We start from the raw sequence: 72089 nt of genomic DNA on the forward strand, positions 1-72089 counted from the left end.
ACCTATTGACATCAACAAGTGAGAGCCACATGATCCTGTCTATAACCTCTGCCTGTTGTATTGTTATGGCCTCTTTACTGCATCTTTTTCTCCTTTGATCCTCTTCTTTTTTTCTTACCTTGTGGTGTCCACCTCAGAACAGTCCTAGCCAAGCCTATTTCCAAATCAAACCTTTTAAAACCTTCAACTACACAAGCACTATTAGAAACTAATGTTTTGGCAGAACCCATTCTTGTGACTGACAAGAAAACAATTTAAACATAAATGTTAGCTACACTAATGACTCAGAACTTTTAACGCCACTTAAACCAGAGGGTTAGGAAGATTGGGTTACAAGAACTGTATCAACACAATACTTTATGTTGGGGGTTGTTCCAGGAATATCAAGTCAGCGCTATTTGTGTCTGATGTTACTTAGTTCTATGTACCTTAACATTTATGTCTGGCATCCAGGATGTCAACCCTAGGTTTGTAAACGACAGGTGTTAATTGAATATTTTTGTGACTGGTGAATGTTGAGGAAAAATGTTAAGATGTATTTTTATAAAACAATGCAAATGTCAAACAACTTTAATTAATTACTTCATCTAAATTCAGATACAATATCAATTCCATTTGTAAAAAGTTGTTAAAAATCTAAACTTTAAAAATTATTATACTCAAAAGTCAAAGCCGTGCAATTTATGAAATTATGATCACGACAACATGATACATCAAGCTACTGGATGCAAGGTAGACTACAACATGGTACAAGGTACTCTACAACATGATACATCAAGCTAGTTGATACAAGGTACACTACAACATGATACATCAAGCTACTGGATACAAGGTACACTACAACATGATACATCAAGCTACTGGATACAAGGTACACTACAACATGATACATCAAGCTACTGGATACAAGGTACACTACAACATGATACATCAAGCTACTGGATACAAGGTACACTACAACATGATACATCAAGCTACTGGATACAAGGTACTCTACAACATGATACATCAAGCTACTGGATACAAGGTACTCTACAACATGATACATCAAGCTAGTTGATACAAGGTACACTACAACATGATACATCAAGCTACTGGATACAAGGTACACTACAACATGATACATCAAGCTACTGGATACAAGGTACTCTACAACATGATACATCAAGCTACTGGATACAAGGTACACTACAACATGATAAATCAAGCTACTGGATACAAGGTACACTACAGCATGATAAATCAAGCTAGTGGATACAAGGTACACTACAACATGATAAATCAAGCTACTGGATACAAGGTACACTACAACATGATAAATCAAGCTAGTGGATACAAGGGTGTATCATGTCCTCAAGAGATTCATCTCTCAGCCTCCACATCTAATCTTACTTTAATGCTATATGATACATCGTGTTCAACAACACTACCCAACCGTTGGTACTGTTGTACATAAAGCCTATTATCCCCAGTTAAGTGATATCAAGATAAATGGTGAGCATCCTTTAGGACGAAGCCCACCACATTGTATATGTTTACCTATCAAAAGGTTGAAGGTTTTATGTCAACATTACCATGACTACAAGTACAGGACGATTTAGTAAGCGATAAAAATAAACTTGGAGCAATCAATATTTTCTTAGAAAAATTTAAGAGGTTTTGTTTAACTGGACGACAGCCAACTTTCAAACTGATATAATCTTTTAACACACGGTTCAATATTCGAAAATTATTGACGAAAAAAACAGCTTGAGTATTTCATCAATGTTCAAAAACGTTTGAAAAATTTATTTCAGAACATTTAGTTTTCAAGATTACTCACTTATTAAATAATAACAACAGATAAAAGCGCACAAAATATTTAAAATGGCTACTAATAGACAAGATACAAGTAAGTTTATTTGTCGTTTGTTCTAAACTCGACACCTAGCATTCATTTCGTTGTTAGTAATCGATGATGTACCTGTATTACTTTAATTACACTTGATTGACTTTTTGTTATCGAATTGTTAACATTCTAGTGCCATAAACTTCAAAAGATCGTATTTATTCCAATCCAGCAGCTTAAAGATTGTTATTTTTTTATTATCATGTCAGCTAGAATTTTAAATTCATCTATAGCTATAAAAAGAAATAATTATAAAATAGGCGATTAATTAATTACACAATAATGCTTACATTGTTATAATAAACTATTGCACCGTTTTATATTTCCTTAGTGGTGACTGAAGAACAGTACTTATCTGAAGGGGAATCTTACCTTGATGCACTAAAGGAATGTAAAAAATTCTCTTTGCACAAACATTTTATACCAGTAGAAGAATTTGAGATAAAAAATCTCCCCGACCTCTACAAAGACGAGGAGATATTTAAATGTATAAACTACATGATTGTCACAGACTGTATAATTATGTATCCTTATTATATTGTGTTTTGCATGAATGAAGAGTACCTGGCTAGCGGAAGGACTGTCTGAGCGATCGTCATGTGTTGTTTCATGCTTTTGGGTGAGATCGCTCATGTACGTAAGGGGAGAGAAAGTGGTGAATAAAAGAGAGAGCGAGAGGTGAACGGGTGTTGTGTGCTAGAACTTGAACCTGAGGACTGTGGCTGTGAATGTAGGATGTTACTACGACATTTTGTTTCTTGACTGTGATTGTACTTATACCAGTTGTGACCATGGATTTACTATGGATCTATTAATTCTCTGTACAAAGTGTAAATAAAGTTATTGTTTCACAACTACTGTTGCTCGTATGAGTATATTGAAGAACCCACAATAACAACAAAGAATACATGTTGTTACATATGGTGTCAGAAGTGAGCGTCTACTGTTACATATGATGTCAAAAGTGGTTGAAGAAGTGGTGCTACTGTTACTGATTCTACTGTTACATTGTCAGAAGCAATTGAAGAAGTGATGTTGTTACATTGGTAAATTATATTGAAGTCTGAAATCGTCAACGAAGTTACAGTGTTACTACAAGTGATCAAGAATTGTCACATTATCATTGTAAGCAGTTTTCAACGTTTTTGAAGTGGTCTTCCACTGTTTACCAAGTACGTCAAGTTCTTGAAAGTCATCTATCTACACTCAAGTCAGAAGGGTTGCTGTAGTCAAGTCAGACGTCTTGTTCAAGTCAAGTCATCAACGTGATAATTTTTATCACCTTATTTCGATATTGTCTCACCAATGTCGAGTAAATATCGTCTGTGTGTTTTTTCTGTTTGGATTTAGCCGATCAAGTCTTAGTGTTTCTTTTCTACTGTTTGGATTTAGCTGTTCAAGTTTTTTCTATATGGATTAGCTGTTCAAGTTTTTCTACTGTTTGGATTTAGCAGATCAAGTTTATTTTTGTAACTGTTCCTAAACTGTTCCTAAAGATGTCTTATCTAAAACTGGACAAATTTCTACTCTGTAACAGGCTACTAGAACTATTTTGAATTTTTTCAACTTTTTGGAATCAACAAAGTGAACTATTTTTGTACTATATATGTACTATGAACTTTTCTTGGATTACTAGATGTCTCTAATCAACTGAACAAAGCCAGAATACAAGAAAGGGTATTGTAAATTAATTAACATTTATCTATTGTCAACTAATGAATTTATATTTTATGTCATAGAAAATATATCAAAATGTTATGTTTTGAAGAATATCTAGCACTAGCGAGGGCGCAAGGCATTAAGAAGATGAAGAAGCAGATAGCCTGGGCAAACACTCGATTTGACCGAGACATAGAAAAAGCATTAGAAGCATGGGACGAACAAAATGAACAACCCAAACGAGCTCATGGAAATGTATTGAGAGAACTAGATGATGTGATAGAAATAGTGTGTAATAAATCAAGAGGTATTACAGAAATGCAAGAAGAAAAAAAAATGTCAGATGGAGATAAAGTAGAGGAGACTGTACAACAAAAAGGGAAGAGAAAAAAAAGAAACAGAAAACAGAGAGCAGATAAAAGGGCTGAAACTTTGGAAAAACAAGTTGGCCTACATGAACTAGAATATAAACAAGAACTATTAGAAATGAAAGCTATAACAGACACAAATGAACCAAAATTAGAAAGTGAACAGACAGAATTTAAAGCAGAACTTGAAGAAGTAAATATTGGCAACCTTTGGAATGAAGAACAGAGTAACATAGTCCAGGAAGAATTGAAACCCAAGGATAAAACAGAGGTTGAACTTAATAATGATTTAAAGGTGACAGATACATTAGAATGTCTTAAGATTGACTCTTTATTAAATGATACGCAGGTACACGAGAATATTATTGAAAGTTGTATCGTAAGTCCATCAGAGAATGGCAGTCAACAAGAAACAAGTCCATCAGAGAATGGCAGTCAACAAGAAACAAGTTCATCAGAGAATGGTAGTCAAAATGATTTAATAAGCCCATCAGTCAATGGCAGTGATGATTTAATAAGTCCATCGGAGAATGGCAGGAATCATGATAAACTAATGATGATTAATGAATCAGTGAACTTAATAAGCCACAATAAAGAGAACGTACCTATTGAGGAGTTACTTAGAAATCTGGAGTCAAACTTTAAAGAAGATATCCTAGAACTCAAGAATAAATTTAACAAAGAAATGGAGAAATTAACACAGAAATTTATGTGTGAATTAGAATCAATAAAGAAGCACAAGGAAGTTAAGAAAGATGAAACAGTAACTAGAAACTACAATGTCATTAATGCACAGAATGAAAGTAAAAGAAATTTAGCAAATTATGAATACAGTCAACATGTTAATAAGAATGTCATTAATGTCATTAATGCACAGAATGAAAGAAAAAGAAATTTAGCAAACTATGAATACAGTCACCATGTTTATAAGAAGCCAAAATCTAGATGTTTTTACTGCGGAAAAACAGGTCATTACCAAAATCAATGTTGGCATAGGTTGGCAAATCAGAGAAGAAACAATTATGTACACAGAAAGTCATGTGAGAAATACAGTAATTTAAGAAATGTATCAACTTCAAATCAGAATAACAAAAGTGTGAATAGGTATACTAATGGAAGTTACCGACGCAACACATATTATGAGAGGCCAAAGCAATGCCATAATATTTATATTGAGTTGGTTGATGAACCAAACCAACATACACAAAGCAAGATAACCACTGACGTTGTTCAGAAACCAGAGGAGAATATTAAAACAAATGAAGTAACACAAGTTACACGAAATCTAGGAAATGATTATGGTAGCACAGCTAAAAGCTACAATTTGAGGGAGAGATGGCATACAGGTCATCGTCAACTGCACGAGAACGATTACTCATGCTATAGAGGGTGCTAAGATTAAATTATCAATTTACAGTTTATTAATATTATACAGTCTGTAACTGTAATATATAAATATCAAACAATTTGTATCAGTAATATAAATTGTGTACTATTTCAAAAGATTGTAAACTGTATTATGTTAAACCTATTCTATACTATTAATTAACAGTGAATAAAGTAAATCAAGTAAAAGTTAGAGACTATTATTCCGCATAACAATAAGACGGAAGTCTCAATGATGAATTGTGTGTTAGCCATACCTGTGAAAGGCAATGTTGTTGTGTTGTGACCTAGATTTGTCTGAAATGGGTCAACTAGGGGAGACAACAAAGTATATTAATCATGCGTCGTAATAACATGCCTTGATGCTAAGGAAGTTTTTTACTACATAGGATATAATTATTTAATTCATGAGTTGAATTAAGTCTTTGATAATTTCAACTATGTATTATAGTTTGGTAATTCACTAAACTCATTTGTCTTGTTTATACAATTACTTGGTAATTGAAATGTTTTTCTTTCTCATATTTGAATACATTACACATAATGCTTGTGCATTAGTCTACAAAGAATGTATTTTTCCATGTTTTTTGAGATGTATAAAAATTTTGTTGTCTGGCACATGATCCTGCCCTACCAATATTGTATTTATAAATTTTGTTACACAAAATTTTAATTGAAGGGGGGACGTGTCACAGACTGTATAATTATGTATCCTTATTATATTGTGTTTTGCATGAATGAAGAGTACCTGGCTAGCGGAAGGACTGTCTGAGCGATCGTCATGTGTTGTTTCATGCTTTTGGGTGAGATCGCTCATGTACGTAAGGGGAGAGAAAGTGGTGAATAAAAGAGAGAGCGAGAGGTGAACGGGTGTTGTGTGCTAGAACTTGAACCTGAGGACTGTGGCTGTGAATGTAGGATGTTACTACGACATTTTGTTTCTTGACTGTGATTGTACTTATACCAGTTGTGACCATGGATTTACTATGGATCTATTAATTCTCTGTACAAAGTGTAAATAAAGTTATTGTTTCACAACTACTGTTGCTCGTATGAGTATATTGAAGAACCCACAATAACAACAAAGAATACATGTTGTTACAATGATCAAACTGACAGGCATGCTCGTGATTGCTTTAGGTAACACTGCAAGGTTTGGGACAGGTTTCATCCAACGTATTCGTCCTGAATGGGGACAATGTCCCTGTCCAGGTTGTGTGGCAGCCGACACGCCTAAACGGTTCTACATCTTGACCATCAGTACTGTAAACCATGTTATAGTAGGTCCATCTGATGTACCAATGGCCAAATTTTTACTGGACTATAATAACGAGGGACAAAACAGAGATGACTGTGAAGCCTTGTACGGGTTTCGCCTACTTGACTCCGACAGAGATGTCAGTGAAGATGCTGATTGGTGTGCGATGGAGTGTGTCAGCCATAATGAACTAACTGCTCAGCGGTTACAAGAAGCTTTAGATCACTACGAGACGGCTTGTGAAAATCTGTACCAGAAATACAAAGATGATAAAACCTGTGATCTGGCTATTATAGTAGGCCACCCCCACGGTGGACCCAAGCACGTCAGTATTGGCCATAGAAAGGAGAAAGTCATTCTCAGAGAGGTACGCGAGCGGCAGGTGTGGTGCAGGTATGATTACGACACCCTCACCTGTCCTGGGAACAGCGGGTCTCCTGTCCTGATACCCGGGCAGCCCCTGTGTGGGTATGGGTACTGGTTCGGTCACCCCCACAATCACTCGAAGGGGAACTGGAAGACTCTGGGTAGCTCCAGTTCCATCGGCGTTGATCACGTTGACGCTCAACTCGAGGGCGAGAAATAATTTTATACAGAAGAAAGATTTGATGAAAAAAAAATCTATTAATTTCTTGTGACAGTTAATTAGTTTTCTATTTTAAATACTCGGAGTATGTTTTACAATAATATCCGAAAACACGAAACTACTGGACACCTAAAAAAAGGTGTTAAGTATTAATTAATATTACTTGCAAATCTCAACGCTATCCCTAACCCAAAATTCGAACCATAATCCTAGCCTTAAAAACATATTCATATTAAAATACCAATAACGATTTTACAAACCCATTTAAAAAAAAAAGTCCATTATCAGAGACTGCTAGAAGAAGTGTTAGTTTACAAAATGTGTTTATAGGATGGCAGTCTCGAAAGGATAATTAATTATTTTTCAATCCTCAGGCTCGTAGCTTGAGTCTACTCAGCTCTAATTAGTACCTAACGTAATTTAGGGAAGATAAAGGCCGAAACCCACGCTCATGGGCCAAACGCATTCTAACAACATGTCTAGACGATCCTTATTGAGCTGAAAGTATATTTATTACTTTACATGTGTTTAATTTGTTTTCAACTACATGATGTGCGTGAAAAATATATATTCAAATTATGTAAACTTTAGTTTGGTGTGTTATACAATTTTATATTCTTTCAATACATTTGTATACACAGTTGGAAGTGTTCAGGTTTACAAGTTGGACCAAACTGGTTGGGACCTGAAGGAACATTGTGTTCATGTTCAAGTAACCAGACAATGTGATTATTTTTACAGCTGATTCAATAGGCTGAGGTTACGACTTGATTGCTAGCGACAGTCTGGATTGTTTGGGAAGAAATATAGTCGAGCACGTTATATATATATATATATATATATATATATATATATATATATATCGATAAAGATGCTTAAACCCAAGCCTAAACCTTTACACTATTATATGTGATTATAAAAACTTAATGTTGTTTTTGTATACCATTTCAGCAATTTGGTAAATAAAAAAAAATTTGTTTTCTTCTTGTGGTCACGTGGTACATGTAAACAAACATGGCTATCAATCTCCTGCTGACGTTAAAAAAAACTATAAGAAGTTGACGAAAACGACGTTTACGATTCACAAAGTTTCAATGTGTTTTTTGGTTATATATTTTAAGATAGATTGTACGATAATATAAGGCCATAGTCACTCGCGGTCAGTTTTCCGCTCCTGGTGAGGTCATTGACACCGCCGCTACAAGACATTTGTGGTCAGGTATGAACAGGTATCCAAATTTTAATCAAAATTGACGCCTTTATTTAAAAACTATCTTCTTAGAATCTGATTGCAAAGTTTTACTGGGTTAGGCGTCCCCTCCCCCATGGGATTACACTACCGCCCCTCTGCCCATGTCACAATGACGCCATTAGTACAAACGCTCCTCCCCCCCCTCGACCCGAACATTACTCCGGAGGAGTGGCTCCCAAACTATTTCGAGTGGCGACCCCCTTTTATGAAAAAGTAAGTAACCCGCGACCCCCGTTTAATGTATTTCTTTGTTTTGTTTTCAATTGGAGAAGTGTTGAAACTCTATTCTCGAAAATATATGTAGACACAAAAGGAACTAAAACTCGAAAGGTAATCATCAAGTTTGGGTATGAATGGTGCATACTACATCAAAAATGTGTGAGCAGTTAAAAATTGCATAGCCGCCTCCCCCCCAAAGAAAGTCTACCGCCCCCCCCCCAACGAAAATGTAATTTATATAGAAAATATATACTTTTAACAGTGTCCGCCCCCCACTAAAATTTTAGTCCGCCCCTCCCCCCGAAAATTTCATGTGCCCCTCCCCGGGGAAAAAGTCTGGAAGAAACACTGTACATTATACCCATTACCCAGCACTGTATAACGTGATATGACATTTTCAGTGACCAGCCCCATATGATATAACTTATCTAGAAACCTCCTCCTACTCATACACAGAACAATGAACAGAATACGTTTTTGCATAACGTTTTATTAAATAACTACTAATAGAATCATTACTCAAAATACTTTTAAAATAATTGTACACACAGAAGTAATGTAATACAGTTCGTGTTTGTCTTTGAGAAATGAAATATTAAAGAGGAAAGTAGTTCCAGATATTGTTTTGGAAACAAAAATAATAAAGTAATAAAAAACAAGTTTTATAAAACCCGACTCTTGTCCCCACATCACCACGTCATACACAATACAACAAAATTATCAACACCCACCCATACATAAAAGCAAGGTATTAAATTAGTGCACGAAAATTACATATTTGACCGCAAAATGTACACGTAGAACTAACTAAATTTTGTTCCTTCGTCGTCAGTTTTCAAAATCAATAACCATTTTGTGTGCTTTCGGTCACAGTTACACTAACGCCAGAACAAATATGTGTGTAAGAATTTATAGTGTTGACTTTATCGGTTTTCTTCTTGGTCAGTCCCAATGGAACTGAAATTTAGATTCAACCTTGAATGCTTTCTGCTATGGTTGTGCGGGTGTCCAAACCAGTAGCCGAACCCAGACTGCGGACGTCCAAGGATAAACACAGGCGAGCCACTACTCCCCGGGCAGGTGGGCGCCTGGTATGAGTACCTGCACCACTCCTGCCCGTCCCTCACCTCCCTCAGGGTCCTCTTCTCCTCCCACGGGCCGAGGCTCACCTGTTTAGGCATCCCGTGGGGGTGGCCGGTGATGGCCACAAGTTTAAAATCTTTCTTCCTGTTGTTTTTATACTCCGTGTACACTTCTCTCTGAAGCCTCTCATACTCCTGTAGCATTGCTTTCAGTTTATCAATGAGATCTACGTCATGAGTGACGCACTCTGCCGAGCACCAATCGTATTCAGCGTCTTTTGTGGAGTCGTGAACCCGGAAAAAATCAATGTTTCGAACATTTTTTGAACTCAGATCATCGTCGTTATAAAATAAAATAACTTCCGCGTCTGTTGTATTAGCAGCTAATTTAGAAATCACGTGATTAACAGTCGACATGGTAATCGATGCATACGATTTTTGCCTGTCTTGTTCATGCTTACCCTTGCATTCAGCGCAAACGCAAAATTTGTTTTTTATTTGTTTTATCTTGTGGATGAACCTAGTTCCACGACATTTCATGTCTTCAGGACATTTGTAGTTGATAAATGTCGTCAGGCTGTCCATGTGAACAATCAGAGCGTGAACGTTAGCTGAGAGTTTCATGACGTCATCAAGACACGCCTTATCCTCACGGTCAAAAACCTCGAGCTGGCTTACCAGGAGTCTGTAGACACGGTCAGCAGTAAAAGATCTGGCCTCAGTCAATCCTCTATGATCGTTGCTACATTTCTCCAAAGCTTCTTTAAACGTCAGACTATCCGGTACTGACTCTTCCTCATTAACAGCTAAATGTTGAACACAGATTAAAAAAAAACAACGAAAAATGATTATTAATTAAAATATATTTTAAGATTACGTTTTCCTAACTTCTGAAATATTAAAACGTTGGATGCTTGAAATTAGTATCCACTATTAAGGAAACTTATGATGAATTAAAAACAACAAACTCGAGTATTTTCCTAACCTACCTTCTCTAAATGTTTTGATGAAATCCATTGTAAATTAATAGGCTACACGTTTAAAGGCTTCAGTTGGAAAATAAATCAGCAGGACCGTTTACGACTAAAGCTGGAGAAACATTGAGCATAGATTTTGTTGTCTGGAACTTTCTACCAGCGACCCCACCGATTAAACAGTGATCGGATTAAATAAATACTGTATATGAGCTATATGTTACACATACCAGCTACGTATTCTTTTTCAGAGAAATTTTTGTTTAGTTTAAATTGCTTACACAACTTTATTGTAATCTAAATCTACACCCCGTTAGGTACATGCCCGTATTTGAGTTTGTGGGTGATGTCACATTTCTTTCAAAACGTCACGTTTATTTTTAGACAACCTCATTTTTAGCCACTGCTTCAAGTCTAGGTCGCTACTTGAAGCACTGGTATACATTTGTTTTGTTTCTTTAGATCGATATATCTCAGCTATTGATCCTATTTGTATTTCTATTACCAAAAAAACGTTTTATCAGGTGAAACAATTTTTTTCCCGGAAAACTGAATTGCATTGTAATTGTTAGTGTACGTACACAGTAAAAATAGAACTGTTGCGTAAAATGTTTCCATTATTCTAATCTTAATCCTGTATTGTTGCACTATAATCCAACTGTTGGCTCCCTAAAACGCGATAGTGGCCTATGTACCCAAGCGTAGACACAACCAACGTATTAGTCGCTGTAGAACCAGATGATGTCTTCAGTTCATACATTCCGCAGCGAGTCCCGTGGTCTATGTACCAAAGCATAGACACAACCAACGTATTAGTCGCTGTAGAACCAGATGATGTCTTCAGTCCATACATTCCGCAGCGAGTTCCGTGATGCACGCTCTGGTAACTTAGTTTTTTTCCCTTGTAAAATCATACACTTGTTTATAACATCTAACTTTCGTAAACAATGAAAATATATAAACATATTATATTAAAGTCTGACACGATATATGAAACACAACAGCTAATACTTGGAGCTAAAATATCACCTCCACCTAAATGTGCACATCTGACTTGATACTTGCAGTTTTTACTGTGATGTTTGTCTCCGGTTCTTATAACAAAAAGTTCCTATAGAAAAAGACATGGCAATAATAACGTAAGGTAGATATCTTCAATATGGGCCACACGTGAAGCTGGCTGGATAATGGGCATAGTGAGGTACAGTTTGGGCACACTACAGCGGACAAACTGGAGAAGATCGTCTTTCTAACTAAGCCCATGGCTCCGATTCTGGTTGATAAATTTAAGATGTGCGGAAAATTAAATTTATTCTAATAACTAGCGTTTTGCATTGTTTTAACATCGCATTTTAACATTCTTTACAGGGATCAGAGTTGATATACATTTTTAAAATGGCAGGTGCAGTGTAATACCGAGATTTACATTGACCTGTTTAAAAGTTAGGCTCGGGGTTGTGATTAGTGTTAAAGTAAGGTGATAGTGAGGTTAAAGCTAGATAAACATTTCGTCGTGCTTGACTTTGATAAAACAAACTAATCAATTTTTTTTTAGTGCTGATGAATTTTAGCTAGAGAATCAAAATCATTACACATGTAAGTAGATTTAAAATTCACATTTATTTTAACTCATAAATAGAATACAGAAAAGTAAAAATCGTACAAAAATGTAAATAGAAACATAATGCAAAGCATAAAACTGATGGAAATAAATAATTATTTACTACACACAAACACAAAACTCAGCTTAAGCTTAATGTCAATGAATTCTGTCAAGACCATAAAAAATATTCTTTTGGCAATTAAGCAAAATGTTAAGTATAAATTTTGAAAAGTTATCTGAAATAAATTAAAATCTACATAGCGCTTATGGTTTAAAATTTAAATTAAATAGCTTACTAACAGTTATGATAGTTCTGAAATATTTTTTTCTTAATAGCGAAAATTATGAAAACTACTTAAAAATGTGCAAAAAGTTATTATTCTAAATTTCTTTACATAGTTCAGTGTAGTTAAGGTGATTAACGAGAAGGGAGCATATACATCCTCAACCCATGCGGGATTTGGTCAAGGGGAATCAGCGTGATTGGTACCAATGGAACTAAAGTTGACCAAAACACCTTCATCGTAGCCACGGCTGTGGTTGTGTGGGTGGCCGAACCAGTACCCGAACCCACACAGCGGCTGCCCCAGGATGAAGACGGGCGAGCCACTACTCCCCGGGCAGGTGGGGGTCGTGTAGGAGTACCGGCACCACTCCTGCCGGTCGCGGACCTCCTTGAGAGTCCTCTTCTTGTCCCAGACACCGAAGCTGATCTTCTTGGGCATTCCATGGGGGTGTCCAACAACAACAGCCAGCTTTACGTCTTTCAGGCTCTGCTCTGTTCCCTCCAGACTTTTCTCTGTGACCCCCTGGGTTTTCTCTGTGACCCCCTGACTTTTCTCTGTTCCCTCTTGGTTTTGCTCTGTTCCCTCCAGATTTTTCTCTGTTCCCTCTTGGCTTTGCTCTGTTCCCTCCAGATTTTTCTCTGTTCCCTCTGGACTTTTCTCTGTTCCCTCCGGACTTTTCTCTGTTCCCTTCTGACTTTTCTCTGTTCCCTCCGGACTTTTCTCTGTTCCCTCCTGACTTTTCTCTGTTCCCTCCGAACTTTTCTCTGCGAATGTCTGGCGTTTCTTAGTATACTCCTGAAACACTTGTTCCTGAAATGTTTCATACTCCTCCAAAACACGCTTCAGCCTCCTCGCCAGGTTCATATCATGGGTCACACACTCCACAGAGCACCAATCAAAAGTGCCGTCCTTATCCGAATCTTGAACCCTAAATAACTCCAACTTCTTTAAAGCTGCCAGCGTCTTATAACTCTCTAAATCGTCACGGCTATCGTCTTCGTCGTAATCTAACACGACATCCGACAATTTCATTTCACTCTCCAAGTTTTCCACCACGTGATGAACAGTGGTCACTGTTATCTTAGCCCAACTGTTTTCAGGTGGAGTAGTTTCCTCTTTCTGGCATGTTCTGCACGGACATTCACCCCCTTGTTCGATCCAGATTCTCTGGATAAAACCAGTACCGCAGCACTTTGTGAAGTCTCGACTCAGGTATTCGATGTAAACTGTCAGGGAGATCATTCTCTGCAGCAAGGAGAATATGCCAGATATCAGTTCACGGTTGTGTTCTGGGTGTTTAAAGCAGGCCTCTACTCGACTCCTGTCAAACGTTTTCACACTCTCCAAACTGCTGTGGTTATCCGTCTTTTTACATTTTTCCACCGACTGTCGCCAATGTTCATCGTGTGCTTTGATCTCTTCTTCTGTTTTAGCTGGAAAAAAGCAACAACTAAATAACTTTAAAGTTAAGCGAGTATAAGAGATAAGTCGGATTAGTTAGTTGTTGATGTGGTATAGTAGTAAAACGCGAGTTTGCTAACCCGAAAGTCACGGGTTCGGACCCCGGGCGCAAGAACGTAGATCGTACCCCGACGGAACTGACTTATTTTAGAACGTGAGGTGTGAGACACTGGGGTAGGTAGCGAATATCTGACTGAAACTCGTGTGTCTAGCGGCTGGTAACATGGGGGGGGGGGAGAGAAATGCTGGAATCTTAAACAAGTTCCAGTCTGCCTGTTGGTGGGATGGAGAGAATGGAGAGAGCGTGATGCTTTTGAAAGTAAAGGTGTTTCTAGGAGTCGGCATATGGAATAATGGTGTGGTCAGCACAATGCCCAGCATCTTGGTTTTCCTAATGTAACTCAGGTACCCATTAGTGCTGAGTGGACTCAGGGACATCCGCCAGACAAGATCCGAACTAACGACCTTTCTATACTAGTAGTTGAGCGCTAGAATACCCGACCACGACTTCATTTAAGGGCGAATACTAAAAGCTAACAATATGAAAATAAAATAATTTCACTTGAGATTAAATGAATGATCTACTTACCCTTCTCAAAGGCTTTATCGAAGTCGTAGTCCATTAATCTGAACACCACTAAAAAAGACAACATTTAATTTATCAATGATTAAATTTATCGTTTCCCAGATATATTGTCAAATTAACAATCAGCTCTAGCTATCCTGATAAAAGCCTAGCTGACGCTTAGAAAGTTGATTGGGTATACACATATAACAGTATATAAGAAATCATAAATAACAATCCTTCCTAAGTTAGGTTTAGTTTGTTTAAAAATAATGAAAGCTTAGACTAACATTAACATTTTATTCTAGGTTTAGGGCTTTGAATCAGATGAGATCTTTGGTTAGTGGTAAATATGGGGCTAAGACATTGTCAGCGGTGGTTTTATATGCTGTTTTACGTTTTATAGTTAAAACAAAAATCACATTTATTATACTTTTTTAAAAATAATAACAGTACATTCTACGGTGTAATAAAATAATGTGTCCTCACCTTTTTTTTAATACGAAGCCTCAGCTGGGTCTACTTTTGTTTGCATGTCCTCAACATTCAAAGTATAGTTTTTTAAATAGACAATTTTACATTATATTTTGATAGTATAAAAGGTTATAATCTACGCCTCTATATCTGCTCTAGCTGATGTATACTTTATGTTAATGATCACCTAGGGAAATCCCCGTGTTAGTGTACACGGTCTATTGCTGGAGGAATTTCTAAGAAACCTACCCTGGCAGTGAGCCATGTTTTAGGCATTTCTATTTCAGGTGATTTATATTTAGTTCTGATTGTGTTTAACGGGAAAATCTAGATAGCTATACTCATTCCTGCTAACCCGAGAGTCTCGAGTTCGAATCTGGGTTCAAATAACTGGTTTGTCCATGAATCCACCCAGCTCTGATGGGTACCTAACTCACTTTAGGGAAACAAAGGCGGCTGGGCATTGTGCTGATTACGCTATCCCTTCATATGCCGAGATCTCTGAAGCAGATGAACTCTACTTCATCTTCCCCATGTGTCTTGGGTACGAACGGAAAATGTTGATGTTACATAATCCACATATATTTACATTTAACAATAATTCTCAAATATCACTTCCATGAAGTACATTTGCTTTGATATAATGAATTGTTGCAATAGTTTTAATAACTGAGTATTGATTGTAAATATTCCTGTATTTGATAAGAAATTTAGTTGAATATTTAAATCTGTTAGTGCGTTTTATATTTGCTATTAAAATAATTTAAAATAAAAATTTAGAACATAAAAATATGATACTCAAACTAAAAAAGAACGGATCAGCTCACAAAATAGGTAACGCTATATTACAAAATATTAAAAATAAAAATTTAGAATATAAAATATGATACTCAAACTAAAAAAGAACGGATCAGCTCACTAAATAAGTAACGCTATATTACAGAATATTAAAAATAAAAATTTAGAATATAAAAATATGATACTCAAACTAAAAAAGAACGGATCAGCTCACTAAATAAGTAACGCTATATTACAGAATATTAAAAATAAAAATTTAGAATATAAAAATATGATACTCAAACTAAAAAAGAACGGATCAGCTCACTAAATAAGTAAAGCTATATTACGAAATATTAAAAATAAAAATTAATCATGTAGTGTATGTAGGAAGAATCTGATAAGAACAACATATTGCTTATTATATTGATTTTGATGGCCCATTTGAAACTTTTTATTTTCTGGCTCAGACATTACAGAGTCAGTTTTCATTGCATGTTCGCTTTAGTATTACAGTTTTCATCATCGGCTTGTGAGGACTGATACAGATTTTCAATAGTAATATTTCTTTCTTACTTGTAGCCTGCTTTCATTCATTTAAGATGGTTTACTTATATATAGATCTAATACAAAACGTCTAAATTAAAAAAAAAAAAACAACCTGAAAATGCAAATGTATAATTAAATGATGATTCAAGGAATTTTTTTTTCATCGGCGTGGTGGGCTGGGTGGGGGGGGGGGGGGGGTATGGGTTTTTAAGTAGAGCTGAAATAAATTTGGGGTTACAGGGAATTAAAATGATTTTAAGCAACCGGAAAAGTTATGTTATTACAATGAGACACATCAAATCAAACATTCTTCCCTTTCAAACATCTATATCTATAGCAGTCCTCAAAAAGGAGGTGAGGTGTGTATCTCTTTCTACCATTTAGATTGTGCACTTTTAAAACCTGGGAAACAGAAGACTGTTCTAATGTTAATTTACTTGAGGGCTGATCGAGTGATGTTTGGCTTGAGACTATCTAAATTAAAATTAATACTTTAGTTATTGTTTTCCTGTACATTTTTTTTCCACTTAAGTGAGAGTTCCCAGTCTATGTCTTAGCTTTGCTTGAAATATTTCTTTTAACTCGATGTATTTTATGAAAAAAAAAACTGAATTTATTCCTTATTTCCCATATAGTCGATCTATAAATAGCCGTTGCTACTAGTCTGTTTTCGTCTTCTGTTCTTTGTCTAGTCGTGTTAATTAAGTTAGGTGTGATTGCTTTATTTCTTGTGGCTGTGTGATTGGTGGTTTTTAATATTTTCGCAAGTGTTTGCTTTGGTTTCTGTACTAATATACATACTGAACTATTTTTTTTTTCGAATGTAGAAACACAACTTTAATTAAACAACCGGAAAAGTGTTTATAGTTGTGACGAACTTAATAAACAGTGACGTCACATTCACGTGTTTAAGCTACGGAAAGAACACAAAGCTAATGGCGTCATCTTCCAATTTTAGAATGTGAAGAAACTGAACGAGTGCATTCAAATATAATTTAGAGCTATAGATCTACTTATCCAGACGTATTATATGAAATGTATACAACTTTCTAGGCCGAAAGTAATACAAATTTTAATTTTTTTTTTTTTAACCTTTCGTTTTTTCCATTTTTGATGTTCGAAATTATGTACAGAATTTGATGTTGATGTAAAGTTTGGCTTTTAAACCTTACGGTCTATGTGGCAAGTGAAGTAGAGTTCTCTTGTTTCTGTGACCTTTCAACACTATGGTCAGCCGCCTTTACTTTCACTATTTGAATCGGAAAATAACTGTTGCAAATTACGACATATTAATAGTTGATCGGAGAAAAAAGATCTAATCTGCAAATTAAGTATTCAAAAGATAAAGGGTCTTTTAATTAAAATATCGTTTAAAAAATGTTTAAAATCTAAAAATTGTGAGAATAGAAAACAGCGAGATGAGAATTTTTATATTTATTTTAAATAAATAAAATGCCAGAACAAAATATAATTTTATTCTGCCTTTACTTTTTTAAAAATTATTTTTAACATCTTTTGGTGTAAATGTTTTTAGTCGTCTACCTTGAAAATATAACATTTGTAAATGGGAAGTAACAAACATAAATTTAAATTATTTTTAACGTTTTTTTATACCGATCATTTCATTGTCTAAACTAAATAATGTAATTAATTATTTTAATATTAAAGATATAAAAATAATAATTTAAAAAATATAAATAAAGACATGATTTTTTTCCATGGGTGTTAATGGGTGTTAGTAAAAATGTAATGCATTGTATAAAATGTTAGGGGTCGGCGTGGTCGAGTCGGTAAAGCTCATGGTTGCTAAACCGAAAAGTCTCGTGTTCGAACCCTCGGGCAGATGAGGCTCGTTAGCTGGGGACAGCCACTCTTCTAGGAGAGACAACTCCAAAATTAAACAACTGCTGCCTTGTAGTTTGTTCTTGGTTGGACAAAGGCTATGGAAGCAAATCCAAAAAGAAAAGCAGGCTGAAATCGGAGTCAATGGCCTCAATTGACACGTAACGCTTAATTGTGTTGGAGGAGTGGTCGAGTCGGCAAAAAGCTCAAGGTTGATAAATTCGAACAAAGTCTCGAGTTCAAACCCACTGGCAGATAAATCTCGATCCCCTTCAACACTAATAATTAAGAACGAAAAAGAAATAAAACATATTGTGATCTCCCCTAAACTTTCTCGAATATTCTAATATAACATTACGGGGGATGGCAACTCGGGATATAGACTTCTAGACATGATTTTTAATCCATTTTAAATACTCAAATTTTTAAAAATAGAATATAATCTCGTAGAAAAAAGAAATGCACACCAAGTGAACGCTAAATAAAGATGTGCATAATAGTGCGCAATGTTATTAGTACTTTATAAATTTACATGCGTTTTTGAGAAATCGGAAGTAGCGTAAATAAGTACTTCCGATAAACGGAAATTACTCAAAATTTGACAGATGGTAGAGAATTAGATCTTCTACTTACATATCAAATTTCATTTATCTATCTGAAATAGAACTCAAGTTATAGGCTTTTGAAAAATTCAAAGTAGAAAAAGTACCACTTCCGGTTATCGGAAATCGCTCAAAAGTTGATACGGATCTACGATTTTGATAAAATACTTATATATGAAATTTCATCAACCTAGCTGTAACGGTACTCAAGTTATCGTGTTTACACACGGACACACACACGGACAGAATTGGATAATCCAGTTTTTCCAACTCCATTACGCATAAAACGCCAAAAGTTTTATAAATCTGAGTTTATAATTTTTGCCCGATTAAAATAAGTCTTCTATATCCCGGATGTGATGAAGGACTGAGGAGTAAAACGGTGAAAACTGTCCAAATTTAATGTTATTTTTGTGCACGATTACAAGACTTTCTCTATACTTCGTATGTACGAGAAAGTAAAAAGAAAGAAATTATAAAATGTTGATCACACGAGCCAGACAGGCCGTGGAATGGAACAATCAGAGCAAGCAACTCAAGTGTTGGACCAGCAGAACTTGACGATGTAGCGCCCTGGAGGAATGTGAAGGAGCAGAAAACAATGGTAGGGGCTGTGGAGAGTAAAGAACTTTAACGGAGCTCGCAAAGAACGAAAAGAAAGAATGATGATGATAAAGACAATGTTGATGGCTGATATAGAGCAAAGTGTCCGTAGCTTTAGAAGCTATGGAAAATATTATATAATGCTTTTATTGCGATAATAAAAAGTATAAAAGAGATAAAACGTCGTTTCAACAGAAAAAAATTGTTTTGTTTTTTATATAGTTAATTTTTGGTACGATATTAAAATAAATTCTGTAAGGATAAAATTTTATATGTTACATACGTATTTTTCAAAATATTCAAGTGATCACACTAGACTGTGAAGATATATGCCTTTTTAAACAGATACGTAAGCAGTCTTGCAATGAATTTGTTAATTCATATAAAAATTGTTAGCCATTTAACGTTATACAATAATATATTTTGATTAGAGTAAATAAAAAAATATTTGAGACATACAAACAATAAGTAGATAAAATTAAGAACTGTAATTATTTCTTTAAAAAGTACTTAATACAATCCAAAGGCATGAAAGTAATGTCCTCTTGACTAGATAAAGTGATACTCTATTATTGACAACTTCATCTTTCAAGACTGCTCCTTGTACAACCAGGTGTGATCTAAACACTGGCCCCTACACACCCCATTCTAGGAAAAACTATATGGGCACCCTCAGATCTGGAGACCACAGTCCAGTTCATACACAAAGTTGGATTTGTTTAAACCCTCCAACATAAATTCAATTAAGAACGCAGAAGAAGCAGAAAAACTGCCTCCAGATCAACACAATATTTGGTGTGGGTTGTAGTGTATCATCGGTGATACTAAAGCATCAGATCGTTGAGATTTACACATTAAAAAAAATCCTCGATACAAAAGGATAACATGATACGCCCAAGCAGCAATAACTTTTCTTATTTTTGAATCACTCGATAGGCCCGTATAAGAGAAGAAAATATTCTAGAAGCCCACACAATCAGCACCAACACAGCTGAAACCCACGGGCTCACCCGACAACCCGCAGTAACCCCGACTGTGGTTGTGCGGGTGACCGAACCAGTACCCGAACCCCGCCAACGGCTGACCCAGAATAAACACCGGGGACCCGCTGCTCCCCGGGCAGGTGGGCGTGTCATAGGCGTATCTACACCAGTCTTTCCCGTCCCGGGTCAGGTGGAGAGTTTTCTTCTGGATCACGTGACCGAGCGATACGGTTGTAGGCATGCCGTGTGGATAGCCGACAAGAGCGACAACTCGAGGACAACTCTCATCCCCAGCGTCTATGTAACGCTGGTAAACTTTCTTCTGATGGTCCTCATACCTCGCCAGACAACTCTCCAACCTCTCCACGACATCTAGATCCTGGCTCACACATTCTATGGAACACCAGTCCTGGTTTTCGTCAAATTCTGGAATTTTGTCCAGCTTCAAACTCCGAATTTTCCCTTCATTTTCATGCTCGTCATAAAACAAAACGACCTTGACCTCGTCGTACGACGTCATTTTTCGCACCACATTAACACAGGTTGTGATGGTAAAATGCCCCATTTCGGAATCTTCACGATTTACTCTCCGTATTCTTTGAATGAACCCAGTTCCAACAACGACATGTTTACAGTGAGGATACTCGATGTACACCGACAGCTTGCCCATACATTTGATAAGCTCAGCCAGTAATCCACACAGTTTACCGTCATCAAGACCTCCCTCATCCAAATCTCTAAGGCTCTGTTCTGTGAAATCTCGCAATGAGATGTAGCGGTTGTGGTCAAGTTTCTGGCATTTATCCCGGGTACTGACCCACGTATTGACCCCCTCTCTGATCTCTTCTTCAGTTGTGGCTGTGTAAATAATAAAAGAAAAAAAAATCAAACGCTAATTTGTATATGTTAAATTTTTTTGCGGTTAGTATTAAAAGAAAACATTGTTTACACAAGACTTGAAATTGCTGCTATAGTTTTAAAACAAAAATAGATACTTAGATTTCATATTACAACGCGGCGCTAGATGTATTGAAAATATCGTGATTGAGCAAGTATTTGACAAAATCAATTTTTTACATAAAACATGAGATAGAAGTCTTTAACGGTACTAACACAAAACTACGGAACAAGATTAGGATTATACGTAGAAAAGATAATGACGCTTAACATAAAAACAATATTAAAAAGCAAGAAAATAAATGACTTATTTAAAAAAAAATGCTTTCTAAAGTAAAAACTAGACAAATAAAAAAAACCCCCAGATATACGAAAAATTATACGAAAGTAAATAAATATTAAAAACTAAACTAATTAGAATAATAATATGTACATTCAATATAATATTCCCCTTACCTAAATCGAAATATTGAAATATGTCCATTCCGACAAATAATTATAGTTTTTAAAAATAAATACTAAACTCGTAACCATGGCAACATATTATTTTCTGTTGTTTTTATTAAGTGTAGAACACAATAGTTCGCCTACTATAATGTTAAAATACACGAGTTGTCCCTAGCTAACGCAACCTTATATTGAGTTTGTGAACTGCGCATGATATAAACACGTTGTTTACCAGCACTTCTAGTTTTTAGTCAACACAACGCGTTAGTTCTTGTAGCACCTAAAGTTAGCCCAATGTTTACAGTACCCACTGTCTCCACGATATATCAACTGGTATCGAGTTATAGAAAATAATTATTGTAATAACACTTTGACGGGACACGCTGGGGTAGAACTGAAGTACTCATCTTTTACCCAAATGTAACACAAGAGTAGGACAAAGAACCAGTGGAATGGAATTCCGTTCCTTTCTCCACATGTAATCAATTTTAAAATAGAAACTTCAGTAACGTGGTCAGCACTATGCCCGACCTTCTTTACTTTCTCTAACTGAATCAGGCAACAATTGAAGGTGGGTGGACGCAGGAACGTCATGCAGACTTAAGCGCGGGATCCGAACTCGAGACGCTTAGTAAGAGCTATGCGGCATTCTTTATTTTCTGCACGTCTTGTCTGAAATAACACGGTAGAGCATAACATTTTTTTTGGGAGGGAATAATGCTTTTGGGAATATGTTTGAGGGAGTATGTTTGAGGGAATATGCTTGATTAAATATGTTTGACGGAATATGCTTGAAAGAATATGCTTGAGGGAATAATGCTTGAGGGAATATGCTTGAGAGAATATGGTTGAGGGAATGCTTGAAGGAATATGTTTGAGAGAATATGCTTATTATACGATTTGTCGGTTTTCTTGTTGGCTTTCTTAGATTGCCACGGGTTAGTACGAAATACGATTAATTTCGTACTTACCAGTTCATTTAAGGCGTTCTTACAGAATTCCCAGCCCCACTATGGATTGACGGACTTCAAACGTTGCCGGTATCACACACACACATGATTATACACACACTTAAACACAGACACAGACACACACACACATATATATATATATATATATATATATATATATATATATATATATATATATATATATATATATATATATATATACAGAACATATGTAGAAAAGGGGAAAGATGGTGAAGTAAATATAATATGCAGAAAGCAAACTGTGTTAAGAAGTTGGATAGAGATATAATATCACATGATCACCAGTGCCAAAATGTTTTTTAACGAAGGACAACCTTCAAAACAACGGATAGATATTCTTCAAATTTCGAATCTTAATAAAGGTGCTTTACCCTTAATATCGCAGGAAAATTCGTTACGATTTAAATAGCAAAAAAAAAAAATCGCCATGTTTTATAAAGTAACAGAATATTCTACCCTTTTAATCGTAATAAAATACGACACCTTTAATATAAGTTGAATCGAAACAAAGTACAGCACACTTCAAATCTTCAAGTATGTGTTTCAGCACGGCTCATTCATTTCCCATTTGATAAACAAGAAAAATAAACACGTCATAAGTCATGTGACTTGTCATTGTGTTGACTTCACCCATAGCAACTACGTCTGTATTGTTGATCCTAAGTCCTGCTGACTTATTCTGTCGTCTGTTTTAAATAGACATTACGTAGTTCGACCCATCATTCGGTAAAAACCCGATATCGTTTTACACAGAGTTCGACGAAAACGAAGCAACAAAGCTTTGAAGTATTATATTTTTTCTATAAATTAGACCTAGACGGTATATACTTTTTCGATGCGGCAAATGTAACATTATTAATGTGTAGTTTCACGTATAAAGGTGTATATTGCCTTTACGTCTTAATTTCACATAAACTAACTATACACAACTTCTAAAAACAAACCTGGAGATTGATTCTATTTTTTAATCAGTTTGTAAAAATGTCCTCGAAAAGTAAGTAACTTCGTGATTACAAGTGTTTTTAATATATTTTATCATGTTTGTTGCTTTGATTTAAAAATGTAAAATGTTAAATACTGTTTAAGCTCATTCACAACTTTGTTATCTAATTCTCAATGTTAAATTTGTCAATAGAGAGTAGTCAAATAATACTTCATTAAGGGATATAAATTTACAGATGATTTAAAGTTGATAAGAATTTTAAATACGTTTAATTTAATATCATTTCAAGTTATCACAGAAGAGGTTGTCCTTGAAAAAGATGAAAACTGGCAGAATAATATGATGAAGTGTAAAAAAAAAGACAACCACGGTCAGTTTGTTGACATGGGAAACAAAAATACCATAGAAGACGACATTAGAAAAAACACAATGCCTGGCTTCATCATGACAGGGGACATTTTCAGGACGATTCTTTTAATTGCAAGTTTGACCTGTCGAGTTGTAGTTCCACTGGATAATCGGAGCAATAGATTCGGGACTGGTTTTGTTGAAAAAATTAGAAGACGGCGTGGTTCTTGTCCTTGCCCAGAGTGTAAAACAGAAAACCCACGGACAGAATTTGCGGTGTTTAAAGTTACGACAGTCTTGCATGTTGTCCCTGAACAATCGCAAGCGGAAAATTCAGTTTTTGAACTTTTCTGCGATGACGAATCTGAACAGGGAATTAAAAAGTTGTACGGGAGAAGGTTGGCGGACACTGACAAAGAAAGAGGCAACAATGATTGGTGCTTTGTCGAATGTGTGACTCATGACGTAGAATTAATATCAAAACTGGAGCAGACGATAAAAGAGTTCAACGATTTACAGAAGAAACTGTACCAACAGTATAAAAACAACAAAGAGAAACAACTCGTGGTCATTGTCTCGCATCCCCACGGCGGGCCGAAGAGAATCAGCTTTGGTCAGACCGTGGAGAAGAAAAGTCTGAAGGACGTGCGAGAGAACCAGAACTGGTGCAACTACAGCTACAACACGGCCACATGCCCGGGCAGCAGCGGGGCATACGTGTTTATCTTAGGGCAGCCGCTGTGTGGGTCGGGCTACTGGTTCGGTCACCCACACAACCACAGCCACTACAACGTTGAACATTTCGTCAACTGTAGCTCCATAGGTGTCGATACAGTTGCATGAACATTACGGCAACAGTAGCTCTATAGGTGTCGATACATTTGCATGAACATTACGTCAACTGTAGCTCTATAGGTGTAGATACAGTTGCATGAACATTACGTCAACTGTAGCTCTATAGGTGTCGATACATTTGCATGAACATTACGTCAACTGTAGCTCTATAGGTGTAGATACAGTTGCATGAACATTACTTCAACTGTAGCTCTATAGGTGTCGATACAGTTGCATGAACATTACGTTTTCTGAACTTATAGAACGAACATCATTAAAACAAAATATTTATTTAAACAAATTCAGCAACAGTTCAAACATTAAGTTTAATCTTTCTTGTTGTTCCTTTTTAAAATAACAGTTTGTTGTGTATTTTCTATTAAATATTTCCTTCTGATTGTTTTTTAATGTCAGTTCATTAAAAAAACAACAACAAATATTCGTTTGATGATTTGTCAACGCCCGAAAGTAGATGAATGAAAGCTCCCAATAAAATAATAAATATGAAAATAAGACTCTTTATTTAATAAAAAAATAAATTTCCTATTTATACACCCCCCAGGCAGGTGGGAAAAAAAAATTCAACAAATATTTAAAAAATATGGCACCAAAAATATATTTAAATGACGTATTTATGTCGTCTAACTTTTTAAATATTGAATGAGACTCATGCATTTTTATATACCGCTTGAGATGTCACTTCCAATGTGATTACAAAAGAGAAAAGTTAATGCCAAAAACTCTCGTTTAAAAATATATATCAATGATGAAGTAATAAAGAAAAAGAAATTAAAAACTAACTAGCTCAGTAAATCAATAAACAAAACAAACAAATAAATAAACAAAATATAATATAAATTAATTAATGTATAAATATTTTTTTTTTACATAATCAAATGAATTATTGTATAATTGGAGGATTTGTCAAGAGTATACTATTGAAAATTGACAATATTGCTAGTACCTAAAGCAAATAACAAATGAATGTATCAATAAAGTTATGCCCGAAATATAATAATGACATTTAACATTTCAATCGACATCCATCTTTTTACATATAACGCAATTTTTGTTCCTGCAGATTCAACAATTAAATAACTCAGCCAATACACAAAACGCAGCAATAAACAATGACGTATTTGTTTTAAACTGCCATGAAGCAAATATTAATTATTATTCCTTATTCATTATTTTTTTCAGCTATTTGAAAACCGTTTAGTAAAAATTTAAAAGGAACTTTTCTTTTATGCAAATATTTTCTTCGTTTATTTTTGCGTGAAGTCAAAGAAAAAGGGAGATAAAAAGTATAGTTTATTGAAGCAGCTACGTCCCTTTAATAGATACAATATAACCATATAATCATATAACCCCTTAATATTACATTTCTTAGAATTTGATATTTTTCCAGGTGTCTACTTTACAAGAGCTTTCTCCTTACCAAATATCGATTTTGTCTGTAAGTGGTCGATCTAATTCAAGCACTTTTTACAAGCTTTCGTTTAAATTGCTTCCTCTGTCATCAGTCTGTCTAGATCGAAACGCCCGAGCAAAATTACGGGCACTTCTAACTGACAGATCCGGTTCAAAGTTGGCGCGTGGGTCAAGACATGAAGACAATGCAATCTGACATAAAATTTGAATTAATTGGATGCCTAATTAATTTTATATGAATTAATTAAAATTTTGTCTGAATTAGTTTAATAACAATCTTTTATGTAATAACTAGCCTCGGTACCCGTTATACGTGAATTATATATTTTTAATGTTATACATGTTTGAGCAAAATATTTTATAAAATAGTTATTGCTCAAAACGCAATGTGATTTACTATACGTTAAACGGCATTGGTGGCAAAGCAAAGAAATATCTAAATTTTTTTTCATAAAAAAACGTTTTAATAACAAGCTTTTATGTAATAATGCACTAAAAAGTAGAAAATAAATTATAAAGTACCATTTAAATAACTATAAAGAAAAGCGTGGATCAGTTTAGTATCTATTGGATACCTTTACTGATGTTTAGGAAGAGACCCACGCTTTTCTTTATAGTAATTTAAATAGTAGTCTATAATTTATTTTCTTCTTTTTAGTGCATTATTACGTAAAAGCTTGTTATTAAAACGTTTTTTAATGAATTTGTTTTTAACTTTAGTTAATGGTCGGTTATTTTAAACACGATTATTGAGATGACTGTAGGTTTCCCATTACATTGAGGTTAAATATCGCCACTTGGTGTGTGTGTGTGTTTGTGTGTTTGTGTGTGTGTGGTGTGTGTGTGTTTGTGTGTGTTGTGTGCGTGTGTGTGTGTGTGAGAGAGAGTTTGTGTGAGTTGGTGTGACGCCAAGATGTTTTATGAATACAATGGAGACGCAATTGTTTGACAATCACGGGTTTAAAAAACTCAACAGCGGGGTGTTTGTATACACAATGGGCGATACATTTCCATTGTCAGTTATAGCATTTACAGCACTAATGTCAGGTTATATTGATTTTCAAGACCCTCTTTTATGTCCATGTTGACATATGTGTGTCTGTGTGTGTTTGTGCATACTGCTTGAAAATAAAAATAACAATGATCGAATCAATCGATTTTTCTAAGAAAATTGACGGCTGGCGATTTTCTAAAAAAAGTGAAAGCTTTTTGCACTGTTGAGTTAAAAGATGACACATAATATATAAACAAGCCGTATGTTTGATCTGTTTGAAGACAAGCTATGGCTGAATTGGCTAAGAACCGTTCTACGACTCATCCAAACATTAAGCTTAGGACAGCCATGTGATGGGTTACAGAAAAAGTTTACGTACTTCTAGAGCATGTGTATTTTTAGAGCTGACTATGCCAGCTTCCAATAAAAATATACTACTAATGACGTAATTGGTGTATTTTGTGAACACGCCTTCCTTGTTGTACAGCAGGTAATAAGGAATTTACTAAGCTTAGCCATATGCCTAGCCCTAAACCTAACATTGAGACTAATCTTAATTCTGACTTTCTCGTGAATACATCGGAAGAAAAACTTAGACACATTACTGTATTCCCCTATTGACGTTTAAGAAAAACAACCAATCAGCGCAGGAATTCGAAAATTAACAAATTGTGGGTTTTCTCGAAACCACGTAATAACCAATGATGTAAGGTTTATCTTTAGATGTGACGATTATATTTTAAGGAATCGACAAGGCGTTGGCATGTCAGTCTAAGGATTGCACTTCCTCCAAATACGACGCTGGAGCTTTTACGATAATTTTATTTGAAGGATATGTTATAATCATTATAGTACAATTAAAGTACAATTAAGTACAATTAAAGCAATATACTAATTTTTGTTCTAAAAGGTATAATATACAATACATTTCTTTACAGTAAAATATAAAAAATCATAATGGTAGTTAACAAGAAAAACGTTTTAAAATCGATTTCCTCAAAATAAGTCAGAAGTGATGTAGTAGGTTTTGAAAGTGGACTTCTCCTAATATTAAAGTGTTACTTTTTTAAAAGAAATTTTCTGTTCTTAAACATTTGGCAGTAAAAAAATGTTTTCTTAATTGTTGGATACAATTTATTAACGACGTGACTCTGCCATACGACGAAGTGACATTCGTAGCCTGAAGCTTATCACCCAAAGAAAATCGGGAGTTCTCAACATTAGATACTTGTCGCAAATGAAGTTTATGTTTTGTCTTCTTCTGATATTAAGTAGCTGCAAAACCCTTAATGCATTGTATTAGTTAAGTTTTTTTTCTACAAAATAAAGAATAGTTTTCAGTCAGGGGTAGTTATGATTAGCTAAGTAGGGTTCTTATGCTTTAAACAGGTTTTCACTAACGCTAAAAGCTATCGCGTATGGTAGAAACAAAAGAATTAGTCTAAGCATTACTTATCGCATTTGAAAAAGTACGTTTAAGCTGAAGCGAAGACTTAAAAATAGTTTAGACAAATCAATAAAGCTGACTTTTTCAGGAAAATGTGTCCGAAATCTGATGCTATTAACGGCGGATGACATAAGATCATGACACAGAAGCAGCTAAAAGAATAACATTCGGTGCCGTTTGGAGTTTCGCCAACAAAAATAAACCCTTTACTTTTATATTTAGATGTATATAGCAGATATTTTTAACACATAATGTAAATACAATTTGATAACAAAACGTTTGAACAATAAAACTTCTACAAAATAAACAATAGCTATCTCAAATACATGGAGTGGTTGGGTATAGGGAATACACTCTGACAGGGCGTTATCTCGAGCGTCGACTGACGCAACAGAGCTGACTCGCGATTGTTTGACTCTGGGGAAATGATAAGTGTCGGTTAGACTAGGCCTAGATATTGAGCCATGAACCAACGTATAGGGCAGTGCAGGGTTAGATACAGACCGAACGGGACGCATGGCATGAGTGGTGGGACCCGGGGGTGTTTGTAAACTTAGATGAGAATGTACCGTAAGGGACAAGTAGTTGTACTTAAGTTCGTTAAGGACTTGTTGGTGTTTCATTTGTTATATATATATATATATATATATATATATATATATATATATATATATATATATATATATATATATATATATAATGAAAAACATATACGGAGAATGAAATAAGTGACTGAAAAAGTGTTTCATTTCCAACAGTAGACACACACTACATATGTGTAAACAACAAGTAAATTAAATGATACTCTAGCAAGAGTTTTCCCACCATGAGTAAACGCAATAATAAACTAAGTAAGTGTTTCATTGCTAATCGTTACTTATTGTAATTTGATTTTTGTAATTTGTGTATAAAGCTATATTATGTTTAGCCGTAATAGCAAACAAGAAAAGATAGTTTTTTTTCCTAATTAATTTAACATAGTGTGTTTGACATACTGTAATCGGTTTAGAAAATAAATATAGAGCAGAAATAAAGATGCCATTTAATTTTGATTTAGAAATTTCAAATTTATTTTCACTTTTTAAAATCAAATCTAGAAAATTCTGAAGAAATTTGTCTAAAAGAAGGAGAGGATTGGAAGACAAAGCAGGACCAATGTGAGAAGAAAGATAAACACCATTTGTTCAAAAATCCGAAACAGATCCAAATCGATGAAATTCTCACAAATGGATTTACAGCGACACCGAAAATTATCAAATTTGTTTTGCTGTTAACAACCCTGACTGGTCGCATCAATATTGGCGGAATCAGATTCGGAACTGGATTTTTGGAGAAAATTAGGAGGAAAACTGGTGTTCCATGTCCTTGTCTCAAATGTAAAACACGAACTGCCAAGACAGAGTGGGCAGTTTTTAGAGTGACCACTGTGTATCACGTGGTTACGTCACAGTTGGATGTAGAGATTACTAAATTTGAATTGTTTTACGACGAAGATTTTTTTTCTGAAGCGGATTTCGCAAAAAATGTCAAAGTGGCGTATGGGGACAGGTTATCTGAAACAGAGCGGGATAAGGAAACAGACTGGTGCTTTATTGAATGTGTCACTCACAAGATGAAACTTGTGGACATGCTGGAAGAAACGATCTCAGAATTGGCAAAATTGCAGGAATCTTTTTATAAAGAATACAAAGATAAACAAGTAAAGCCTGTGATCATAGTGTCTCATCCTCACAGCGGTCCGAAACAGGTCAGTTTTGGGCAAGTTACAGATGTGAAACCCCTCAAGGAGGTGAGAGAAAATCAGAGTTGGTGTCAGTATTTTTACGACACGGCCACCTGCCCGGGGAGCAGCGGTGCCTACGTGTGTATCCTGGGCCAGGCTTTGTGTGGGACGGGCTACTGGTTCGGCCACCCACACAACCACTCAGGCCACAGCGAGGAGCAATTCATCAACTGCAGCTCTGTGGGTGTGGAGAGTCTTGTTGCTTAGCTGAACGGCTTGATACATTTGTATAACATTAACTATTTGACTTTTTGACCATTAGTTCATAACGTTTTATAACACCTCAAAGACAATCCACCTCATGTTACACAAAACTTTATCATCATCATTATCATCATCATTATCATCATCGTCATCACCATCATCACCAGCATCATCATCGTTGTCATCGTCATTGTCATCGTCATCGTCATCGTCACCATCACCATCACCATCACCATCACCATCACCATCACCATCACCATCACCATCACCATCACCATCATCATCATCATCATCATTATCATCATCATTATCATCATCATCATCATCATCATCATCATCATCATCATCATCATCATCATCATCATCATCATCATCTTCGTTGTCATCGTCATCTTCGTTGTCATCGTCATCGTCATCGTCACCATCACCATCACCATCATCATCATCATCATTATTATCATCATAATTATCATCATCATCATCATTATCATCATCATCATCATCATCATCATCATCATCATCATCAAGTCCAAAAATCAGAAATACTTATGTTTAAGTATATCGATTTAGCTTTACTCTTTTATTGATTTGTGATCTCCTTTTATTGACAGTATTGTATTCCCTGAAATGACGTCACAAAAATGTATACCCTTCGTCATGTAAAACTCGAATGAATTAATCATCATTGTTATTTTTATGACATCATATCTCTTAGCCCCTACTCCTTGTTTATCCTTATCCCCACTAATCACGTCAAAAAAAAAAAAAACAACAAAAAAACAAAAACAAAAAAAAAAAAAACCCATCCATTCACACCCCCACCCTTTATTATAAGAAATTATTGACAATTCCTTATCAAACATTGTTGCAACAATTCTGTCACGTGATCTGTCTTAACTTTAACGACCTGAACATATTGTATGTGATGTTGCTTTACACAGCAGTATAAAACAATATAAAAGTGTTTTAAAGTGGGCCAAAATAATAAAAAAATAAATAAAAACCCAACACATGAAAGCAAATAATATGATGAGTCGTCTGCAAAATCTTCACACCAGTGAGATCAACAAATACTTTGTAATGCTTTAATATAACCCCTAACTAATATGTGTTTTTAACCACATTTGATTTTAATATAGACCTAACTAGCATATATTATACCGATTTCGGTAAGAATACAACACATTTGACTATTGACTTTGATAAGCTTCAGTGTTCTTACTATTAATAGATTTTTGTTAACAACGGAATCAAAACGGAACTGTTTTACAGCAATGTATTTTGTGTATAATGTTTACTCGGACGTACGTGTTTCTGTGCTGGTACCCTTGCAGGGTTCCAGAGGGTGCTTAAAATACATCTGACTGCAAATGGGAATTCTAGAACTTATGCCTGTTACGTCATCAATACCTTCCAGGAAAACTCCAATCATTATTGTCCGAAGGTTTATATACAAGAAAAATAACTTGTCTCGACTGCAGTACCAGATTTAAGCTGTCTTAGCCCCGAAATTAATGGTAAGCTATGGTGGAGTGACACTTTAAATTTTACGGGATTTCGCCTAAAGTTGAAATATTTCATAAGGTTTCTTTCATAATTACGGTTATTATATTGTATTTTTTTTCTTCAGAAATTGCGTTGGCACTTTAAACTTTAAACAGAACAGAACCGTGAACAAAGAGCAACCATTATCAAAACTATTTATTGTAAGTTTAATCAATAAGTTACATGTTATAAATACTTTTTGGATATTGGACTTTGTTTTGATTTTTCAGAGAGGACACAATGGTATATGGCTACTCAGCTTGCATGCAAGAAGAAATAGAAAGTGAACTTTACACTACTGTTTTTAACATAAATTTATCATTTATTTTTTTCTGTCTGCGCAGATCATGACCTGCAAGTCGATTATTTGGTGAACTGTTTGATGAACTGACGTGCAAGTTCTTCATCTTTATAAAATGGTTTCTCTAAGTAAGTTTTCCAAAAACGAACTTAATGTTATACCTTACATTCTCAAAACTTCAAAATATATGCTGATAGTTATACAACATATGAAAAAATACTTTAATTTAAATATTTCCAAATTTATTCTACATTGAAAAAAAAGAAAGTTTTGTAAAAGTTTTCTTTTTTTTTCTTTACATAGAACAAACTGAAGAAGTTTACATTGAGCACGGACAAACGTGGGAAAACGGTTGGGATTCCTGTACTAAAAAAACAAACCATGACGATTTTATCAATATTAGTGAACTTATAGGAAATAAACTTATAAATAAAGATTATCATGGAGTTAAAATTACCGAAGATCTGAACACATGTTTATGTCTTTTGGCTGATTTGACGGGCCGTATACAAATTCCTCTCGGTGCAGACAACAAATATGGTACCGGGTTTGTACAGAAAGTCAGGAAAAGCAAAGTGGGTGGGTGCCCATGTCCCGAGTGTGTCAGGAACAAACAATCAAAAAAAGATTGGGCGATTTTGTCAATCACAATTGTCTTGCATGTGCTGCCGGAGCAGGCCGAAGCAGAGAAATGTGTTCTACATTTATTCTGTGACGACGAGCAAAAAGCCGACGAGGTAAAAACCGACGAGCAAAAAGCGGACGAGCAAAAAGCCGAAGAGCAGAGAGCCGACGAGCAAAAAGCCGACGAGCAAAGAGCCGACGAGCAAAAAGCCGACGAGGTAAAAACCGACGAGCAAAACGCCGACAAGCAAAAAGCCGACGCACAAAAAGCCGACGAGGAAAAGACCGACGCACAAAAAAAGATAGAGCCAAAAACAGTTTACGGACGGCGCTTGGCAGACACCGACAAAGAAAGGGGCGATAACGATTGGTGTTTTGTTGAATGTGTCACACACGACATGGATCTAGTAGGAAAACTGGAAAAGACGATAAAAGATTTTAACGATTTACAGAAGAAACTCTACCAACAGTATAAAAACAACAAAGAGAAACAACTCGTGGTCATCGTCTCGCATCCCCACGGCGGGCCGAAGAGAATCAGCTTTGGTCACACCGTGGAGAAGAAAAGTCTGAAGGACGTGCGAGAGAACCAGAACTGGTGCAACTACAGCTACAACACGGCCACATGCCCGGGCAGCAGCGGGGCATACGTGTTTATCTTAGGGCAGCCGCTGTGTGGGTCGGGCTACTGGTTCGGTCACCCACACAACCACAGCCACTACACAGGTGCACAATTAATCAACTGCAGCTCCATCGGCGTAGACCACATCGGTTGACAGGTGCTGGTTCCATCTTAGCATGGGATGAAGGAAACACCTCTAGATCAGAAATATATCCAAGAAAATTTTCAAACTTGTAAAACAATTAATCCCCGTTTTTATGTTTAAAGAAATATAATTTACCTTAAAGTAATGATAATATTATCATTTTTTTAGTTTGAATACAAATTTAACAGTATTTATACAGAAAATTATGTACAAACTTGGAATGCTGTAAAATTTACGGCCCAAACACAAATTATAATTAAATATTTTAAAATTGTTTTCTGCGTGTATTAGACATAATTTTCAGTTTCAGTGTGCCTTGTCAGAGTGTTTCCTAATGTATAAATATTTTTATTATTATTTCTTTCTGGTGTATACTTGTATCCACAATTATTAGAATGTTATGTATCTAATAAACATGAGATTACTAAAGATGGGCTTTAAATGTGTGTTGCGGTGATTTTTAAAGGTAGAATTTTAATTTAAAAGAATAAATGATTGATGCACGTCCGATGTATATAGAAAATTAAAAACTTTTAATCAGACAATGGTCAAGATCTCTTTTATCTATTAAATTTGCTACGTTTAAAAAGATTTAAAAATGTTTTTTTAAGGAATAAAATCTCCAAGAAATATGTGAGAAAAACTAGTCAATAGTATAAAAAATATAAAAAGAAAAATTAAACCATATCGTTCACTTTTCTTTCAATTCTATTAACGTTATATCTTTTTTTGGAAAATTTTAGGCAAAATATACAATGAACATTAGTTTATATAAGATGCAAGATATGGGTTTAATTAATTATCTCAGTTGTTTAAAATTTTTCCCTTCCCATTTCAATCAATCGCGAGTTTTTACTTTCTCGGATACGAAGTATAGAGTAAGTATTGTAATCGTGCGAAAAATCTCGACGTCTTACACCTCCCTGCGTCGGAAAACCGTTTTGCAAGTTTGTCTGTATGTCTCTGTGTGTGTTTGTGTGTGTGTCTGTGTGTCTGTGAACACAATAACGTTAGTGTCGTTACAGCCAGGTTGGTGAAACGATATATATATATATATATATATATATATATACATATATATATATATATATATATATATATATATATATACATATATATATATATATATATATATATATATATATTCTCGTATATTCTATTATGATAGTAAGAAAAAGTATTTTCAGTGACAAACGGCTATAAAAAATAATTTTTTAAATACTTAAATAAAAAAAAAACATTGATTAATCTCTAAAAAGTTAATTAAATATCTAATTAAGGCACATTTTATGTCACAGTGCATTGTCATCGAGTCTTGGCCTACGTGAAAAGTTTACAACAAATTTGTCACGAAGAAGCAATATTTTAAAAAAAAATATAGGCAATAGCGTAAAGTACTTCCAGTTTTCGGAAATCACTCAAAAAAAAAAAAGCAATATAGTAAGATCTTACACCTATGCATTAAAAATTTCGTTCACCGAACTGAAACGGTACTTTTTTTTAGTGGTTTTCAGAAACCCGTAATAGAGTAAAGTACCACTTCCAGATATCTGAGATCACTCAAAATTTGAGAGTAATCAAAGTGTAAGATCTTATATATGAAATTAATTCAACCAAATTGAAAGGAAAATAAAATTATCTTGTTCACAAGGAAATATATAGTAAAGTACCAGTTCCGGTTATTTAAGATGGTTAACAAGTTAGTAGAAGCCTTCGCATTAAATTTAGTATTAATATTTTATTTTATTTCCTACCTAACTTTAACGGTACTTAAGTTATCGGCTTTTGAGAAATCAGAAGTAGAGTAGGACCACTCTAGATTATTGAAAATAGCTCAAATGTTAAAAGAAAACTACAACTTTGATTTAATACTTATATTTCGTCAACCTAACACAATTTATCGTGTTTACATACACAATTGAATATACACAAACACACACACAAACACACACAAACACACACACAGACGGACATGATTGCAAACCAAGTTTTTCCTACTCTGGAATGTTGTAAAACTTAAAAATGTGTAAAAATCTCTATTTAGATTTTTCGCACGATTACACCTCATCTTTTATATTCCTTACACGATAAAGCAGAGAGGTGTGAAACGGCAAAAGTTGTGAAAATCTCATTTTATTTTTGTGCACGAATACAATGTATTCTCTATGCTCTGTTTACGAGAAAGTAAAAAGCGGTGTTTATTTTCTTGATGTTTTCGCGCACTTGTTGATTAATCTTACAAAACTAATTAAATTAAATTAATTAACATTCTAATTTTGCATATTAAAAATCTATCATAAATAGTTCTATTTGTTTTGCACTTAACATTATTTTTTTTATAGATGTACTGTTTTCTGTTCTAGTAGATGATAGCTTTACGTTTCTGATTTATTCAATTTATTTGTAAGTCATTGTGTCTGGTTCATTGAAACAGGAAAAAAATAATACTGTAGTTGCTTGCATACTATAATCCCAGCATGGTAAACGTAAATCTCTATAGAGGAGTAATAATTAAAAAAATACAAAAATAAAAATAATATCTTAATTTAAAAAGCTACTTTAAAGATATATAACAATTCAATCATCGTTGAAAATGGTTAAACTAGCGTTTTAGTCTATTTGTTTTACACTAATTGTATCTAGAACAGTTAAAAAATAATCATATTTCTTTAAGCGGTTTAAATGATAAAGTAATAAAAAAAAATTTAAGTTCCCTCAAAAAAGATTCTAAAATAGTGAGAAAAATAATATTTATAACGGTCAAAATGATAAATAAAATAATTTACACATGCACCAATATTAATAATTTGTGTCATTGAAGTAATGCTTTAAGTTTAAAAACAAAAATTATAATGCATTTATTTACTTTAGGATTCGCAATAGTTTGACATTAAAAGAAAACAACAATTTTATTTAATTTCTTTAAACCGTATCAAGAGGTAGAAAATATCAGCACATTCACTACACTACTTAATCGGTGTACAGTCACATAAATTGTAAACACCGCACCAAGATATATTTATAACTATCACTCACATTCTTAAAGAGGGATAATGGTAGTGCAAATTAAATGAATGTCAAATATTTATCAATGAGTCAACTTTACACCAAATATTAGACGGCGTATTTACAAATCAATACATCTAAAAATAAACCGGGAGTGATCTCCCCTAAACTTTCTCGAATATTTTTATATAAAATAACAGGGGATGGGAACTCGGGCTATAGACATGATTTTTAATCCATTTTAAATACTTAAAGTTTTAAAAATAGAATAAAATCTCGTAGACAAAAGAATTGCACACCGAGTGAACGCTAAATAAAAAAAGTGCATAATAGTGCGCAATATTATTAGTACTTTAAAAATTTACATTCGTTTTTTGAGAAATTGGAAGTAGCGTAAATTACTACTTCCGGTCAACGGAAATTACTCAAAATTTAACAGAAGGTAGAGAATTAGATCTTTTACTTACATGTGAAATTTCATTTATCTATCTGAAATAGTACTCAAGTTACAGGCTTTTGAAAAATTCAAAGTAGGAAAAGTACCACTTCCGGTTATCGGAAATCGCTCAAAAGTTGATACGGATCTACGATTTTGATAAAATACTTATATATGAAATTTCATCAACCTAGCTGTAACGGTACTCAAGTTATCGTGTTTACACACGGACACACACACGGACAGAATTGGATAATCCAGTTTTTCCAACTCCATTACGCATAAAACGCCAAAAAGTTTATATATCTGAGTTTATAATTTTTGCCCGATTAAAATAAGTCTTCTATATCCCGGATGTGATGAAGGACTGAGGAGTAAAACGGTGAAAACTGTCCAAATTTAATGTGATTTTTGTGCACGATTACAAGACTTTCTCTATACTTCGTATATACGAGAAAGTAAAAAGCAAACGGAAAGTGTAGAAACATACTGGGAATAGACTAAGCTATTTATAACATATTGTAAATCAAAATGGAAAATCCAAGAGCTTTAAATATATCAGAGCATTGCGACACAGTAGAACGGATGTAGCAATGTTACTATTTATATATATTTACACGTGTGTTTTCTATAAAAGCCGGCGTTAGCTTTATAAGATTGCAATCTTGTTAACTACACAATTTATAATCAACAATCTTGTCGACTCAAAGATTTAAATCCAGCAATCTTGTCCGCTGCACTAGTTATAGCCATCATGTCTTTTTACAAGAGTAAATTTGGAAACTGTAAGTTTGGTTTTTAATATCTAACCCTTAACCCTTTTAAAATGTTATTCTAAATATTTGTTATAGTAGAGACAATATATGATATATAAATCTCGATGTTAAATGACTAAAAATTCACGATTGCTAAAACCATTTGTCATTCAACTCTATTTTATGAAATAATACGCAAAATTTAAAAAATGATTAGAAAAAAATAATTGTTAAAAAAACTATTGGTAAATATTTTTGGTTTTTAAATAAAAGAGTTTAAATTTTCAAACTCGAAAGTCTGAAATGCATTTTATTTTCCATGAATTATAACTAAACTATGCCGGAGAATTGAGAGAAGGAAATTATGTGGAGTTTTTTTTCTGTCCACAGTTATCACAGAAGAGGAGGTGAGGAGTGTCGACCTGACGTGGAGGGACACGTACAACGCTTGTACCAAATCTGCCTACACACCAGTGGATACCTCGTTGGAAGAGGATCAGTCATCCAGACACAATACAACACACTCGACCGTACACAACAACAAGAGAACAACAAGAAGTGCTAAAGAATGATGTGGACAGTCAACTATAGAAAACGTTTTTGTTACATTTTTATAGCTCTTACGTGATATTATTTTAAGTTTTTAATTGATGTCGATTTGGCATTAATACTTCATAAATAATTCTGATCATTGTTAAATTAAATTATATTTTTAGTTTTCAATATTGTATTTTACTGGTGATTTAAAAGTAGGTTTATAATTCCTAATTGGTTGTTAATTTTTAAGGTATAGTTACATCAAAGCCTAATTAACATATGCATTCCTAACGTGGCATTAAAGTTTGGTATTTAATTAATGTTGCATTTATGTTAATTTAAAAATATTGAAAACATTGTTTTTTTTTTAAAATGTATGTTTACTAATAATTTAAATTTCATTTAAGCGGTATTCTACAAAACAGTAAGAAAAAATGTTTAGCAAATATTCTAGCTTGTTATTTTTGTAATTTTCATAAGACTACGTTTGAGCATCCACAATTGAAAACTATTAACATTTATTAAAAAATTCAATTAGTTCTTTGTATAGAGCTTATTTTACACATGTTGATCAATAAAAACTAGAAAAATATAAAAAAAACATATTTTTATTCGTCATGTTTTTATTTTTATTATTTACTATTTGTTATAATCCGTATTACATAACCCTGATGTTTTCGTTTTCATGTGACATATTGACTAAAGAAATTAAAATTGGGTTTAATTCAAAATAAAATATTTTCAATAAGAATAATATGTATTAAAATAGACAAACCTATGATTTCATCACTAAAATCTAAAAAGGCTTTCTATTTCTAGTAAACACAACACCTAGAAAAAAAATGGAAAATAAATATAAAAGAGATATTTTACATATTTAAGGGGATATGCTATGTTTTTTTCTATTTTTTACAGTTTAAGATCTAAAGCCTTTTGAATACTTTTATCATATTTGGCATATAAAAGTAAGTTTTAAACAGCAAAAAAAAAGGTCGAAAACAATTTTAGTTGTCATGGAAACCCAAAAAACCTCCGCCATTTTGAATTTTTCGGTACTTTTAAAAATACTAAGGCTTTTTTTATTTATGCACCTATAGCAATCAAATTTAAACTGCTTATATTTCAGTATATATTAAAACTTTTGTCACGACAACTTTTTGAAATAATATTATTACTAGTAAGAATTTTACAAGGTCTAAAAAATCGTACCCTTTTTAGTATTCAAAAGTTTCAAAATGTGCATATTAATTACCAAATACGTTTTTCTATGAAAGCAATCACAATTCCCTCGTGACAAAAGTTGTATTTTTGCATCAAGAACAAGTACTGAAAATATGGTGGCGATTGTTTAATAAATAAAAAAGTAGTAGGCTTTTTAGTATTAAAAACATGCGAACTGAGAAAAACAGCCAAAAGTAAGGAAAACTAGGTCAGGAAAGTACCATATCTGTGTAAACTGCAAAGCCGATTGTAAGCTTTGGGTGTTTCCGAGATGTAGGAAATTAAGGTTATTAGATACATAAGAAATCCAGCTTTCTAATATGTCAAATACAATATAATGACGGATATAAAACTTTTCATATAGAGCTTGTAAGATTGGGAAAAGTTGATTATTTTTTAATTAATAGGGTCATAAAAATCGTAATTCAAACACATAAAATATTTTTTTCTCTTCAAAGTTATTATTTTCTTTATTAAAAAATGGACAAAGTATCCAAAAGTGCAAGAAACCCATCATGACGAAACACAAGAAATTTTGTGATTTTTTTCAGCGCATATCCCCTTAAATAACTCGTGCTTCAATATCTAATAGTAGCTCAATTATCCTACATAATTTTTATTTTAAAATAGCGAGGTTCCACTCAACTAAGGCTACATTTATAACTTATATTCCCTTAAAATTGCATTTAAATGAAAGGAGAAAACAAAATCCAGAACACTAAAATACATTTAAATACAATAATGTACTCAATATATATATATATATATATATATATATATATATATATATATATATATATATATATATAATTCTGGATTTTAGTTTCTCCTATAACTTAAATATAGTTTTCAAACAATATATTTGTCAAGAAGGAGATATATTATTCGTTCATATTCTATATGTTGATTTCTTTTGAAACGTTTGATATTTGCAATTTTATCAATACCATTTTGGTTTTAATATACGATTGTTAAAAACTAAAAAAAAAAATCGTAAATAAAAATATGGCAAGCATTAAAATTAGAGTTACATTTTAAAAATTAAAGCCATTTGGGAACCATCGATTACACTCATTTTCATATTTTTGTGTTGAGGATATGCTGTTGAAAACAATTTAGAATTATTTAATCAATTCTAATATTTAAAAAAACACACTCAGCCCTTCTTTGAAGTCAACCGGAATGGCAAATGAAAGTTGCAACAATTATTTTCCATGTTAAAATACACAATAGCAGTTCATTTATATTTAATAAAATAACATCCCCTATCACCACAATACTAAACTGTACTAATCCCAATTAAAATTCAATGTGTTGTCTTATATTTTCAAAAATATTATGTTACTAATTATTGTTTGTTTGAATATTTCTAGCCTTAATAAAACCGAAAGTAATTTTGTACCTTCTCAAATGTTATAAAGTATTTAATTTTGATTGAAAAATATGCTTTTTGTCATCAACTACTTGGAATAATATGACACAATTAGCTTTTTTTCACTTATTCCAATTCTAACTTATTTAAAAGAAACCGAAGCAAGCTATTTTTATTTCATGAAACGATTTTCAGTATAAAATGTATTCTATGGCAAGTTTCATAAGAAAAATAACTTTATTACATTAATCGTTTGTAATCTACTTATAATAATTTAAACAACGTAGACAGTGGCGTAGGCTGGAATTATATATATATATATATATATATATATATATATATATATATATATATATATATATATATATATATATATATGTGTGTGTGTGTGTGTGTGTATGTGTGCATACACATAATTTATAAAAATAAAAAAAAAATGTGTACATTTTGTAATTTTTGTCTTTTTAAAAAATGAAGCAGAACACTTCACCACAGCCAACAGCTGAGACACCTATCAAGTTGGGTGTCGATGGGGCGGTGGTGCTATGGGGGGTTATATCCCACTCTAATACCCAAGCCTCAGTAACTAGTGTAGGTAGAGCCTTCAAACCTTTTTACAGTCAGGGTTTATTTAAAAAGTAAAATAAAATACATTTAATGTACAGCAAGCAGAAATTGTAAATAATATTTTCACGCTCATCAAAGCCATTCATTAAAAATAAAAAGTTGTAGTAAACATGTAGGTGTTGTACTAAACAACATATGCGTCTTAGTTTGTAAGGAGGCGGTAAACACATTTACATTCGGGAATATCCGAATATACTGTTTTATGAAGCATTGAGAAGTAATGTTCTTACAAAAGCTAATGTTTTGTGATTACGACAGTACCAAACTGCGCATTTTTGGCCACGTGGTTGTTTATTATAATTGGGGATAGTTTTCAGTATAGGCCTACATATGTTTAAATACCGTTGATGTTAAGTCCGCAGCCAAATGCCAGTATTCTATTTTGGCTTTCTCCAACATGTCTTATAATTCTAACAAGTGCCGGCATTGTAAGTTAACACGTTTTTTTTTAAATTTTGCTTTTCTTTATTTTTAAATTTTACATTATTTTTAAATGTTAACTTAAAAAGTCATTTTGTATGATAAGTTTAAAAAAAATTATATTATAATTTTATTTATATTTACTTTATATATATGCTACAGTTATGAGAATTAATTTGTGGCATTTTCTGTTATTTTTAGAATATAGAATACACATTAGAAATACAGTAAAGAGCAAATTTTCGTTGATTTTAACTTGAAACTTCAAAAATTTTTTTTTACAGTTATCACAGAAGAGGAGGTGCGGAGTGTGCGGAGGGACACGTACAACGCGTGAGGTCTACTTCGGGCAAGTGGCTTTCGGGCATTTGTCGCATTCGGGCAAGTGTCCATTCGGGCAATTGTCCCATTCGGGCAAGTGTCCATTCGGGCATTTGTCCCATTCGGGCAAGTGTCCATTCGGGCATTTGTCGCATTCGGGCAAGTGTCCATTCGGGCGTTTGTCGCATTCGGGCAAGTGTCCATTCGGGCATTTGTCGCATTCGCGCAAGTGTCCATTCGGGAAATCGGCCTTCGGGCAAACGGCATTCGGGCAAGTGTCTTTCAGGAAAACGTCCGGCTCCCCAACGCGTGTACCAAGTCCACCTACACACCAGAGAATACGTCTGTACCGGACGACCAGTCAGACAAGCACAAGACCAGTGATGGCCGGTGGTCAACAAACGACAACAGTTCCAGTTGTTCAAAAGAAATTTTAAAAATTTAAACCCAAGTCTGACGTCGAGAGTTAAATAAAATAAGAAGTTCGCAGTTATTTTAAATTGTAACATAAGTATGAGTTCTTTAATCTCAAAATATATTAAGGTTAACTTTGTTTTTTTTGCATAAATTGTACTGAGATTTAATTTTTTTTTAAATATCGAATAACTTGAATTTTTGTTTCTGAATATGGTAACATGTTATGCTGCAAGTTAATTTTTTTTTAAAAATTCATTGTTTTGTTATTAAGTAAATTGTTTTATACTTTTTTTTTACCAATAGTCATGTATTATTTTTTTATTAATTAAATGAAAGATATGTTTAACATTTCTGTAACATTTTTAGATCTAATAAATGACCCACTGCACACAAATCCAATATTTTTTAAAAACGTTTTTTTGTAAATCTAGTTTATGGATATATAAATGACCTCCAGATTCAAAAAGGTGGAAATATACGATAATGTCTTTAAAAAAAAATCAAAATTTCGATTTAAAAATAGCACGGTAAATATTATCATCTTGGCATTGCAGAATATATACATAAACTTTTACAAACAAATGTTTTGCATTTTAAATAAAAAAATTTTAAACCCCTGAAACCAATCATGGGCAATATGGAGATTTAAAAAACAACTAAAAAAGAACAACTAAAAACGTGTTTAAACTAAACGTATCTGAACAGAAGTGATTAAGTTTTAAACTAACGACTGTACTTTTAAAAAATTGTAATAAAAAATGTTAGCAATAATACATATTATGTAAGAAAATACTTTTTAAAATACACAATAGTTTTCGACAAAGCATGTATACAAAAGGAGAGTGCATTTACAATTTAGTCCAATTAAAGTATTTAGCCTAAGTTTTGACTCTATACATAAACAAATACAAATTTCAATTCCTGTTTGACCTTAACATATTTTGGATTCAGAAAATGTAACTCATGTCAATAGCTTTCAGTTATGAAATTATATTTTTTTAGTAAGTTAGTAAATGTTATTGATTTCATATAATTAAATTCTAATACAACCAAACCAATTTCACGGTAAAAAAATATCTCCACAAATTATTCAATTAGTTCTTAAATTTCTATAAATTACAATTTAGCATATTGTATTCATGATTCATTATCCCTTCTATGTTTACTTTAAAAATAAACCAAAATTTCACCAAAAAAGCTTAGTACCTTGGTCTCCGGTTCTAAAACTAATTACAGACATAAATACATGTCTATTAATGTTGAAACAAGTCTTTTAAAATCTAAATTTCTTTTAAATTGATCATCCAAATAATTGATTTCATTATATAAAAACGTGATTTAGAAACACATGATTAAAAAGCAATTTTTTTTGTCGAAACGTTAAAATTAAATCATAAAGATTAAAAGCTAATGAAATATATTTTTAAATGAAAAAAGTGACAACATTCTTGAACAGTTGTAAGTTTTTTTATCAATCATTTATAGTTAAATAAATGTAATACTTTAGTTATAGTAAATGACTTTTAGATTGCACAAATATTTTTTATTGTTACTTAATGTTTTCTTAAGATAGGACTAGTGACTATTGACTCACAAACCACCATTAGTAAATTACGTAAGTAAAAATAATTTTTTATTTTTATTAAATGAGACTAGTTCACAAATAATCTCAATTCTAATATTTATAATTGTACACTCACATTTATACCAATTAGGCATAAATGATACCAATTGAGTAAAAATATTGAAAACAAATTATCGCAGAAATGCTTTATTTACCAAACAATCCTTAGAGTAAACTAATTAATATAAACATAATTTATTCAACAGTAGAAACAAATATTGAAGCAATGTATAAAATTGATTTTTTATTTACTAAATAATTTTAGAGTATACTAGTTAATATCAACATCATGTATTCAATCGTTAAATATGTTGCAAAAAATCGCATTACTCTAAAAACACACCAATCTTCTACTACAAATTGCAACATATATTTCTTAAAATTAATGGATAATTAACGAATTTATTCTCTTCCTTGATCAACTTTTAAGGATATGGTCAACTCCAACTGAGCTGCGGGCCCGATGGTCGTCCTCTTCATAAGCGCTGTGGTTGTGTGGATGACCGAACCAGTATCCATATCCACACAGTGGCTGACCTAGAATGTACAGCGGCGATCCACTGCTGCCCGGGCAGGTGGCGGCCGTGTGGTAGTAACGGCACCACTCCTGCTGCTCCCTGACCTCCTTCAAGATTTGTTTTTGTACCAGGGTCTCACCAAAACTGACCCTCTTCGGACCCCCGTGTGGGTGACCCACAACGACCACAAGCTTGTTGACGTTATCTTTGTACTTATCGTACACTTCAGCCTGTAGATTTTCGTATCTATCGATATGACCCTGCAGTTCATCAATGAGATTCATGTCGTGCGTGTAGCACTCTATTGCGCACCAATCTAATTCATCCGTGTCTTTGTCAGAGTCCAGCAGTTTGAATCCTTGTATGGTTTTTAGATTTGGGTGGCCATCCTCGTCGTAATTCAACTGGATTTTACTTTTTCTTGCAGCGTTTTCAGTAGCCACAACATGGAGGACCGTCGTTATGGTAACCACGCCGTAGACATGAGGTAAAGTGCCCTTACAGTGTACATCCGGGCAGTCAGGCTCGTGAACTTTACGCACTCTCTGCACCAACCCACTCCCGTGAGTACACATTGAGTTGCCAGAATCAACACAAATGTGAGCGACAAGGCTGATCAAACTTTCCACCAAAGAGATCAATTTTTTCTCATCTCTGTAGGGCGCAGGAAACTTTTCGCGTAGTTCTGATACGGTAATGTATTGGTCATGATTGTTCTTGTAGCAATCTTCTCCGGATTTTTGCCAGCTGATGTTTTTATCTTGCCTTTCTTCTTCAGTTTTAACTTTCGTCGATATATAAATAAAAAGTAAAGTTTTATCTTATACACAAGCTATTATTAAAAATTGTGCTAGACTTATAAGGATTTCGTTATAAACAAATGCATTAAAATATGTTATATTTAGATAACTTATATTGTAGCTAATTAAGCATAATGCATAAAACTAACCAGTTTAAGCTAGTGATTTTTTTATGTTCAAATTCTCTAAAAAATTGCTTAATGGTAAATACTTAAAATTCAACTTTCATAAAAAAATCGTAATTTAATTCAATGTTTCATTTATTAAAAACAAATAATACTTACACCCTTTATTACCACTTTCTGCCATTATAAAGGTACAACTAAAGACAATAAAGTAACATATATATATATATATATATATATATATATATATATATATATATATATATATATATATATATATATATATATATATATATATATATATATATATGGTTTTAGATAATGCAATTTATTTGGTTGGTACAATTAAAAAAACAACGTAATTTCTTAAGATATACTTGTTTTCTGTTACTATCTCTTACAATAAAACTGCTCTTCACAAAAAAAATTCATAATCTACCTTATTTAGTAGATGGAAAAATCACCTTTAAACAGGTGCCTGCCTGTATAAACCGTAAACAATGATTCGTATGATTACTTCTGTGACCACCGTCATTTGCATGTGTGCATCGATTCAATGAAAAATAGCTAAGCAGCTTTGTCACTTGTGATAGTACGTTCTTGGAAAATACGAACTGGGAATTTTAAGTGCGACCAGGCTATTTATAGAAGCAGACCTTTCTTACGAACCTGACGTCACTGATCGATTATCGATCATATTGAAATATAAATACATGTTTTAGCACACTGAATCAATGTTTCAGGTAAAATTCTTTTTTAATATTGATTAACAGTCTCTAGAATATTCTAAAAGTTACACGGTTTATTCTGTTTTAGCAAATATTCAACCATTAACACGGTAGGCAAACTAATATAATATGCAACACTCTAAATAGACTCAATGTAATTAAGTCTTTTAGAAAATTGATTCAATATGAGATAAGTGTGAGTTTCTCTTTTGTAGGTGATATTATGTAAACAAATTAAGTTGAATGGAAACAAAATGACTGATTTGGCCATCAGGGTTATATCAAATGTTTTTGAAAAATAGTAAATAAAAACAAAAAGACATTTTCTTTGTGATATATTTTAATATTTTAAAACGCATCAACATTATAAAAAACTTCTATAAAAACTTCCACTTCTATAAAATGAATTACAACGATTAAAAAAAAAGCAACCGTTACACAGTTTTCAACTTTAGTGTTAAGTAGTAATTGAATACAAGATAAGTAAAAAAATAAACAGCACACATTTTTTACTTTGACTTATAAATACTAGATGTAGGTTCCTTAATAAATTCCTAAATAAATAAACTGTACACTATTATTCTACTGTGTTTTGAGTACTTCATGTAATTCCCATACATGCCTAAAAATAAAGTGCACACAATTAATAAATACTTTATGTAGATACCTAAAAATAAAATGTACACAATCAATTCAGAGGTTTGTGGTTCACCCCCACTGAGCTACGTCCACGATTACACCCCCTCTCATAAGTGCTGTGGTTGTGTGGATGACCGAACCAGTATCCATATCCACACAGTGGCTGTCCTAGAATGAACAGCGGCGATCCACTGCTACCCGGGCAGGTGGCGGCCGTGTGGTAGTAACGGCACCACTCCTGCTGCTCTCTGACCTCCTTCAAATTCTCTCTCTCGTCAAGGATTTCACCAAAACTTATTTTCTTCGGACCTCCGTGTGGATGACCCACAACGACCATAAATTTTTCGTCTTTATCTTCTACGTTTTCGTTTCCTCGACTATTTTGTTCTTGATTTAATGTAAACTCGTGAAATAGTTTACTCTGTAGATCTTCGTATTTGTTAATATCGTCTTCTAGTTGTTTTAGCAACTCTAAGTCGTGCGTGTAACATTCAATGGCGCACCAATCAAGGGCTCCCGTGTCTTTATCATTGTCCAATAGCCGGAGTCCTTGTATTTCTCTTATAGCTGAACCCGATTCATTATCATAATTTAGAATAACCTTACATTTCTCGGCATCTTCCGGTACACTGATCACGTGCAGTACCGTTGTCACGGTTACAATCCCAAACACGTGACTGTCTGGATTTGTACACTTCCGGTCTGGGCATTTCCTGTCTTGCTGTCTGCGCACGCGCTGAACCATACCACTTCCGTGAACTGATTTAGCTCCATCTGTAGTCTGCCTGATTAGGGTTATGTAAGCCACGAGCTTAACTAAAGACTGGACCAGTGAAATTAAGTTTCCACGGTGCCGGAATTTCTCCGGAAAATTTTCCGGTAAGTTCGACACACTAACGTATGCGTCGTGGTTATGTTTTTTAGCACATAAAGCTGAGGAATTTTCCCAGCTGTCGTCTTCATCTCGTATCTCTTCTTCTGTCACGTCTAAAAATAAAAGAACAATGTTAGGAAAAAATATCAAGATAAGTGTACCACTGTAAAAATATAAATGGAAATAATTATTTTTGAAATGGTGTCCCAGTTCAAAATACTTTAACTAAAACGAAAAGGTATTAAATATGTTAAATAATACTGTGTTTCACCCAAATTTTTCTATGTTAAATATTTTTATACTCACATTCTTTTGTACTTGTTTTCTCCATTTTTAATGTTGTTTGTCCGTGTGTTATAATGAAATGGTTAACGTTTTATACATCCACGCGTGTCTAAAAATAAAATATGACTGCCGGTAAATTTCTACTAGAAGATTAAACAAATAAAGATAATTCGAGCAATAACGTACACAATCTAACTCCTTCTTCTTCTGCGTTCTTAATTTAGTTTATGGTGGGGGATCTAAACAACAAGTCCAACATTTTTGCCGATTTGCTTAGTCGTGCGAATATTTAAATCTTTGAACGTAACACTAACGACCTTTTCAAATATCAACACGTTATATTTATGAACGAATTTACAAAAAAAAAAATAACAGCAAGAAAACCAACAATAATACACTTTTCTTAAGTACCAGTTGCTTGTTATATATTATATTTTAAACCATTGTTTAAAATCTATAGAAATATTACAAACAATAAAATCTAAAAAAAACCCTATGAAATTGAAACTTACTAGTTCGTATCTTAAAGACAATATCCTGAATGAATAATGCACTGATTAAACAAAATTCACATCAAATACCGGTACCATGACCACAGACCCGGTACCTTTTCTGTGGACCGGTACCTTAAACGTGACAGGTAAGAACTTGGTTTAGTGCCAGACACGACAGGCACCAACAAATTTTCCTGGAAATGTCTCAATCAATCTCTCAGTGGTTGTTGCTGTGTGTCGTAACACGCTTCATGTAAGTAATACACAGACGTGTGTCACTTCTAATCTTTGGATCGATTCAGCTAGGTCAAGGTGCCTTAACAGCTAAGTAGTGCATATATATATATATATATATATATATATATATATATATATATATATATATATATATATATATATATATATATATATGTATATATATATATATTCTCCTGTCCCTTGGAACCATTAGCTGTATGGAAAGATGGGGCCTAGTGCATTGGTATCTAGCTCTTATCATCTTGGGGTCCAGGCTTTGTGCTTGAAATTTCCAATGCGCAATCATTAAATGGTCTAATTAGGCTACGGAGCCACATATATATATATATATATATATATATATATATATATATATATATATATATATATATATATATATATATATATATATATATATGTATTTATATATAATATCACAATTAATTATGTTTATCACAAACTTAAGCTAACGTCGCAATACAGAGTAAAAATTATTCACAAAATATTGTATTAATTCACACTCCAAATAATATCCTTTCAATAAAGTCATTCAGCAAATCTGCATTAACAGTAATGTCATACCTCAAACCTCACTCAACAGTTAAGTCATATATCAAATCTCCATCACCACTAAAGTCATACATCAAACCTCAAAGTAAAAGCGTACAGAGTACAGCAAACTAGTAGACACTAACGTTTTTTGGGTACCCTAATCCATAATAGAGTTATAGATAATCCCAGGAACCACTAGAACAAAATATAATCTTCTGATTCAAATTTTCTGATTCAAATATGTGATGGAAACTTTTATTATTAAACTATATTAAAAATTGTTTAGCAAATTTCTTGTAATAATGTTCTTGATGGATAGGCTTACATTCCCATGTATATATTTTAGTCCATACACGTGAATACGAGATTTAGGTTTACGCAACACTCAACAGAAGTTATTTTACTCACTCTAAAGCTTCATGCCTACGGTGTCGTGCGTAAAGCATTTTTAAACGCTACAAAAACTTAACAACATCACAGGCAACTCCGGGAATTTCCGTTCGTGTCTCCCCCGCCGACCGGCATTTACACGTAACAGCACGTCGCCATTTTGACATGTCGGTTAAGAAATACTGAATTTCTGATTTGTTATTTATACCATCATTTCAGCTCTATTTATAGTAGCTTTAACTACTTAACATAATAATGTCGTATTCTAGGAATATAAAAAACTGTAAGTATCGATTTGAGGTGTTCAATTTTGATAATGTCTAACGTACTTATGTAAGCTTAAAATATTTTAATATATTTTACCAGCCTGTTCTTGTTAGTTAAACAAGACTGGTTCTTTGATGTAACATTCAATAGGCCTATAACAGAATAGTGGTACAACATTGCTTCGTGATCTATTTATATACGTTACAACAAGTTTGATACAGATTAGATTTTCTTGAAAATAAGCATGAAAATATAAGTATCTTTTGTTATACATATGTTTTGTTATTGATAGGTAATACACAATTTATTATTGGGAGAGACAGCACATAACACAATACTAGTTACAATTTTTTTTCTTTGTCGTTTACGTTTGAAATAAAATCTCAAGTACTACATACGATTAAATTTGTGCGCAAAATATTTTGAGGGTGTGAATTATAGTATATTTGATTAAAAGCGTGCTATTAATATAAAAAATTCTCATCACTGTTCTGTAGGCAGAGTTTCTTTCAGGTATCCCTAAGCCCAGAAGAACATTTATCCCCCGCCTCATACCCCCTCCCCCCCCGAAAGAAATATAATTTATATAGATAATATACACTTTTACCAGTGCCCAATTCCCCGAAAAATGTAGTCTAACCCTCCGAAAATTTCTAGTGCCCCCTCGGGAAAAAGTCTGAAAGAAACCCTGCCTGTATAAAGTCTCAGCCCTGTCCTAACTATCCAAGCCTTTACTTACAGTTATCACGGAGGAGGAGGTGAGGAGTGTCGACCTAACATGGAGGGACACGTACAACGCGTGTACCAAGTCCCCCTACACGCAGGAAAACACGTCAGCACCTGATAAAGAGATCAAGCCAGAAAATACACGCACGCAGTCTTACCCTAACCCATCCTTAGCGAAGACGTGTTAAAGGCGTATAATTAATTTTAACAATAAAATACAATTTTAGAAACTCGAAACATCATCTTGAGTTTAAATTTTTTTAGAAATATTAACGGAATCCAAAAAAAAAAAAAAAAACAAAAAAAAAAAACAAACAAAAATCAAGAATTATTCAAAATATTTGGTAAACTACCATAACTTAAAGTGAAATAAGTAATTAATGCTAGCTTGTAACTTTTAAGCTAAATCACTTTTTAACAATGTGCTTTACAAAAATACATGTATTATTTAAATAATCCAACATGAAAGTAATACAAAAGATCACAATGATGAGTTCAGTGATAACTATAATAATATTCAAATCAATTAACATCTGTCGATAGTAAAAAGCCATTGGTTCCAGCCTTTCTAATACTGCGAGAAATATATTTACATATATACTTACATATTTTTTTTACACATTTTGAAAGGTGTTTCAAAGCTGTTTTAAGTTAATTAACCCCTGTAAAAAAACTTATAATCACGTTGTATAATTATTTAGTTGTCGCTTAGTTTATTCACAAACCTGTTTGGTTGTCGCCCCTGTTTAAGAGTAGCATTTAATGTTATTTTTAGTTTTATACTTCTCAGTGTTATATGTTAGTGCTTTAAAAAAATCGTCAATCTAGTTTTAAAGTCGTTCCGATATATTTTTTTGCTTACTAATTGTCACCCTTCTTTTACCGGCCTAACATTGTCTCCCTTCTGTTACTGGCCTAAAATTCTCTCCCTTTAGTCATCAACCTATAATTGTCTCCCTTCTACACCCGCCTACCTAACCACATTATCCACCCCCACTGAGCTACTCCCACACCTCGCGTCCTCCACAAAAGCGCTGTGGTTGTGCCCATGACCAAACCAGTACCCGTACCCACACAACGGCTGACCCAGGATGTACACAGTGGACCCGCTGCTACCTGGGCAGGTGGCCGTAGAGTACCTGTACTGGCACCATTCCTGTTGCTCTCTCACGTCTTTCTTAATCTCCTTCCCTTTCTCCTTCCCGACTTCGCCGAAACTAATTTTTTTCGGACCGCCATGCGGATGACCAACAACGATGACTAAACCGTTGGCCTTGTCTTTAAACTCTGAGTAAACTTCAGCTTGAAGCTTGTGATAATCCGCCAGTTTTGTCTTTAGCTCGCTCACCAGCACCAAGTCATGGGTGTAAAACTCTACCGCACACCAGTCCAACTCACCCGCATCCTTCTCTGTCTCCTGCAGCTTAAAACCTTGCAGGTGTCTACCCTTTGCGTTTTCGTCATCAAAGTCCAACAGTGCTGTAGTCTTTTCTGCGTCACTTTGTGACGTAATAACATGAAGAACTGTCGTCACGGTTATGATTCCGTACTCTCGATTCCTCGAACATGTCTTACAATTTTTGACTGGGCATTCTTGACGCTTCTCTATCCTGACCCTCTGAATGATCCCGCTGCCATAGCGGAAACTTAATGCACCGTTCGGACCTAGGCACGGGGTTCGAATCATCACCACGAGCAGAGCCGTGTGGCGGATGAGTCGCGGGATCTTGTGATTGCTGCGGTAATGAGGGTCAAGGTGGGACTCGAACTCCGCCACTGTTGTGTACAGGTGGTGGTTATTTTTAGTACATTGTGACGCCGAGTCTTGCCACTCCACCCCATCTTCCCTGACCTCCTCCTCTGTTTTATCTAAAATAAAAACATTTTTTTGTTCATACCTAAAAAAAATCAATTTAAAAAAAAATTGAAAAAAATCGAAAAACAAAACATAGATCTATACAAAGTTAATGATACATATATTATCTAACACATTATCCTACCTACATCGTTTATAACATAATTTTTAAACGGTTCAACTTGCACACATTTAAATATTGTGTGAGAATAACAACTAAGCTTGAAAAATTCTATGACAGCAATGTAGAAAACATTTTCATCTAATAAGAATAATTAATTATGCCAAGAATTTGCTTGATAAAGTCACTTAAGCGCAGAAGTTGTTCACAGATCCAGCCGTCTTTATCAAAGTAGGCCTATAAACTATCTATGTAAATAAACGTTTGACTAAAGAATAGGATTCCCGATTTCTATTTTTGTCCGCCAATGAACAGTGACGTGCTGACGTCATCGGTTGTTATGGAGAGAGAAAAAAAGGGAAGTAATTTACTTTTTTGGGGTTATGCCATAAAGAACATTAAAGAAGTAAATCCGCCAAAACTAAAGTTTTCAACTAGAATATATCTAGTACCAAATCGCCATAAAAAAAAAACTGAAATGAAATTTTTTAAATTTCAATTCCCCCCCCCCCTAATTTGTAATTGGTAAGAAACAAAAAATATTCCTGAGAAAAAAGCTACCTTTAGATTGTTTATTAAAAAGTTTTCTAAAAGGATTTACAAAATTTTGTAATCCTTTTAATTGAACCAGCTCTACTTACAATTTCTATACGTCGTTGAACTCATCCTTCTAATTCCCAGACCGTTAACATGTGTTCACAGTTCGTCAAGTAATAACTTCAACGTGAATCATATCTTATTCAAATAACTGCTGAAGTATCTGAACACTCCTATTAGTTTGAATTACTTTTAAATTAATTAAAAGCTAACATTTACACTTTAATAAAAATTAAATCAAATCTTGTTTGCTTCATAACTGAACTTTTGACTTGAAGTCAAGTCAAAAGAATTTTTCTACCTAAGTTTCTAGCTACGTTTGTTACCTATTCTGATGCGCGGTTTGTTTTTCTGATCTGTTTGTATTGCATGACTATATATACAATGTAGCTGTTCAAACCAGAAATTCCCGAACAAAGTTTGTTTCTCGTGAATACGTCACGTATCCATCGGTGCCAACAGAGGGCAGGCTGCAGCTGACGTGTCGTTTGGTGCCAAGATAGGTCAGGCCGACATGGAGGGCCTGAGAAAACGTCTTTTTCACGATCGATTAAAAGGACTAAAAACACAATATATAACAAAACAAGATTTATGTATTCCACCTAAAATGTGTTCAAATGATATAAAGTTGAGCATTTTCAACAGAAATATCGGAAAAAAATTCTTTAAAAAAAAAAAGAAATATCGGAAATTACTTATCTTTTTTTTTTTTAAGTCCATGATTTTTCTGAGAAAACTAAAAATAAAGGTGCTGTCATTTGTGTTGCGCGATTTTGTATTGAACAACACGTGGTTTATCGATTGTTATATGACACGGTTTTATTTGTAGACGACACACTGACAAAATGTTTCAAGATCCACTCCAAAAGATCAATATCGATCTAATACAACAGTTATACATTTTATTGACTACTATTGTTGGTAAAGTTTCACTAGATTTTGTCGTATTATTCTCTTGTTTAATATCCAATGCTTTTAATATAGGGATTTGCAGTGTATTAATTTAGAATAGACATGTTGGTTAAGAGACGTACTCGGGGTTGTGGGGGGAAGGAGGAGGGGAGGGGCCCGAAAAAGTGATATTTCCCCCATTCGTGCCAGTGGTGTAGATGAAGTAGAGTTCAACAGACTCGATTCCAGGATTCGAAGGTTGTTAGTCGCAAGCTGTATAATTTGACTTCTACGTCCCTCCCTCCCCCACCCCCCGGAGAGATGTATGTTACTATTATTCACATTTTTCTCAGAAAAGAAACGGCTATAGTATGTTGTGCTATTTTAACATCAGCAAGCCACGTGATCATGGCTACATGTACGTGACAAAATATATTTTCTTCACTACTTGGGTGTAAGCCCAGCTGTTGTGGAATATAAAACAGTGTATGACTGAAAGCTTTGGACGTATATACAAATATACGAAGGTGACACTGTAACCTGATACCTCAGCGAAGTTAATGTTCCTTGTTGTTGCAACATGGGGCGGGGGGCAGAGGCGTAGCAAAAGGGGGGCGGACAGCACCGGGTGACACCATTTAGGGGGGGGGGGGGTGACACCAAGGCAAAAAATAGCAAAATATATAGAGAAAAATGATAGGCTTTTAAGAGGTGCAAATCAAAAGCTTGAGGGAGGGGGGTGCAAATCTAAAGTTTGAGGGGGGGGGGGGTGCAAATCGAAAATTGAAAGTTTGTCCCTGTCGCTACGCCTCAGGGGGGTGACACCATTAAGTGCCGCACCGGTTGACACCCGACCTCGCTAAGCCGCTGGGGGGGGGGGAGGGGTATTTTTTCTCACATTTTCATCAAGGGAAGGAAAGTATATAGAGGAAATGTGTACATTAAAAAAAAGCTGTAGATTCTACACCAGTGGTAATTTTTGTTTTGTATAGTACGATTTTAGAGTCCAACCAGCTCTGATGGGTACCTAACTCACGTTCGTTAAAGTAAAGGCGTCTGGATATAGTGCTGACCACACTATCCCTTGGAATGTCGAGGTCACAGCACATATGAACTGCCCAATGAATCTCTAGTTCTGAAGAGGTCTAAAGAGGAATCTTTACTACCTTTTATTTTATTTTAGTACTGATAATAGTAAGGTAGACGAAGTTAAGTTAATATGTTTCTTCGACTTCGTCATTTGAAGCTACTGTATAGTCAGCATTATGACAAATCGCCTACAAAATCCCAAATCGTGTCGGGTACTAACCAGAGCTTGAGATTTCCGGGTTAGCAATGTTGTGTTTCTAAATGACTGCTAACACACAGCGAAATCAACACAAAATAATACTTACGATAATAAGAAAAATAAAATAAAACGAAACAAAAACGAATGAATTAGTTGCTTTGTATGTTCATTCTTTTACTGAAATAAAACAAGTTGTAGTCGTTTTATAATACAATCACGTTTTATCATGTATACAGGTATATTGATTTCTTTTTACAAGGTGAATAAACACAATCATTTTTCAATATTTTTCTAGAACACACATTAAAGAAGAAAAAAGATGGAAACTATACATATTTAATTGAATTATTTTTTAGAGATTTAAGCATAATGATAGATTTTGTTAAAATTTTAAAATAACAAAAGCAATCCACCATTTACAAAAAAATATTTCATTTAAGTTATCTAAAAACATCTTCGTCTAAAAGTCTACGTTTTTGTCTAAAAAAATTCATGTTTCTTGTTTACAGGTGTCTGTTGTCTGCTTTTTATATCACTTGTTATATGTGTCATTTGTTTGTTTTTGCCTTTTATTTCATGTCATTTTTACCTGTGCCATTTATTTATGTATTATTTATAACCACGCACCCCCCGTCTATATATCATCAATAGCCGTACCATCGAACCGCCTTAATGATCGATTCCAATTGAGCTACAGCCACACGCTACTTTCTGTAGGTACCCACTGTGGTTGTGTGGGTGACCGAACGAGTACCCGAACCCACACACAGTTTTACCCAGTATGTGGATGTGCGAACCGCTGCTGCCATTGCAAGTCGCATTGGTGTAAAAATACCGGCACCAGTGCTGATTTTCTCGTACCTCTCTTAAGGCCTCACTTTCCCTACTGAGAGACCCAAAACTGATCTTCTTCGGACCTCCGTGCGGGTGGCCAACAACAAATACAGGAATATCCCCAACTCTATCTTTATACCTGTTGTATAGTTTTTTCAGAAGTTTTTCGTAGGTTTGTAGACCTTCTTTCAGCTCTTTGGCAAGACGTAAATTATGAGATTGGCACTCAATAGCACACCAATCATCGTCATTGTCAGAGTCTGTTTGTCTAAACCCGGAAATGATTTCACAAACATCGTATTCGTGATCGTAGTGTAGTTTAGCAGTGAGGTTTTCATATCCGCCACAGTTGATCACGTGACTGACAGTTGAGATTGTAATCACACCCCAGCTGTGGTTCTCCTTTCCCCTCAGCTCACATGTCTTGTCTGGACACTCTTGTCCTGAAGTTGTCCTGACCCTCTGGACAAACCCAGACCCGTAGCAGACCCGGTCTCCCGAGACGTCGATCTTCAGACAAACGGTCAGATGGTACATCTGGGTCAGGAGCTCCAGCTTCTCAAGGTCATCCCACGACTTCTGCTCCACGTCTGCTAGAGTTTGGTATTCGCCGCGGTTGTTTTTCTGACAGTCTGCTACAGAGTTCTGCCATGTGATGCTTTTATCCCGTAAATCTTCCTCGCTTTGAAAATCTGAAATATATTTTTAAACCAATACAATCAACGAGTTTAATGATTAAAAATAACACAATATATATCACAAATCACAGCCATCGTTCTACAAAAAATAATGGTTTATAATAATCCTCCAAGTATTAATTTGATAAAACAACAACAAATAACTCACTGTTTGAACGGTAATAGGTCATTTTAGATCTGCAGAAAGCAAAACAATGCCGCATTTAAGAGTATCTTTAAAATACATTAATACGAGTGTAATGTAAATTATACACTTATATAGATATTAAAAAAACCCACTAATATGTAAATGAGAAATTAGTTTAATGTTTTACATAATGGACAAAAAACTTAAGATTTAGCGTACCATACCTCTTTAGCTTGCACGTCAAGATAAACTAAAACCAAACAAGTTCACGTATCTAGAAAAACAAACTGCGCTGATTTCAATGAAGTATATTTTACTAGCTATAAAAAGGCTTTTCACACAATCCTTCCTATGTATAGGCTAAGATAAGGCTAACTGTACTAGAATAACTTATAGCTCCCATTTATAACATAAACTCTTCTTTAATACAGTAAGGTATTGGGCCTATATATCTTATCTTAATGATACTAAACAAACATGTACGCCAATAGCTAGCAATACTTTGCGCAGAGGTGTAATGGGAAATCCCGATGTTTTTTCTTTTAAAAGTTGTTTAGCACAGCCGATGTATCGATGAAGGTTTTCTGCAAGGTATTGATTGATTTATTTGATTCCGTGGAACCTACGTGGTAATTATTATTAGCAGACATTTTTTATCCGTTAACTATGTCCAGATGTCTTTATATATTCTTCTGATATATATCTGGACGTAGTCTTAAATAGCTCAAAAGTCTACGAGGCAGATAAGGTCAATCTATTTAGCTTATGAAGGGAGAGTATAGCCAGTACTGAGGTCTTTTCTTTGCATACTGGGGTCAGGTATCCATTCGGGCTGAGTAGTATTCGATGTAGTATTGTTACGTATTTTATTATAAAATAAAAAAACAACAACAACCCTTTATGTTTGTTTTTAAAACGTATCATTTTAATTTCCAAACCACTTTCTAAGAAAATTACTACGCATCTCAGTAACGTAAAGATACACATGTATAAGCTAAAAGTAAGTACAATCGAATGCTTGGCAATCAAAGAAAATATTTAAGGAAACATTATTAAAAATAATAACAGTTACCAAAAAAAAAATAGAATCAAAACAAATTAAGTTATAGTGAAATCGGTTCCATGACAAATGATCTCAGGACAAATGATCCCAGACAAAATATCTCAGACAAAATATCTCACGGACAAATGATCTCAGGACAAATGATCTCAGGACAAATGATCTCAAGGACAAATGATCTCACAGACAAAAGATACCAGGACAAAACATATAAGGACAAATGATATCATGGACAAATGATCTCAGACAAAATATCTCAGACAAAATATCTCACAGCGGAATTTTAATAGTATGTACGAAGACCCTAGATGATTTAAACTTTTTTATTGACTGTTAATATGGTTTTGTTTACTATTTTACGCATAACAATTGTGAATAAAATGAATTTGTTAAACTTAACAAACCATCAAAAGTTTTATTAAACTTTGTAGTAGCATTTGATTTGAAAAAGTAAAAATTATAACAAATTTACTCCTTTAGCCTCAAGGGTATAATAAATGATAATGTATAAAACAAATAAAGTTACGATAATTATACAACATTAAGGTTCAAAACACGCGAAATATTTTTTTAAAATGTGAAAGGGTCTTCAGGTTTGTAACGTTAAACTATTGTTTTTATTGCATCATCAACACAAACATAATGTTTACGTTTCTTTGCTGGCAGGTAGCCTACATCAATATGATCACACCTTTCCAATATTATGTGATCATCTATTGTGTGAACTCTTGCTCGACATATCCTAATTTCACATTTCCAAATCTCTTTGCCTGCTTATGGCAAACATAAATTCACCAGAATTCCTAAAACCTTTCTGCGAGGTAACGAAAGAGGCGCTAGCTGAGTAATCACCACTAATACTGCTTTGTTTGATGCACCCTACGACAAACTTAGCTCCGCGATGACCGCTGTTTGTTTAAATAAGCATTTGTCACTGATCGCTAAGGTGTGACCGACGCACAACAATGGACTTTAGAGGCTAGTTGTGTTGTCCATGGAGGTCGGATGTCTTTCCCTTAAGGCATGTCTCTTCTATCAAAGGGAAGGCCACCTTGATACGAAGGTGTGTCTTTATTGTTATTTCATTTCCTTTTGATCTAGTTTCGTCCACCTGACATGGTAGGATTTTCTAATGTTTGTCAAGCCCACCTACGCTGTCTATCGAAAAAATCTTTAATCTTCGTATACTATATTACAAATACTAGCTTTAAAATATTTAGTGCAATATGACAAATGTATACGGCAAACATTTCTTACAATTATTATATAGGCCTTTAAACAATATTAAACATAGTAAACAAAACCATATAAGAATCAATAAAAAAATTTCAGATCAACTAAAATCATCAACTACACTATTACAATTTAGGTGTGAGATATTTTGTCTGAGATATTTTGTCTGAGATCAATTGTCCGTGGTATCATTTGTCCTGATATATTTTGTCCTGGTATCTTTTGTCCGTGAGATCATTTGTCTGTGAGATCATTTGTCCTGAGATCATTTGTCCTGAGATCATTTGTCCGTGAGATATTTTGTCTGAGATATTTTGTCTGGGATCATTTGTCCTGAGATCATTTGTCCTGTCACCAGTGAAATCATATTTTATTTTAACTAAATTACATTTTATGAGAAATGATACAAATGATCTAAGTTATTTAACTTAAGACATATATAAATTAAAAAAAAAACAATTTGGTAGAAAGTATTGATTTGAAATTATGTAATTTAAGATATTTGTAAATTTAAAACAATTTGGTGAAAACAATTGATTTAAATTTATTCAACTTAAGACATATCTAAATTTAAAACAAATTGGTGAAAACAATTGATTTAAATTTATTTAACTTAAGACATATCTAAATTTAAAACAAATTGGTGAAAACAATTGATTTAAATTTATTTAATTTAAGACATATCTAAATTTAAAAACAAATTGGTAGAAACTACTTATTTGGAATTATTTAACTAAAGCCATATCTAATTTTAAAAACAATTTGGCAGAAACAAACTGAATTGAAGTTATTCAACTTAAGACGTATCTAAATTTAAAGACTGTCTTGTCCAGTTCAGGTTTCCACTTGTCCACCTCTTCACTCCACGCCACAGTGTACCAGTTCTTCCAGTCTCCTACTTCACCTGCAACATCAGGACAGGTATCTCTTGTAAGAGCTAATCATATCAACTGTCATGGAGTGGCATGGTCGAACGGTAGAACGCACGACTGCTAACCCGAAGGTTTCGAGTCCACATTCTCTATAGTTTGCTCGTTTACGTCATGGTGTTACCACCACTCTCTAGTAATAGTTGTCGATTTGTACTTAAAATATTATTTAACTTTAATTAATCATTAATGGAACTGGAAAAAAAAACAACACCGTTTCTCTTCTGAACATTTTGCTATTTTTTGCATTGATGTCACCCTCTAAATGGTGTCACCCGGTGCGGCCCGCACACCCCGCCCCGCCCTCGCTACGGCTCTGCACATTAGGACAGTACTCTATTAACAGGCGACCATCAAGCTAATCATATCAAATGTCATGGGGGTGACATGGTCGAACGGTAGAGCGCACGACTGCTAACCCGAAAGGTTCAAGTCCACAAGTCGTTCGAGTCTACCCGTAATTTGTTAAAGAGAGTTAAAGCGGATAGGCATCAAACTGATGACTGACACTATCCAATGAGGTAACTGAACAAATGAACTCTACTTCACCTGCTCTACACGTTTAAAGTCGTAAAAACGTCATATTTCTTTTAATTATCAATAACATTTTTGCAATTAAATTTTACCTTAACTAATCAAATACGTTTAATATGCGTAACGCAAACTACACATACAAACTTATGATAAATAATAAAATTGTTTAACGTCTGTTTTCTTAATTATGTTTGGTAAAAAATTTAATATAAATATTGTTTCTTTTAAAAATTCATTTTATGTCTTACAAGTATTAGTAAGTTAATATTTTTATAGAAATATTAGTCCCTGTAAATGTTAACGTTTCACTTGTGGTTGGCATAGACACCATTCAACAAATCGACCTGTCACAGAGACAAGTAAACCGTTAAAATAAAGTTTTATTAAAGCCATGTCTTTGATGTGGGACAAAATCATCTAAGTTTTCTGCCAGCGATAATTCAACACAGCTTAACATAAATAATCGGTTTTCTAAACCAAACAGCGCGTTGAAGGGACACAACCCACCTTTTCGAATGAGAGCTTCGACTGGTTTCCCTTTAAATTGTTCTTTCATTGCTTTGAATTCCGATGTTTTGACAATTTCTTCCACTTGACCGTCTGTCAGGTCTACATCAAGAAATTTGGCAAGTTTTCTAACCGACAAAGTCAAGTCCTGTAAATATTTTATTTATTTTATTGGTTATTTTTTTTATTTTGATATTTAGCTTTTAAAATTTAAAAAATAAATACGTTAGAAGCTCTTGTAAAAATTAAGAGTACTGTTTTAGAAATAAGCAATTCTAACAATCTAACCAATATCTTTACGCTTATTTTTACATGTACCGTAGTACATAGTCTATTAGAAACTGTATGCACAAACCTTCAAACCTACTAGAAATTACTTTGAAAAATTGCTAGCAGATTAGTTTGAAAAAATTAGCTCGGGACAAAACAGTTTGTAAATGTTTGTGTCTCTTCAATGACTTACACTTATATTACCAATTCCATGACCGTTTTATTAAAAAAATATTTTGTTACCTTTATCACAAGATGGTTAGTGTTTACAAAATTATACACCCAGATACACATTTTAAATGTAGATGAAATTTACAAAGAATTTGTCTATGTGATTTACAACTCAATTTTGTAAATACATATCTTACTTCTTTCATATCCTCATAAAACATCACTAGAATAGGGATATCCGGATTTTCCCGGATCGCTTGATCCCAATTTTGGTGAAATTCCAGGAAGCCGCCATAATCAGCTAAATATTTGGTAAATAACATGAAAAAGTTAGAAAAATGGAAATATCAATTTTATGAAAGTTTTAAGAAGACAAAATCGTTTGTTTTGGTGCTTATTTGGTGTTTACTTCAACAAGAGGTGAAGATTATATCCCTGTGGATTGAACTGTGTCAGTTGGGACATGAGACGAAAGGGACATGAAATCTGGCCTGTTCTGTACCTGTAGCCATTGTAGGTTGACAAGAAAAGAGACGGGGTGGTCGAGTGGTAGAGTGCACAATTACTAACCAGAAAATCTCGAGTTCGGTTCACTGGTTAGAGTAAAGATATAATCCAGCTTTATTGGGTATCTTTCGAATTGGGGAAAGTAATGGTTTGCGGGCAGGTGAACTCTTCTTTACGTCTTGTTAGAAAAGCTACAGCATTTTAAGAAGAGGGTTTAATGAGGTGATCTATTGATAAACTAAAGTTGTATTGTTTACTGAGCCCGTTAATCCACAGGTGAATCCAGTCCTCGAATTGACCGCTGTAGTTGAAGACATACTTGAGCAGGACGTGGTGGTTGTAGTGGGATACGGAGGTGTCCTTTGGGTTTCGGGCAGTCAGGATGATCTTGTTCTTTAGCTTGGTGATCTGGGGAGGTAATTCATGTGTGGGGAGGTAATTCATGTGTGGGGAGGTAATTCATGTGTGGGGAGGTAATTCATGTGTGGGGAGGTATTAGTGTGTGGGGAGGTATTAATGTGTGGGGAGCAGGGCGTGGTGGTTGTAGTGGGATACGGAGGTGTCCTTTGGGTTTCGGGCAGTCAGGATGATCTTGTTCTTTAGCTTGGTGATCTGGGGAGGTAATTCATGTGTGGGGAGGTATTAGTGTGTGGGGAGATAATTCATGTGTGGGGAGGTATTAGTGTATGGGGAGATAATTAATGTCTGGGGAGGTAAGTCATGTATGGGGAGGTAATTCATGTGTGGGGAGGTAATTCATGTGTGGGGAGGTAATTTATGTGTGTGTGTGTGGGGGGGGGGGGGGGATTCACGTGTGGGGAGGTATTAGTGTGTGGGGAGATAATTAGTTTGGGGAGATAAATAGTAATGTTTGAGAAGTAATTCGCTATGTGGGGAGCTTATTCGATATGTGCAGAGTTAGTTCGTTATGTTGAAAGTTAATTCTCACTATATGGGGAGGTTTCATTTTGTGGGGAATTAATGCGCTATGTGGGGAGGTAACTAGTTATGTGCGGGAGTTAATTCTTTATGTGGGGTGGTGAATTGTTATACGTGGAAATATTTAGTTGTGTGGAGAGGTAATAAGTTATCTGGTTAGGTAATTAGCCACGTAAGGATGTAATTAGATAAGTGGGGGCGATGATTTACTTTTGCTGTTCTATGTCGTTATATCTTTCAAACTAAATTAGATTAGTTTGGTGATTTAAATAAATATCTTTATACAATATCAGGTTTATAAAGGGACGTTTTGAGACCCTCCACGAAGGACTAGTTTGAAAGAAAAGATAAAGTAGAGTTTGTTCAGCTAAAGAAAATTTTTGCCAGTGTGTACTATATGGGGTGTGTGGTCAGATTCTATATCCAGCAGTATTTACTATCCACTTCCTTCGAGGTAATTATTAGGTCTGGATGGAACCAAGAAAGTTTTCCGACTTACTTCATGAGACCTAACTCGTTTCTCAAGTCAGCTGCCACGCGCTATAAATTAGCTGACTGTTAGCTGACTATGGTTATTGTTTAGGGTAAGTTACTTTCTATAAATAAATACCAACCTCTTCTGGAAGCTCATCAAAGAGCACGTGCGTGTTTAGCACCCTGGGTGAGGGCACGGCGTCATAGACACTAGGCTCCACCAGTTCCAGCATCAGATCGGTCTTGTCAACGTCCGGTAACTCTTGCTTGACTCGCAGAATTTTCACGATTACCTCCCATGTCCAGTGACTGCCTGAGTGTGAAAATATGAATTACAGGTAATGTAGGTAGATCTATACGGCAATGAAGAAGTTTTATTTAAAGGGGTGGTTCTTAACTTTTGTGGTGGTACTGAACCCCACCAGTTTTAAATGCGAATTCACCGAACCCTTCTAAAGTTTTTTCGTCCGATGACAAAATTCTATCACGAATGATTACGAGTCGGGTGTGCATTGATCTCCAACGAGAGTTTCTTCCTGGTATCTCTTCGGAGGGGAGGGGGGGGGGGGAAACGTCGACGACGACGACGGAACTGAGCCCCCCCCACCCTCCCGAAAAACGTCTACCGTCTCCCACGAATGAAATAGAGTTTATGTATAACATATATACTTTTACCAATGTCCACCTCTCCTCTCCACCGAAAATTTAAGTCCGCCTCCCCCCCCCCCCCCCAGAGAAAAAAAGTCTGGAAGAAATACTGCACCGAACCCCTGGGGTTCGATCGAACCCAGGTTAAGAACCACTGGTTTAAGTAACACAAAATAAGGACTACACTACGGTAATCGTTAATAAAAAAAATATAAAAAAAACCTTTTACATATATCTTTTCAAGAAGTAGGACAAATATGTAACAATGACAGGCAATGTTTATTGATTAGGCCATGGGCGAAACTGTAAGCTATGTTTATTTAAAACGTTCAGGTCGAGAAGCAGTATTATTTTAATTCTCAAATGGTGTATCTGCTTATACACTTAAGTCATTTGGCATATTAATAGAATGTTGTTTTGTCAATTATTGTATCGACATTTTAGTTAACGATTTTACCCTTTTTATTCAGAATTTCCTTATTAAAAACAGGTATTTAAATTTTAGAGTGAATACACTAATCTTGCATTGGTTAATAAACCACATACATGTGTTGACGCTTAGTAAAATATGGTTTAAGAGAAGAGTACAACTTGTTTTTCTTCACAAATCGCAGCAACATTTAGACATTATCAGGTAACCATATTGAGCACAGTCTTTAATTATTATGACAACATAGGGACACATCTTCACAACAAGTGAATATCATCTTCATAGCATCATGACACCAAAGTACACTATCTAAAAATCCTGACCTCATCATGACATCACACTTGACAACTGCTCGCTTTGTGACGACATCCTGACAACACACCTAACATCATGAAGACATTCCGACAACAATCTGACATCACACTTGACAACAACCAGACATCCTGTCAACACACCAAACACCATGACAACAACCAGACACCCTGACAACTCACCAAACACCATGACAACACACCAAACACCATGACAACAACCAGACACCCTGACAACTCACCAAACACCATGACAACACACCAAACACCATGACAACAACCAGACACCCTGACAACTCACCAAACACCATGACAAAAACCTGATATCACCATGACAACAACCTGACACCCTAACAACACACCAAACACCATGACAACACACCAAACACCATGACAACAACCTGACACCATGACAACAACCAGACACCATGACGACAACCTGACACCATGACAACACACAAAAGACCATGACAACAACCAGACACCATGACAACAACCTGACACCATGACAACAACCTGACACCATGACAACAACCTGACACCATGACAACACACCAAAGACCATGACAACAACCAGACACCCTGAGAACAACCTGACACCATGACAACAATCTGACACCATGACAACACACCAAAGACCATGACAACAACCTGACACAATGACAACACACCAAACACCATGACAACAACCAGACACCCTGACAACAACCAGACACCCTGACAACACACCAAACACCATGACAACAATCAGACGCCCTGACAACACACCAAACACCATGACAACAACCAGACACCCTGACAACACACCAAACACCATGACAACAACCATACATCCTGACAACACACCAAACACCATGAAAAAAAAACAGACATCCTGAACACACACCAAAAACCATGACAACAACCAGACACCCTGACAACACACCAGACACCCTGACAACAACCAGACACCCTGACAACACACCAAACACCATGACAACAATCAGACGCCCTGACAACACACCAAAGACCATGACAACAACCAGACACGTTGAAAACACACCAAACACCATGACAACAACCAGACACCCTGACAACAACCTGACACCATGACAACAATCTGACACAATGACAACACGCCAAACACCATGACAACAACCAGACACCCTGACAACACACCCAACACCATGACAACAACCAGACATCCTGACCACTCACCAAACACCATGACAACAACCAGACATCCTGACAACACACCAAACACCATGACAACAACCAGACATCCTGGCCACACACCAAACACCATGACAACAACCAGACATCCTGACCACACACCAAACACCATGACAACAACCAGACACCCTGACAACACACCAAACACCATGACAACAGCCTGTTATCATCATGACAACACCCACACCGACTCACCAGACTTGGGATATCCACACAGCAAGATGTCGTCTGCCCGCAGCCTAGCTTTACTCACGTTGTTGATGTACTCTTCACCAAAAGGCGGGAAAATTCGGCCATCGGGCATGCGCGTCATCGGCAACAGATTTCCGGCTGCGTCTTTAATTCCGGCGTTGTCGAAAAACCCAAACCTCCGTTTCAGCTGTTTCTGTAATTATGGCCAATTGAAATTAGAAAGCGTTAGTTAATATTTCTTTAATTAGGAAATTTATGTTGTCCCATCCATTTAAATAAATATACATACTCACTTTAAAAAAATACACTACAGTGAACTATTTGTATAGGCCTAAGCAGTGGCTTCACAAAGATGAGGCGTGGGAGGGGGGGGGGGCAATGTACGGTCCTCACCGACTGACATTATTTAGGAGATGACACACAATTAAAATATCGTAAAATTTATGTCAAAATCATGTTTATCCAGGTAAAATAATAACAAAATGAGGGGGGGGGGGAGAGGGGTGAAACGAAAACGAAAAAGTAAAAATTGTTGGAGGGGATGGGGGTGACACCCTTAGTTACCGCACCAGGTTACACCCCACCTAGCGACGCCACTGGATCTAAACCAGCTTTGACATGCAGAAAATTATAACTATACGTACCCAACCAGGGACAGCTTCGTCTCCCATTATGTATTTGATTATCTACCTGCTTGATAGAAATACATTTCGTTAACCATTTAATCATTCACTTAATTCGCAAATAAGTTAGGTGTTCGGGAAAATTAAAGCTCAGCTTCTGTAAAGTTGGTTTAATCGAAACACAAATATTTTTTAGGATTCATAATTTAAGGCATCGTAACGATATGATAAAACAAAATGGAACATATTTAAGTAAAAATAAAAAATAAAAACTATTGCATAAAAACAAAGTAACCGCTGTTGTAATAATTTATCTGGTACGGCGTGGTCGGACGGTAGGTTTTATGACTTGTAACCCTAAAATCTCTAGAGCGGATCCCTGACTCTAGTTCACGTAGGATTTAGTCAAACTATGATGGTACCTGATACAGTTTGTTAAAGTAAAAACATGTAGGCATATGCTATTGTGACAGAAAAAGGTGAACTCTACTTCAACTGCAACAACGTTTAACTAATCTTATATGTTGTCTATAGTGTTAATATATTTTTAAATAAACTAAGACAAGAACAAAAAAATGAAATTCACACTTACGTTTCTGAAAACTAAAACACTGCTGACAAGAGAAATAAGTAAACTGTCTGTGTAATTAACTGAGGCAACAGGTCCTCGTAGCACATGTGACATTTGCATGATCGAGCTTATTAAATAGATAATGGCAGAGACGACCTTTTGAACTGGAGACAAGCGTTGCTCAACATTTTAAATGTGTGGTCGGGCGTTAGCCTGGACCATTAGAGGATGTATCATCAAGGTTGGTAGTAATTACTGTACTACATGTTGTAGTACAAATAAAATTATTTACATAGACATGTACACACGCATACATACATACACACATACACACAAGCATGCAAATAACATGAGGAATAACTGCATTACATCATAATCAGACGTGTTTTGTATGAGTATTTTTTGATTGGGACAGTTTTAGCAATTTGTATTTCGTTGTGGTGTATAGTGGCGTGGAGCTCTTTTATAGCGCTAATCGAGCAAAACTTTTCCTTGTGTGGCTGCCATATTTTATGCTAATTTTTTGTTTTTGTTTTATCTGAGATCTGCGAAAATTTAGGTTATGTGGTACAAAACCTAACTCTAACCTTAACGCGTTCATTTGATGATATATCTCTACACACAACCAAATATTTTTAAAAAATAGCTTAGCCAAATCCAAGACAACTTTAAACCTTAAACGCAACCAAACGATTTTTAAAAAGGTTTTTTTTTCGAACTAAAATTTAATTTATTGCAAGCCACAACAACATATTTCAGCAACCCCAACCCTAAAATCTAAAAATAAAAAACCTAAACGTAAACCTCTCAATATTCTTAATTCAGATTTGTTTAAAATATAACAGCCTAGTGCCCGTGGGGTTTTTTCCTCAACGGGTGAAAACTGCTAGTTAACTTACAATTAGATTGCTGAATCCAGAACGCAGGATAATAGCCAGTGAAATGTGTTCCCACACCCCCCTCCCATTTCCCACACAAAAGAAAAAAAATCAGTTGGAATGGTTTAGGGTAAGCTTAGTCACAGTTATTGAAGTCAAGTTTAAAAATAGGCTTCCCACCGTCATTAACATGCTATAGTTTTTAATGTAGCTTTTGAAATTGTCTTACAAGTTGCTTTTAACTTGTTAGTCAAACTCTTTTACCCCAACAGCTAATATTGTAAACTATAGTAAAAAAAAAAAAAAACATATCATGTAGACGGTCGTAAAGAGCCGATAAAGCCAGGATGTTAAAACTGTTCATCACACTTGACAAACAATAAAGTAATTACATTTTTTAATAAAAATTTAATTAGGCAGACCTTGTTTTGGCGTGATTAAACTTATTTTTAATTAGACAGAAATGCTAAAAAGTAGATAAGTATATATATATATATATATATATATATATATATATATATATATATATATATATATATATATATATATATATATATATATATATATATATATATATATATATATATATATATATATGTATATATATATATATGTATATATATATATGTATATATATATATATATATATATATATATATATATATATATATATATATATATATATATATATATATATATATATATATATATATATTTAAATATATATATATATATGTGTGTATATATATATATATATATATATATATATATATATATATATATATATATATATATATATATATATATATATATATATACATACATATATACACATATAAATATATATAACAACATTTATGCGGAAATAAAAGTATGTATTTTATACTATAACACCCTGCATTGACACATTGACACCATATAAATGCACTAAATGGGCAATATTTTATTTTCCGCCAGGTGCCAGGCTATAGTGTGGCCTCTAACGGTTGCATAACATACGTTAACACCCCACCAGTTGCATATCATATAGTTTTTTACGCACTTAACAGACAGGGCAGAGGTGCCTGACAACACGACCCCGACTGTAATAGTATGACTGAACACTAGATGTCCACTGACTGACCATTACACATATCGAGACGTTAATATTTTAATCTATCCCATTTTTTTCCCCACGTTTTCTTTAACTTGCTTTCGTCTCTGTTTGTTTGTCTTTCCAATCAAATCTTGCGATCGAAATTTCTGGCACTTCCCAGTTAGCTAGCGCGCTGAAATTTTCAGGGAAGCTTTGTTTTGGATGACATTAGAATATTCAATTGTTATTATTACTAAATTGATCCATGGAAACATTTTATTGAGCATTTTAGACCGCTATATAATCTATATATATAATTCTCCTCTGCGAGCCATTAGAAAACAAGCTGCAAGCGGCTCCTTACAGTCCCCTCTCTTTCTCTCTATCACTATCAATACCACCCTACCCCACCCCTACATGATCTGCTGAGCTGTGGTCACGTTAATGTTTACAAACCGTACAGCCAGGTTTAGTGAAGGCTATTAGGGGCAGATAATTTAGTTTGAACCGACTTTAAACTTACAGGAGGTAACTATGAGGAGGCTGCTTTCACGGGGGGGGGGGGGGGGTGTAGGGTCGGGGTTACGGGAAAGGAGGGGGGTTAGTGTTTTAAAGCAAATATTTTCAGTGGCAGCATTGGTACTGTCGAATTCACAAATTATGAATTACTGAAAAGTAGAAAATAAATCAACTAAATAGCGGCGTATGATACGCCGCGGGTCGGCTCGTTGTAGTCAAAACGTGGGGAAAAAGGGACATAACCCAGTAACTGTAATTTGTGTACAAAGAACCGTAACAACTGGTGGCCAGTATGGGGGAGACGATATGGTCGAGTGGTTGGGCACACGATTGCTATCCCACTCGACACGGGTTCAAATCTATGTGTTCTAGTCAGTAACGTATTCACACAACGTGTTTTGTACGAGTTGTCTTTTTACGAGTTGTCTTTTTACGAGTTGACTTCGTTTACCCAAAAAAAAGTGAAAAGATAAAATCGATAGCAAGATTTTAATGCAAACAAACAGACAAAGACTAAAAAGTAGAAAATAATAATCATTAAAAAAGTTTTAAAAAACCCACGTTTTCTGATTGAACTAAAAAGTAAAAAAAAAATGCTATACATCACAATAATGCAAGCGATCACTCTACTATAAGCGATGAAAAACGTGGGGCGCCGTGATTTTCTTACAGTTTCTAAAACTGTTGACTCTCTACAAGCTCCCTTATAAAAGTCAATAGTATTATCTAATCAATAGTAATATAACTTTTACTTCGGCGCCCCACGTTTTTCATAGTTCAATCAGAAAACGTGGGTTTTTAAAAACTTTTTTAATGATTTTTATTTTCTGGTGTGAGGAATCCTTAAGAATAGAAAGGTAAAATTGAGCATTGTGTAATATAAATGTAAAGTAATTATTGATATTATTCTTTAAATAAAGCTAATGTGTCTGATTTATGAGAAAAAAGTTTTGATTTATATTTTTATCTTCAATTTACTATATACGTTTTTAAATCACAGTATTAATTGTTTTATTTAAGTATATATAAATAAGCTTTTTCACTTTTCTAAATTACTTTTTATTGAATTATTTTTTTTTGAAATATAATAATGTTTTGCTAGTTATTTCCCTTTTCTAACAAAGTATTCTTCGTTTAAGGGAATATAATTGAATTACTCTCGTGTGCCCTTCTTACGTTTTTTGAACCGCCTACTGAGGGATTAATTCAGTTTTTTAATTTTTCTTAAATAAATAATTGCCTGTATACC

The 72089-nt window shown here is 34.4% G+C and overlaps 7 protein-coding genes across 11 annotated transcripts; 3 read left to right on the top strand and 4 right to left on the bottom strand.

Annotated features, from left to right (window-relative positions):
* Positions 1 to 12739: 12739 nt before the first annotated feature.
* Positions 12740 to 15327, bottom strand: LOC131956810 (uncharacterized). The gene is made up of 3 exons (XM_059321411.1): positions 15312 to 15327; positions 14613 to 14660; positions 12740 to 13995 (listed from the first exon to the last, which is right to left on the bottom strand). The coding sequence occupies exons 1-3, from the start codon at positions 15325 to 15327 to the stop codon at positions 12740 to 12742; spliced, it is 1320 nt and encodes a 439-aa protein (XP_059177394.1).
* Positions 15328 to 20395: 5068 nt separating this feature from the next.
* LOC131956811 (uncharacterized) lies at positions 20396 to 21897 on the bottom strand. Its single transcript, XM_059321412.1, has 2 exons — positions 21772 to 21897; positions 20396 to 21276 (listed from the first exon to the last, which is right to left on the bottom strand). The coding sequence occupies exons 1-2, from the start codon at positions 21797 to 21799 to the stop codon at positions 20396 to 20398; spliced, it is 909 nt and encodes a 302-aa protein (XP_059177395.1). The 5' UTR covers positions 21800 to 21897.
* A 1717-nt stretch (positions 21898 to 23614) lies between these two features.
* On the top strand, positions 23615 to 25223 carry LOC131956833 (uncharacterized). 2 transcript variants are annotated; one of them, XM_059321438.1, is made up of 3 exons: positions 23615 to 23748; positions 23987 to 24868; positions 25099 to 25223. In XM_059321438.1, exons 1-3 carry the CDS (start codon positions 23736 to 23738, stop codon positions 25116 to 25118), a joined length of 915 nt encoding a protein of 304 aa, XP_059177421.1. In that variant the 5' UTR covers positions 23615 to 23735; the 3' UTR covers positions 25119 to 25223. The 2 variants fall into 2 exon arrangements, with proteins under 2 accessions (XP_059177421.1, XP_059177420.1); XM_059321437.1 differs by having other exon boundaries at positions 23987 to 25223.
* Positions 25224 to 29247: 4024 nt separating this feature from the next.
* LOC131956834 (uncharacterized) lies at positions 29248 to 30755 on the top strand. 3 transcript variants are annotated; one of them, XM_059321439.1, is made up of 3 exons: positions 29248 to 29321; positions 29510 to 29602; positions 29849 to 30755. In XM_059321439.1, the coding sequence occupies exons 2-3, from the start codon at positions 29578 to 29580 to the stop codon at positions 30739 to 30741; spliced, it is 918 nt and encodes a 305-aa protein (XP_059177422.1). In that variant the 5' UTR covers positions 29248 to 29321; positions 29510 to 29577; the 3' UTR covers positions 30742 to 30755. The 3 variants fall into 3 exon arrangements, with proteins under 3 accessions (XP_059177422.1, XP_059177425.1, XP_059177424.1); XM_059321442.1 differs by having other exon boundaries at positions 29260 to 29279; XM_059321441.1 differs by lacking the exon at positions 29248 to 29321 and having other exon boundaries at positions 29457 to 29602.
* Positions 30756 to 31897: 1142 nt separating this feature from the next.
* LOC131956838 (uncharacterized) lies at positions 31898 to 34946 on the top strand. 2 transcript variants are annotated; one of them, XM_059321446.1, is made up of 4 exons: positions 31898 to 32255; positions 32369 to 32444; positions 32628 to 32712; positions 32888 to 34946. In XM_059321446.1, exons 3-4 carry the CDS (start codon positions 32700 to 32702, stop codon positions 33982 to 33984), a joined length of 1110 nt encoding a protein of 369 aa, XP_059177429.1. In that variant the 5' UTR covers positions 31898 to 32255; positions 32369 to 32444; positions 32628 to 32699; the 3' UTR covers positions 33985 to 34946. The 2 variants fall into 2 exon arrangements, with proteins under 2 accessions (XP_059177429.1, XP_059177430.1); XM_059321447.1 differs by lacking the exon at positions 32369 to 32444.
* Positions 34947 to 52010: 17064 nt separating this feature from the next.
* On the bottom strand, positions 52011 to 54276 carry LOC131956807 (uncharacterized). The gene is made up of 2 exons (XM_059321407.1): positions 53964 to 54276; positions 52011 to 53215 (listed from the first exon to the last, which is right to left on the bottom strand). Exons 1-2 carry the CDS (start codon positions 53986 to 53988, stop codon positions 52317 to 52319), a joined length of 924 nt encoding a protein of 307 aa, XP_059177390.1. The 5' UTR covers positions 53989 to 54276; the 3' UTR covers positions 52011 to 52316.
* A 978-nt stretch (positions 54277 to 55254) lies between these two features.
* LOC131956812 (uncharacterized) lies at positions 55255 to 67925 on the bottom strand. The gene is made up of 10 exons (XM_059321413.1): positions 67819 to 67925; positions 67178 to 67367; positions 64522 to 64694; positions 63503 to 63580; positions 63226 to 63394; positions 62659 to 62762; positions 62021 to 62168; positions 60847 to 60954; positions 56875 to 57624; positions 55255 to 55274 (listed from the first exon to the last, which is right to left on the bottom strand). The coding sequence occupies exons 1-10, from the start codon at positions 67843 to 67845 to the stop codon at positions 55255 to 55257; spliced, it is 1767 nt and encodes a 588-aa protein (XP_059177396.1). The 5' UTR covers positions 67846 to 67925.
* Positions 67926 to 72089: the final 4164 nt, after the last annotated feature.

Source organism: Physella acuta, unplaced genomic scaffold (assembly GCF_028476545.2).
Source record: "Physella acuta isolate Inbredline_101_S28 unplaced genomic scaffold, ASM2847654v3 ptg001177l, whole genome shotgun sequence".
NCBI classification, from domain to species: Eukaryota; Metazoa; Mollusca; class Gastropoda; family Physidae; genus Physella; species Physella acuta.

Bases quoted from the DNA above. Each gene is read 5' to 3' on its own strand.
- LOC131956810 (XM_059321411.1), bottom strand. The intron at 13,996-14,612 runs GTAAGTAGATCA...GCTTTTTTCCAG, and splicing joins CGATAAAGCCTTTGAGAAGG to CTAAAACAGAAGAAGAGATC.
- LOC131956811 (XM_059321412.1), bottom strand. From the start codon at position 21,799: ATGGACATATTTCAATATTTCGATTTAG. The intron at 21,277-21,771 runs GTAAGGGGAATA...TTATTTACACAG, and splicing joins ATTTCAATATTTCGATTTAG to CCACAACTGAAGAAGAGATC.
- LOC131956834 (XM_059321439.1), top strand. From the start codon at position 29,578: ATGAGTAAACGCAATAATAAACTAA. The intron at 29,603-29,848 runs GTAAGTGTTTCA...AATCAAATCTAG, and splicing joins TAAACGCAATAATAAACTAA to AAAATTCTGAAGAAATTTGT.
- LOC131956807 (XM_059321407.1), bottom strand. From the start codon at position 53,988: ATGAGTTCAACGACGTATAGAAATT. The intron at 53,216-53,963 runs GTAAGTAGAGCT...TTTTTATTTTAG, and splicing joins TTCAACGACGTATAGAAATT to ATAAAACAGAGGAGGAGGTC.
- LOC131956812 (XM_059321413.1), bottom strand. From the start codon at position 67,845: ATGGGAGACGAAGCTGTCCCTGGTTGG. The intron at 67,368-67,818 runs GTACGTATAGTT...CCATAATTACAG, and splicing joins ACGAAGCTGTCCCTGGTTGG to AAACAGCTGAAACGGAGGTT. The intron at 64,695-67,177 runs GTGAGTCGGTGT...TTTCACACTCAG, and splicing joins GTGTGGATATCCCAAGTCTG to GCAGTCACTGGACATGGGAG.